This window comes from Saccostrea echinata, unplaced genomic scaffold, assembly GCF_033153115.1.
Source record: "Saccostrea echinata isolate AGI-Se365-2 ecotype Australia unplaced genomic scaffold, CSIRO_AGI_Sech_v1 ptg000089l, whole genome shotgun sequence".
Lineage (NCBI taxonomy): Eukaryota > Metazoa > Mollusca > Bivalvia > Ostreida > Ostreidae > Saccostrea > Saccostrea echinata.
Window position 1 is genome coordinate 52335 of NW_026889838.1, and position 72089 is coordinate 124423.

General features: G+C 32.3%; 1 protein-coding gene and 1 long non-coding RNA gene across 2 annotated transcripts; one reads left to right on the forward strand and one right to left on the reverse strand.

The window, feature by feature from the left end:
* The first annotated feature begins 18129 nt into the window (after window positions 1-18129).
* Window positions 18130-20354, forward strand: LOC133177178 (uncharacterized). The gene is made up of 3 exons (XR_009719629.1): window positions 18130-18264; window positions 18402-18520; window positions 20204-20354. It is a non-coding gene; the product is annotated as an uncharacterized LOC133177178 (long non-coding RNA).
* Window positions 20355-61730: 41376 nt separating this feature from the next.
* LOC133177179 (uncharacterized) lies at window positions 61731-63091 on the reverse strand. Its single transcript, XM_061312267.1, has 2 exons — window positions 62792-63091; window positions 61731-61901 (listed from the first exon to the last, which is right to left on the reverse strand). Exons 1-2 carry the CDS (start codon window positions 63089-63091, stop codon window positions 61731-61733), a joined length of 471 nt encoding a protein of 156 aa, XP_061168251.1.
* Window positions 63092-72089: the final 8998 nt, after the last annotated feature.

Consider the following 72089-nt stretch of genomic DNA (forward strand, 5'->3'; position numbering starts at 1 on the left):
ATGTTATGGGCATGGTTTTGAAATGCGTATACGGGCGTGAAATGCGCATTTGACTATATATTTCATTGAAATAGCGTCATTTGTACTCATCAACATTAGTGCATTTGAAATACGATTAAAATATAACCATGCAGACAAAACTCCAAAAGTTTCAGAAAGAAAAATTTGAAAGGAAAGGATTTAGCTGACAAATTTTCAACGTATATTTTCAGACAGACAGTAAACCCGCGATCTACCTTAAGAAATCATCATTTCTAAAGTGCACGTCATAGTGCTTACTATGACGTCATTACTGTAAAAGCAAGGAGGATATCTAAGTGAGCCTTAACATACCCGCGAATTCTTACTTGTGTGTTTCGAAAAAAACCCCCAGACCTTTGTTAAGAATTAAGTATTCTAAATATCTAAAAGGGGTCTGTTAACGAAGGAAAAACATGTTAATGTTACAGTCTAATGCATTCCCTCTGCCAGCAATGCTCATTCCTGAGTCGTTGGTGGTATTTTCTGGCTCCTCACGTACATATTCGTTACCTGAGTAGAAAAAATACGTTTTTAAAGGAATGAAAATTAAAAAATATAACCATACTATAAGAATTTTTACTTACAAATTAAAAGTATTTTACTTCTGACCTTACCTCAAGTTAAAAAAAAACAAACAAGATATATATGTGAAACATAAACACCGATGCCCCTGTATACATGTAGCAGCTAAAAGGCCAAGATTAAAGTTTTTCAAAATATATCTTCAAGGTCAAGATCAAGCGTTCAAAAATGTTGGTATCCGAAAAAAGGTATGGTCCCGAGGAAAGCACTATTTAAATATGAAAGCCCTAACACCAACCAATTAAAGGTTACGACCAATGTTAAAGATTTAGAAAGTTGGCTTTACTCCGAGGTCAAGGTCATGAGATCAAAATATTGGAAATTTCTTAAAAAAGATACAAAAATGGAATATGAAAGCACTCGCAAGATCCATTCTTAAAGTTAAAGGTTTACAGATGTAGGTCAAACACAGAGTTCAAGGTCAGGAGGTCAAATTGTTGGTAATCGTAGGGAGGTCTTATCACAAGGAATATAAGTTTCATAGATGAAGGCGATGAAGACCATTCCACCGATGGTTTAAAGTTATAACAAAGGTTAAAGGTTTTCAAAGGTAGTTCAAGCTCCAAGGTGAAAAGGTGAAAAATATTGGTATTCTATTAAAGGGCTCGTCACATGATGTATATGTGTGAAACATAAAAGCACCAACTGGAATTGCGCAAAAATTATGGCCAAGTTAAAAGTTTAATAAATTTTTTGCAAAAGTATGTCAAACTCTAAGGTGAAAAGGTAAATTTATGTAAACTTCAAGAATGGCCTTGTCACAAGAAGTACAAATATTAAAATGAAAGCCATACCAACTTTTCAAAAGTTATATACAAAGTTACAATTTTTGCAGAAAACAGACAGATACATTTAAGCTGAACACGATTCGTAAAAATGGAAGAGAGTTATATTGTCCCCCATATGAATTTTCTCAAGGCTGTCGTTTTCCAACTGCTATATAAGCCTCACCTTTGTTAACGGTTCAATTTAGTTTGATTTACAAATTCTACCTGAGCACAGATCTCCGTCATTGTCATTGTGTTATACTTGTGTGCGACAAATATGACGTCTGTACGCCTACTCCATGTCAGGAAAAAAAGTTAGCAAATGATAATTTCGATTTCAGCTGCATAGGGAAAAGTATTACAGAGTTAAATAAACACAAACGCACCTTCAATGAAATAAAATGTAAACAAAAAGCACAGCGTGAGATATGTACCTAATGCACTACAAGCGACAGCGACCGGCTAAAAGCAATCAGGTGTAACGAATGCGATGGGATTATATACCCCAGTGCTTATATAGGATATAGAAAAACTAATATGGCGTACGCCTATTTACGAGTCGTGTTCAGCTTAACCAGACAAAAACACGGACGGACATACGAAAAATTATATTCCGATAAATCTTTGATAAAAGGGGCATAAAAATATGAAAAGTTTACAAGTTAAGAATTGTTTAGTTCTTCATGCAATGTGGTATTTTGCTCAAGCAATTAATATATATATATATATATATATATATATATATATATATATATATATATATATATATATATATATATATATATATATATATACTTAAAGGACCATTTTTAGGGTATTTGTTAATATCTTTTATGTTGTATGTTGTCTTACTTGCTATTTTCTCAATCTCCTCCATCGTCTGTTCTTTATCTGCTTGGAAAAAAGAAAATGCAATGTTTTTTTTAAGTTTCTAAAACTAAATTTGGTATTCTACAAAAACAAGGGAATAATATTGAGATATATTGTTTTGCCTCTATTTTGACGTTATTTGTATTGTTCTTGCATCATGTCCACGACCAGGCTATTTGGCTTTTCCACCTCTTTTCCTAATCCAATCTAAGGTATGCATACATCTGTACTGGATGTCAATGGATGTAAACAAGAACGTGCGTGAAAAGATAGGTGTCTCATGTCGATTTTGAATATACGAAATGTATTCTTTCAATGTAAATGTTCTTACAGATATACTTGCATGTGAAATGCCTATATGCTATGCTTTAATTTAATTAAGCTACTGAAAAGCAATTATTGTCATGGGGTCAAATTATCGTAGTTCAAGAAAAAGAAATATTGGTTTGTGGGGATTTAATTTCCCGGTTGAAGAAGTGTTGAATTATTTTAAAATTAATCAAATTTATGGAGGACATTAATTCGTGGATCTCTTCATACAAAGAAAGCACTGAAAATTAACTCCTAAAAAATATATGATTTCAGGGCTATTTAAAAAGAATGAATGTGTTTGTAATATCTGTCATTAACATACCTCGAAACATTCCGTACAGATCGTAATATGCCTTTGCCTCAATAATTTTTCCAAAAATTTTAAAATCCTGCCTCGGTTTTACAAAACGAAATGCAAACTTTTCTGGAAGATAAATATCATATTTCTCGTTTTCCCTCAGTTTTTCATAATTTTCAATAATTAAGTTCCACGTGCTTAACGTGGATTTGTTATTTCCAGCTGCATATAAGCGATTTAAATTATAAAGGAATCGCTCTGCAAAAACACTCTGATCATCGAGAAATTTCAGGTGCGTTATGACATCATTTTGTATCCGAGTCGATTTCTTTCTAAGATCGTCACTAATTTCTTCCCGGTGTTCTGTTAATTTCTGCATCCATCCATTGTAATAATCTGAAATCTCGCGTAAAGCTTTTTCTTCTCCTGTCTGGAGCATAATCATGAAACCATTAAGGTCTCCTTTGAATTTTTCCAAAACATCTTTGCGCTTAAGGATTCCTTCTCGCATTGCTTTGGTTTCGCTCTTTATTGTTTGTAAAGTAATAACTTCATGCCCAGAGTGACTGCGCTCGCACTCCTTACAGAAAGGAATGTTACATGCTTTGCACAACTGATCAACTTCATTTTGTGAATGAAGAGAACACGTGCTTGTAGTGATATCTGTAATTATTTTCAAAATGGGATCAGATTTATCAGTTTCGTTTTCGTCTAGTGAAATTAAGATATGAGTCCTAAGAAACTTTGTATGTGCTTTCATACAGCTTTCACACAGATCGCATGGGCACGTGGAGCAGCTAAATATAGCCAGCCTTGTCACGTTTTCATCCTGGCATAGTGCGTTGCAATACCTTAATGTCTGACTTTTCTCTTTTTTCTCCCTTTTGACCTTTTCAATTTCATCCAACATAGCTTGAGCATATGGACACGTTGGCAAATCTGATGCCCCAGCAAAATCCAAAACAAATGGTCGCCGACAAATTGGACATCTGGCTTCATTCCCACTCTGTGTCTGTCTGTGATGTTCACCAATGCATTCAGCACAGAAGTGATGAAAACAAGACAAAATCTTTGGATTCTTTAGTATATCGTGACAAATTGGACATTTTATCAAAGAAGAACAATTTGGAAGTGGAACCGATAAAGCTCCTAAAAAGATATATGTACTGCAGTTTTTTTTGTAGATGGAGTTTAGTGGTTCTACAAAAAATCACAAAGTAAAAAAGGGAGAAAAAATTATGTTTGAATAATGCCAAAAAGCTAACATATTTTCATTTTGAATAATGTCATTCAGATTATGCAAATATATGTAACTGAAAAAATATCCATTGACTTGGGTAAAGTTGTTCTTTTTCGTATATACAGTGTATTTAAGTACATGGACTGTCGCCAAACACCTAAAGAAATGCCAAACAGCGATCAGATGTCCTAAGCTTTTCAAAAATGCAGTGACGGACGGTGTAATGTTAGCTTTATTTGTTCATCAACTTTCTGTTTAAAACATTAAACGATAATTATTTCATTAAAAAGACAAAATACTTTCAGTTTAAGTGAAGACAAGAAGCATTTTTATTAAATTACAGCTTGAAATATGGAAATCATCAAGGTCGCCATATCAAAATGTACCCAAAACTTTAAAAGAATAAAAGAGGGTTCAACTTTATTGGAACATGATGGCCGGTGCTTTCTTCTTTGCTTCTTTGATCTTTATCCTATGTGAAACTACAGATTAGATTGTTTTGTTCATAATAGGCTAATTTTCAAGAGTTGTCTGTTATTTTTACATACCATTTTCAATAATTAATTAAAGCCTCTTTTCTCTTAGAATAGTGCAAAAACTATTCATTAATTTGTTCCTTTATGATAAAGCAGTGAACTCTGAAAGTTCTGGAATTGTGATAATAAAGGACACACCTTGACAAAATACTGTGACCAGGCCAGCCAAGCCGCCACAAGAAATGTTTTTTAACAATAAATAGTCTTTATACCAAATTACAGTAACATTTTCTGTATTTTTACAATATTACATATTCCAGTTTACGGTCTTTATTGTTTGAGAAGCGTTTAAATAAAACAAATTGAGGAGAAATTCTTTCTTGTTAAAAAATAAAAGGATACTCACTAAAACTTGACATGCTTTGGCTTCAGAAAGAGATGAAGGAAAATTAGATATCGATGTCGATCTTTCCTTTCTTTATAGTTTACATGATAAAAACATTCTTTTGAATACCAAAGCCTTTTTAACAAAAGAGGAAGAAGAAATGCCTTCACGCGTGACATTTTTATTCTACGAAAAAGAAAGAAAAAACCCTGGAAAACACATTTTCTTCCTTTTCTCTACATGCATATTAATATTCCAGAATATCTCAGATTATAAATCTTATTGAAACTAAATATTATTCACGTGAACTTTATCAAATCACTTTTGTGGGTTAATGACAAATTTTAATGAAGCAAATGACTGGCAATATTCTTTTCGTTGTAGCTACATTGCTACTTTTTGCAGGTTAGTATTTTGCTTTGTTATAATGGTTTGACACTGTTTTTTCTGAATGGAAAATAAAATCGTTTTTACTAATTACCTTCAATGAAACAAATTCCATGGATTCTCGTACCTTTTAATTTTTTTTTTTTTATGAAATGTGGATTTTTTCTAAGATTATATTATTTAATTAACCAATTATTCCAATCTTTTAATACAATGTATGATTTTATTGAAGCTCCTGCTGTGTCCCAAAACTTCAGTTTTATGATTGCAAAGGCAGAAAAAGTTATATTTTATAACTACAGCGGGGACCAAAGTTTATCCTCTACAATAGTGAAAAATGATTCTGTATTTTCAAGAATTGTACAAATAGATGAGATACATTTTGTGTGCATCAGAAATAAACACATAATTAGATTTTCCGTCTTGGATGACGAAATTAGAAGTCAAAACACAGTGTTTGACTTTGGAAGTGTATTGCAGGTACGTTACGTAAAGTAAAATTTTTCCTCATTCAATATTTGGGAAAGTAGATATCCATACTTTCGCAATGGATTTAGAAGAGTGTCTTTTTATTTTAGATTGGTGTTGATCGTTTACATAACAATATATATTTCTATGAAGAAACATTTCATATGATCGGCGTTACTCCAGCGATGTCAAACTCACAGAACTTGCTATATCAGGTGATTGTTACGGAAGTAGACGAGTTACAGAGCATGGTGGTGGATCCATATAATGAGTAAGTTACATTTCATAAATGGAATTAAGGGATAGTTACAAATTAGGTTCTAAAATATTAATGAACTTTTCCTTTTCGCTATTTAAATATGCTTTTCTTATATTCTTTTCTTTGAGTATAAGATTTCGTGGAGAATTTTTCCATCGATAAAAAAATACAAAATTTAATGCTGAAGCTTTAAGACTTGCTGTCTTTTAATCATTTGTAAATCAAAACAAGTATTAACTTTCTTGGTTTCTGAATATAAAAACTTTTTTTTTTTCCATTTTGATTTTTCTGTCCAAGATTCATTTCATAAAAGGACACAACTTTTGCATTTTTTCCTATGTGAAAGAATTATAATAAAAGGGGAAATAAAGGATATTTTGGTCAGTAATTGAAATCTCAGGAAGCATTTATGTTCTTCCTTGAGGTGATTATATCTTTCCCCTTTCAGTCTTTATCGACATACGTAATTCATTAGAGTTTGAAATACATCCGAGGAAGATCTAAATATTTCTTTTCCTTCTAATTATAATCCTTTCATTTCGTTAAATAATGTTATGACATTATATTCTGGTAATGTTTAGAAGAGCATTCAAAGTGTCAAAAGCTTCCATGTGCAAGTGTTTTGTTTATCTTTTACACTTAAGAAATGGATAAATTTCCGAGACACGGAAGAAATTTTCTTGAAAGAAAACCCCCAAAATATTGCGATATACAATGTACTTCCTTCGGCATTGCTTGAAGTACGATAAAATATGTTTAAAGGTCAAAATCATAGCACAACATATTCTATTCTGCCAGTCTATTTTTTTTTTTTACAGCAATTAAAAAATCTCAGTGATCACGTGAATTCATTTATTAAGGTCAAAGAACACGTTTCTTAATAACATTTATTTTTATGCCCCTGGATGGAAAGATCCCGGGGGTATATTGTTTTTGTCCTATTTGTCTGTTTGTCTGTCTGTCTGTTGTCAACTTTAACCTTGCCCATAACTTTTAATAGATTGGAGCTTTGACCTTTTGACCTTGATCTTGGAGTTTGACCTACTTTTGAAAAACTTTAACCTTGGCCATAACTTTTGAACAATTGGTGCTTGGATTTCAAACTTCACATGTGTATTCCTTGTGACAAGACCTTCCTCTGGATATCAACCTCTTTGACCCTTTAGCCTTGACCTAGGAGTTTGATCTACTTTTGAAAAACTTTAACCTTGGTCAAAACTTTTGAATGGTTGGAGCTAGGGCTTTCATAGTTCACATATGTAATCCTTGTGCCAAAGTCTTTTTTGGATACCAACCACTTTGACCTTTTGACCTTGACCTAGGAGATTGACCTACTTTTGAAACTTTAACCTTGGCCTTAACTTTTGAATGGTTGGTGCTAAGGCTTTCATACTTCACATATGTAATCCTTGTGACAAGACCTTCCTTTGAATACCAACAACTTTGACCTTGACCTTGAAGTTTTACTTATTTTTAAAAAAAACTTTAACCTTCGCCATAATTTTTGAACAGTTGCAGCTGTGGCTTTCAAATTTTCTTCGAGACAAGACCTTTCTTTGGGTACCAACATTTTTTATCTTTTGGCCTGGATTTTGACTTGCATTTGAGAAACTTTAACCTTCGCCATAAGCTGCCATACGGGAGCATCAGTGTTTCACAAACACATCTTGTTAAAAATTAAATGTGATTGAAGTATTCTTTCAAAAGTTTCCATTTCTTAAATATTTCAGTCATTTACAAAAAAAGAGATATCACATGTTTTTGGTTTATTTCGAAATGATACAATAACATATATTCAAGGAACTTTTCGTCAGACCTTAAAAATGGAAAATATATGTTTGCAGTAATTAGAGTTTTACCCCACTCGCGCTTTTTTTTTTTTTAATTTTAGAGAAATTTCACTGTGTAATACGACGGTCAACGACAACAGTCTTACGCTTAAACCCTGAAAACATGCATTAATTATGACACCCGAATTCAGTATAGGTCACCCCATGCCATTGTCCTATAACTTACTCTGTCATTATTCCGCAATCAACATTTCTTTTTTTTCTCAGATTTCTCTACTGGTTAGAAAACAAAGGACGGCCCGTAATATATCGATGTGGATTAAGAGGAGAGAACAAAATGCCTTTGATATATCAGGGACTGAGTAACCCAGGATTGTTAATGATCAGTCCATACAAAAAAAGGTTATTTTGGTACGATGCCGCCAGAAAAAATATTGAATCTTCAGATTTTAACGGAAAGAAAAGAAATGTTGTAGCACAATTAAACTTTCAAGTCAACGACATGGATATTCTAAAGGTAAACTAAAGTAAAAAAAAAAGTAAATTGATTTTTCGTGAGCAGTTTCTTTCTCATCACTTTCACGTCTTCTTTATTCCTTTTTCCTTTCTGAGGAATGTGAAGTTCTATATTATGTACTGAATTGTTGGAAGATTTATGGGAAAAACGAAATTTGTGTCTTTTATCGATTAGATAAAAAGTAGCATTCCATTTAAAATATAGGCGTACATTTTTAACTGGTTAACTTTAACTTTACGTCTTTTATCGATCAGATAAAAAGTAGCATTCCATTTAAAATGTAGGCGTACATTTTTGCTGGTTAGTTTTAATTTTGAATTACATCTTTTATTGATTACATTAAAAGTAACATGCCATTCAAAATGTAGGCGTACGTTTTTAACTGGTTAGTTTTAATTTACGGAAAAAACTCGACTCTATTACGAGTCTACCCGACAATTTTCTAACCTTAAGTTTTTTTATACTTTGTGTTTGTGTATGAGAAGCTAGCGAATTATTCGAATACGAAAGAATTTTTTTCTGTTAACATGACATGCATAGTGACTCCATTGCCGATACTGTTGTTTTAGTTCCAATAAAAGAACTTGCAAATCGTGTGTGTAACAGGCAAAAATATCAATTATAATATACTATTTTGATTTCAACTCGTTAATTTTTACCTGTTTGAGCACAGTCGGACATTTCTGAGTGCTCATTGCAATTTTTAATCTTTATTATCAATTCTTTGATATTCCTAGTATATCAAAAGAACATGAATTTTTTAAACAGTGTTGTTGATGATGCAATTATTTCTTTTTATCATTGACTTGAAAATTAAATGTGCTAATGAAAATTACTTATAACTGCAAAATTATTGTCATTTCTTCAGTAATATGTACATACAACTGGTTGTTTCTGATAATCTAGGAAATAGTAGATAATGCCATAATTAATTCTGAATCAACAATTTATGCCTTCTACAGGATAATGAGCTACTTTTTTTAAATGACACAAGCGTAACGTATTGGACTAATTCCCAGGAAAAACTTGTCCTGTCAGCAAACGCTTCTGAAAGGCATTTTCAGGAAATTTTTGTTGTAAATCAATCACATAAAAAAGGTAAGAAATCATTTCTATATGAAATAGTTGAGTTCATTAATCTAAGTAGCATTGCTTTTATCAAACATATTTTATAATCACGTTTTCCCATTGCCGTAATCATTTTAATATCCAACCTTAGAAAAAAGAAAATGGATGCTTAATAAATGTTCCAAAACTGAAATTGTACTGGTCTAATGAAATGAAATTTGAATAGAAAATAATTGATAATAATGATAAAGCAAGTTTAAGAAGTAAAGGTTGTAGGATAATTATAAGGAAGAGATAAAACTGTTTGTTAACCTGTTTTCTAGATGACTTAAGCTTATAATGAGTATAATTTTTGCAGTAATAAATCAAAACTGTACATATCATATACATGTAAATTATCTTACCTTTAGGGGTTTACATAATCATAATTTTAATTAAAAAAAACCCTGTCATATTTCATGTTTTATTGGTACATGTGTGTTTAAATGCAACTTGTATTTTCAGGTCCTTGTTCTGTGAAAGAATGTTCACAGTTCTGCTTTCCCAGACAGACTGGTGTCGGTTGTGAGTGTCTAAATTCATACAAACTAAGCCTAAACGAAAAGGAATGCTCTCGTAAGTTTGTATCAAATGCGAATTGAATAAAGTGATAGTACATGTATGAAGTTAATGCCTTACATATTTAAAACTAAATGTAGTATTACTGATTAGTGATCTTGTTTCCTAGGGTTAGACAATGAAATTGATGAAGGATTATTCGCTGTAATTGACAATAGACTGTGCTATGCACGAACAGACATGTCATTTGGAACAAGCCATGTTCCTGTTTGCTTGCAAAACCCACATAATATAACCGATATAGAAATTGACGAGGAAAGGAAAAAAATTCTGTTCGTTCATTACGAAAATCAGAAGGCAATGATAAGTGAAATAACTATTGGTATTTGACAAAATGTGCAGATTTACCAAAGTAATCTACCCATTAGAGGTTTGTTGATAGTTTCATTTGCTTAGGAGATATCTGTAACCCAGGCGAGAAAATAGCCAAATAAATGTTTCTCTAAGATGCTCTTCAAAAAGTATTTAAGATTATGCATAGTAATAAGCCAATGATACCTTTTTTGTACGTCGAATCCATAAGTCTGAAGTTCATCCGCTTATTTAAACGGCATATTTGTCTCTTCGTTCAATTTTTGATAGAAATTATTCTTCGAATAATATTAAAAGCTAAACGTGAAAATCTATTATCATTTGTATTTATGTTTTTATGAAGGGTTTGCATATGACGTTCTTGAGAAGAAGATTTACTTTGCGTCAGAGACATATATTTTTGTAAATAATTTCAAAACAACAATGCTATTGCTGCAAGAAAGAGATCCAATATCAGCCATTTCACTTGACTTTAAAAACAGGTAAGTTGGTAAATTTAATAATTATCTAATAATCACTGAAGAAAAATTCAAATCTATTCTTTTCTTTTCTAAGTTTGATTGTAAAAAGTTTTAAGGATGCATTGTTATTTCTAATCTGTTAAATTATCTTAACTTCATGTTTTGGTCTCTTTTGTTGCTATTTTCAAAAATAATTTTGGCAATTTTTTGTTATTTTAGTCGCACACCTGACCTATTGCTATTCATTTCTACTCGGCGTCGTTAATCATGCAATTATGATATTTATAATTAATTATACAATGAATCAAAATGAATGCAATATTCAACAAGGTAAGCATTAGCCTTCCATAAGGGGAAGGAGGTCTGTCCTTGTCTTAACGAGGTTCGCTCCTGAGTTTTTGAGCAGATTTTTATCTTAACCTATGTTTAAAAAATTCTGCATTATGTTTTAATTCTTACAATAAATTTGGATTCTACAATGCGAATTAAATTATATTAAGTTAAAACTGCATGATTAAATTCCATACCAAAAGCATTAAGTAAGGAACTATATTTTGTGGTGGAAGGTTTTTTTTTTTTTTAGAAGAAAATGATCATTTTTTCTCTTTCGAAATTTTTAAAGTATGTTAAGTTTGGATTCCTATTTTTACATGCACCCTGCACACAGTTATTTTGTGCAGTGAACTGTTTTATACTTGTCCTAAATTATAAATTAAATAAACTTTCATGAATTCTATCGTCATATTTGATAAATATAGCAAATGTATTGTGAAAATTAAGAAAAAAATAGCCCTAATTCAAGCTTAAAATTAGCACTATTATAGTAATATCTAAATTTTAACATCACAGACCCCCACTTTTAATTTTCTTTTCTGAATATATAAAATACTTTTAACCATTCTTCTTAAATTCAGTAAAATGTCATTACTTTCAAATGATTTTTTTTGCTTGTTAAATTTTTAATGCCGGAAAAATGAAATTTTTTGAGTGCAAAAAGGTCAAATAATTGAACATGCGGAGTAATTTGAAAATCTTTTCATTGTCACAAATTTCAATGTGTCTATTCAAGATGAAATAAGACTGTGTTTGTTCCCATAATTTATTTGAATTGAAAATATTGGAGGAAAAACTTGATTTATGTGTAAGACAGTGCAAAAAGGTCAAACTAAATGCTCTGTAGCGCAAAAGGAAGCGCATTGACCCCCATTTTTTGTTTTGATTTTTAATTAAACTATGTGTATAAATACTTGATAAAAATTTCTCATCGCAGGTGAGTTAAGGCTAGATATGGGCATTTCTATGCAAATAATTTAATTAAAATGCCTAAGGACTATATCTATTATACAGAGAAAGTTTAAACTTATTGTCAAATACATACTTGGTACCCACGACATGAGATAGCCAGTACATATTATGACGTCATTGTTCTATACTACACAAGATTATAATGAATATCAACAAAAATGCTTAGGCGCAAGGGCATGCTCTATTTTATTTAACTGAAACAAGGTATATTTAGACGCAATATATTCCAAAGTTTACTGGTATTGCTGCACAAATATCAACAGCTCAGTTGTAAAATTTCTATTTGTAAAGTTGTAAGTCGAATAAGGGTAAAAATGTACAGTCCGGTATAAGTTTCCTCAAATTCCGATCAAATGAGAAAATGCCTAGGATTTGTGCAGCAGTTTTATTAATCTGTAGAATATTCTTCTTAGCATTATACAATTTTTATGTAAAAATAAATAGGGTAATCCCTTGCGCCGAAGCTGTTTTGTTGATGTGTTTTATTACCTCCAGTAGGTAAGATCAGTGACGTCATAATATGACGTCATAATGTGTACTGGCTGTAACATGGCGTGGGTACTAAGTATGCATAAGTAAATAAATCAACACTTTCTCTGAATAATAAATATACCTCTTATGGGTTTTTATTAGCTCATTTGCATAGAAACGCCTATATCTAGCCTTAACTCACATGCGATTACTTTTGATGCCAGGATCCAACCTCCTTAATCTGTACCTGTATTAAACAGTTGTACATGTGAATCTATCAAATAATGCAAAACCTTTTTACACTTAACATATCACACCTGCAGACGCACCAAAGTCCACAAGCTTCCTTATCGTGTAAATTTATGCAGAAATCGTATCAAACGTAATGTCTTATAGTAGTTTTATATGAATTTAAAAACTTTCATTCATGAAAAGAAAACAGATACATGTATATTATTGCATCATTTACCTAAAAGGGGGATTGAATGCATAATTGTGGCTGTCTGATACATGATTTTTGCGTTTATGCATCAGGCAGCAATGGGTTTGTAGAAATGGAATACAAACAAAAAGCTGTGACATTGGGTGCATTTATCATTTTAAACAACAGTATCGCTAGTTGTTCTAGCTAAATTTGTGAAAATCCTTGCTTACATGTACTTCCCATGATTGAGGCCCAGAAATGGCGCTCTTTTGATTTTTTGTTGAGAAATATTTCATTTTGAATATCTTCTTGACTATTTGACATCAAGGAAGTGAACTGTTTGCATGACTACAAATAGTACTTGGTCCTCTACTAAAATTGTGACGGCAGGACGACTGAATCATAATTTAGGCTAAAGGGTGTTGTTTAGTTTGTCATATGTTGAAAATATATTTCCTCTTTGAAAGCCGTTTCCTAAATGCATAAGCATTAAGAATGCAAAATGATTCCATTCTAAGAAATTATGAAACAAGTAGGTAAAGTGTGAAATTCAAGGGACCCGTGTAATTTGTTTCATCCCTAGTATGGGGCTAAATTAGTTATATATCGAAAGTACAATACACCCCTGAAACTCTTTTTTTCCTTATAGACATTTAGTAGGCAAATACGTTGCATGATCACAAAAAGCAAGAATTGTGTGGATCATATTGGGTCATATATTAAAATTTATTACACAGAGCACTCGATCTTCTTTATTTTTGAACTTCAAGGATGAAAACTGCATAAATACGATTGTGATTTTGACAAAGATAACTTAACTGTAGTTTTAAGACGTAATTGAATCCCTGGTAGGAATAAGGTGGTAAGAGCCTAAAAAATCATGAAACTAGAGTGACTGTCACTGCGTATGTGGCCTGTTGTTGTTTGAGATCTTGAAAGTATTCTCTTAATGAACTGAATTAAAAAAAAAAATTAAAAATTTTTAATATTCATGTCTTTTCTTTGTAGAGTACTTGCATGGTTAACAATGAAAAACTATTTCATCCAAATTGCTTCTCTTGACGACATGAAAAGCAGAACCTTGATAAGGTCTTTGGGAATTTTTGACATTTTCATTAATTCGGATTTACAAAGGTAATTATGTTCTGTGTTCTATCGTAGGATTAAAGCCCAATTTTTATATTAACGTTCCTAAATTCTATGTACGTTGAGATTAATCATCACTGCTTATCAATCAAACTAGAAACAATAGCTAATGATTTGATTGAAGTCCAAACACCGGTACATATAATACAACTCTCTCCTCAAGGAACCGTAGGGTAAAAAAATTCGGTCTTTAAGGTGGAGCCTCTATTATGCATGTACTTGAAATTAAAAGCTTTGTGTAAAGGATTGTAATATTTAAACAGTTATAATAACTTTTTGCCAAAGCATTTGCATTTTAAGCCATTTATGATATTAATTTTTGTTTTAAAAATCGATTTAATATTTGCAAAGGTGTTTTAAATACATTGTCAGGAAATTCATGACACATGCATTTATTAATGAGTCTATAAAAAGTATAGCAATAATATCATTATTATCTTGGAAAGTTCAAAGCTTTTTAAATATAAGGTAATTTACACTGAGCTAGAAACTAGTTTTTAGACCGAACATTTGTGCTTTAAGAAATCACACAGATAAAAAATATTTTTTTTTTTACATTTTATAATTTGAATCAATCCTTTCAGCATAAAAAATGTCATTTCATCGCAAGATCATTCAACTTCAAACAAAATTTCAGGCTTTTTTGGACAACCTATCAGGGTATCATGAGCATTGGGATTCATGGAAAGGATATATCAGTAAACAGGGTCATAAAGAGTTCTATTCATACAGTAACCTTCTTCCAGGTACGCATTTCTATTTAATTTCCACTACAAGCAGTATTCAATTTACAATAGATGATGTAACTTTTCTTCACTGAAATAAGAAACCAGATTTAGACAAGTATCTTATGTAACATCGAATTAAAATGCTATCGAATATACAATCATGATCAGAATGAAAACGGTGAAGAAAACGAACAGGAGTAAAATTTAAAAAAAAAGCCTACCAACAATTATACATATCTGTGCACAGGAAAAACACTGGAAAAGTCTTAGTGTAAAAATAAGTATTTTTTTTAAATAAGTCAGAATTTCTCAAACCTGAGGATGTTTGAAAAGAGTTTCCTTTAGCGGTTAAAATGCTCCCATTGAATATGGCTACATATCTAAAATTGCTAAAATTTGAATGATTTAAATTTGAAATATGAATACTCTATTAGATCTCTATTTGATCTTCATTCAAGTTAACGAACAGTTATCACGCTGGAAAGTTCCGATTAAACAATGCTACCAAGATATTTGTGAGCAAGGCAAACAGGGACCTCTGAAAATAGAGATGAAGTTAGTTGCCATGGAGGGGGTTGAATTCCTCTCTCGACCGGTCACACCCGCAGTTTGTTCTTTGTTTTGATCGGATGAACGAAAATATTCTTAATCAATTCAGTATGAAAAAGCCTATCAATGTGTAAGAAGTTAGTCAATTTTCGATCTAATAACAAATTATATTCGCAAATAAGGCCACTGTATAGAACATAGAATTTGTGAGATAATGATCTCAAACAGGAAGCTACTTTATGCCAAGGGTTCTATATTGATAACTCTTACACTGTAAAATGTAACAGTTTACAATATTTAAGATTTGAATATTATATTTATAAATAGCTGAAACTTCTTTTTTCATTTCAGAAGGAATCATATTTTGTGTATGGTTAAATTAGGAACAGTACAAAAGACATTTTTTTTTCAAATCTTGCAAATATATATATATATATATATATATATATATATATATATATATATATATATATATATATATATATATATATATATATATATATATATATATATATATATATATATATATATAAAGTGTTTAACCTTTTCATTTTCATTTTGAAGTCTTTCTTGATATGGGGTGTATCGACGTCATATATTTCATATATCTGTGCAGCAGACTACCGAAATTCTGACATATCAGCTAACGAATTGTGTACTCAAGTGAACGGAACTGTCAATGATATAATTATCAGTGATACGATTTTAAACGCTACTAAAATAGATGACGGTATGTACAAGATTTCTATAAGTTTTAATAATGATGGATATTTTACGGGGAAAAATATGCTTTTATCAACTTTAAAGAAAAATTGAAAAATGAAGAAAATTGATAACGTTATTATTAGCAATATTTTTGTTTTCTTTATTCAAGATTCCTGTTCTACACAAAATGGTGGCTGTGAAGAATTGTGTGTCAAATACGAGGAAATAGGATGTGGATGTCCTTTTGGGACAGAGTTATCAAATGACAATTCGTCATGTGACTATGGTAAAACAATGTGTTTTTTTTTTTTACATTGGTGTAGATAATTTTAAACTAATTTCGAACTTAAATATTCTTCAATATCGAAGTCAAGAGTTCTTAGTTATATGTATAATTCTAATGTATCAGTACTAACATTTAATATTTTATACTTTACAAATTCATTTCAGACAACAATTTGCAGGATATCATAATCCATGAGAGTACGGACAACACAATATATGGATTGAATGAGCTGACAAAGTACTCAATTATTTTCAGGAAAAAATACACTATAACAGACTTTGCCGTTGATTCGAATCAGAATCTATACATTGCATACAACGGATCTATAATATATTATTTTTCCGATAATAATACATGGAAAGAATCGAGCTTGAATATTTCAGGTATCCATATATCTGGGTTTTTTTTAAGGTATTTGCAACCAAAATTTAAAAGATCTTTAATTTTATAAGCATGTGCTTAGATTTACTTGGATTATGAAAAAAAATCTCGAAATTTCTTTTTACCGAGTTATTAGAATAAAACAAATAGTTTGCAAAAAATGCACCAATTTTTAATATTCTTCCAAAATATTTCTTTTCAACTTGCTCTAAAGAGGACATTAATTTTAAAACTGATACCAAATCATTTTTCGTTAAAAAAGAGAAGTTTTGACTATGTCATAATGATATGTGTCAACTTCAATCTGATAAAAATCAGATCCTTTTTTTCTCACATAGATTGCTACATAAGGATATGAAGAAACACTGTTCATAATCATCTCCTGGTGACATTTACCACCAAAATATTCATTAAAAATTTATTCAATCAGAGAGATCGAACTTAATGTACATTCAGAAAAAGTGAAAATAGCTGAGGATTCTAACGTTTCGTATAAATCAAGGAGCGAAGTGCGAAATCAACTATCTATTGCAGAAAAGATAGAAACTATAGTGTAGCGTTTTTTCTTTTTTTGGTTTGTTTGTATGTATGTTATTTAACGTCCCTCTCGAGGATTTTTCACTCATATGGAGACGCCACCACTTGCCGGTGGAGAGCTGAAAATTTTGTCCTATACTCGGCACTTTCAGCCATTGAGCAGTGAGGGATCTTTTTCGTGCCAGCACCTACTGGACACGGGACCTCGGTTTATACGGTCTCATCCGAAGGACCGGTCTCCACATCCCACAGTGGGATTCGAACCCGGGACATAAGGATCAACTCCTTACTTCGTGATTCTGAGCAGACACATTAACCACTGCGCCACGCGGGCGACTTGTAGCGGTTGAATCGAAGGGTTATGGAAACCAGGTAACAATTCTAAGTTTTTTTTTCTTAAGGACTTAAACATCTATAACTGAATTCCGAGATACTGAACAACAGTGTTTCTTCAGATCTTATTGTAGCGATTTATTTGCGAGGATCAAAGTATCTGATTTTAATTCGATTGCATTAACTCAAATTAAATACCGTCGCCTTTGTCTGTTTTCTTTCTACTCAAATTCGCACTTTAAAAAAAATTCAGCTAATAATTAAATGAAATATGAATCAAGAAGATATTCAAATAAACTCAGATATTTAATAACATTGTCAACATTATAAATAATTCAAATTGGACTAAAAGATAAATACACACTTTATGATTTCATATTGTAGGCCTTCAACCATTGTTTCTTTGCGTGGATTCAATAAAATCTCTTATACTTGCGACAAAGGAAAAAGAATCATTCATTCTGTATAAGATTTCATTTGACAGAATGGAAAATAGTACAATCCAAAAAATTGGAGAAATGAATAGCATAAGGCACCATAGTGAAATGACATGCATTCCGGATAAAAGGTAAAAGTGTTAAGCTTGTCAATGCAATTGAAATTATATATATATATATATATATATATATATATATATATATATATATATATATATATATATATATATATATATATATATATATATATATATATATATGAATTTAGGTACGTTGCAGTAGCAAAAAACAACATCATTGTTATGTTCAGCAATACCAACCATACCACAACGGATATTCCAGTACCCTACCAAACGGCAGATATACGTTTTGGATCGAATCAAAATGGTTTTCATACTTATCACTTGCTTATACACAATTTTTGAAATTGCTTAAAATTGCTTTTTTGTTTTAAAAATCACATAAACTGAAAATTAAGACCAATGAACGAACACGTTTTATTGCTATATATTTCTTTGCATATTTTAGGAATTGAAACGTTGCCTTTTAAATATAAAATATACTGCTGTAGATATGCATTACTTTATTACTTTTGTTTTTTAACATCACGCTTTTTTTTTCATTTCATAGAGGAATTGACGTTTTTTAAGTTTCTAAAATAATTAATTTTATTTTTAAAAAAATATAAATATAAGTTTTCTTAATTCTTTAAAACAATTTGAAATAAAATTGTTTTCTATCTGTCAAATTTTGAAATAGTCTAATAAGGCATGAAAAAGCTCATTCATCAAAACATGCTTGGGAATTTAAACAAAAATTCTGTGTGCTTTTTGATTTTTTTTTTTTTTTTTTTTTTTTTTTTTTTTTGACTTCGATATGAAAGGAGACGGTTTTGCTTAGTTTTTATAAAAAAAAAAAAGAGTAACTTTTTGTTTTGTTTACCCGTCATCGATATGAATATGCACTTGATCTAACCTCTATCATTTCTAAGGATCTGCATTAGCATAGATCTCACTTAAAATTGTTTGTTATATTTACGTTTCATAAAAGCATTGTTGCAACCACTATTGAAATAACGACCACTTTTGAAATAATTATTCCAATAATGGTTGAAAATGCATTTCAAAACCGAACACAGATTGCAACTACTATTGAAATAACGTTCACTAGTGAAACAATGATTTCAATAGTGATTGAAATTATTAGTTTAATAGTTGCTGACAATGATTTCAATCCCAAAACCACGTTGTAAACCTTATTATTGAAGAAAATTATTTCAAGTGAACGTTATTTCAATAGCGATTACAACTTGTGTTTGGTTTTGAAATGCACTCTCAATCACAATTGAAGTAATTTTTTCAATAGTGGTCGTTATTTCAATAGTGGTTGCAACAATTAAGCATTGAATCATTATTTTTTGAAAGATATAGTCTCATAACTGCAATGGTGTGGGCAAACAAATTGAGTAACGCGCGTTAGCGCGTTATGAAAATTTGTTTGCACACACCGTTGCAGGTATGAGACTATATATTTCAAAAAATAATGATTCAATGCTTATGTTTACATTTTTTAACTCCTTGCCTTGACCGCAATTGTGATTTATATTTCAAAATCCCTGTATTATCCTTCGGGTAAGTTATAATTAATGGAAGAGCCGTTGCAACAGCTTCTGTTCAATGCGAGCGTGAATTTTAATTTTCGCTTATGACGTTGCGCTTCCATGGCGTTCAAAGTTTGTAACGTCAAAATAAAGCGCATACTTTAACCCTTTGACACCCTGTCTGTGTTACAGTGTTTTGAATGCCGTAGCTTTCCTCACACTTTATAAGTAAAATACATGTTGAATGTAAATATAGCATACATATTTCTTTTTTTTTTTCAAATAGAACAATTAAGCAAAGTTATACCATTGTTTATCTGATAGAGGATTCTTAAACAAATCGATTGATATTTGTACTACAAAGATTTTATTCCATAATAATAATGAAAAATAGTTTCTGTATCGAACCTTATCTGATTTAAACAATATATAATTATGTGTTATCTTAATAATCTTTTTATATACTCAAGGAAATCACCTTTATGCGCTAGAGACAAAAGGAAACGAGATCTTTCGATTAAGTATAGACGGAAAATCATTTACGACAATATATGAGGAAAAACAGTATACATTGTCAACAATAGACTCTGATGCAGAAAAGATTTATGCTATAGCCAACAAAGAAAGGTTAAGCTTCTACTCAAAGCAGGATTTTAAATAAATCACGATATAATGAAAGAATTTACATGCTTATAGCATTTATATAAAAAAGAAATTATAAAGAAATAATTTGGAAAATTATCAGGCTTAATTTTAAAAGAAGCTTAGAGAATACCAACCAATTTTTTGAGCTAGATATTGCAATGGAATTTTCATTTCAGATTCATTTTGATTGTTGACAAGAAATCTGGAGCTCTCGTTACTCGCAAGGAAATATCGCCAATGATTGGTCAAATACAATCAATCATTGTAGCGAAAAAAATAATTGATCAGGATGAAGGTAAAATAGACAACTGATTTCCATTCTATTGGTGTAAAAAGATTGTGTGTACTTTAAGCATAACCTTTCCCTTTTTGATTTGACAAGCAGAGTGAAGTAAAGTGAATCATCTTCGTTTTGCATTCTAGCATGTTTTTATTATGATTTTCGATTACTGTTATTTAACTGTAATAATGCATGTAATCACATAAATCATGTATATTAAAGTTTCTTTTAATCAATTCCTGGATATTTGCACTTTTATGTATCTGATTATCGTTATTTTTTTTATTCAGTTTATTTAAACCATTAAAGAAAATAACGTACGTTTTATAAATTTCTGTACTTAAATTTAGTGCAAACATCAAAATCTGGAGGTTCTGAAGAGAGTTCAAATATTTGGCAGCCAGTCGTAATTACAGTGGTTGTAATAATCGTTCTTATTCCGATTGGTTACATATGTTACAGAAAGAGAAGTTCTGCCAGGTAAACAAATACATGTATGTACATGATTTCAAAATATCCCTTATAATTTATTCTCTCTATCTCCTTTTTCTCTCTCCCTCCCTCTTTTCTCTCCTCTATTTTAACGAATTGTGAAACGAGAGAAAATCAATTCCTGATTTAAGATAAATTATTCATTCCAGATATATATATATATATATATATATATATATATATATATATATATATATATATATATATATATATATATATATATATATATATATATATATCTCGTACGTTACATAATTTCAGGAAAACTATTTCTAGGATACCAACTTTATGTGCACGAGATAATGAAGGCTACCATTTTGGTATTAGAACACCTGCATGATCACCTTGTGTGAAAAAGAGTCTAATTCTGATTACATATTGTTATAAAATTATATACACATGCTCTCTTCATTTAGTATTTCATGTTTTTCTTTACTAAGTAGGTATGCAGAAAAATTATTAAAAAAAATAATTAAAAATCATATCGACATTTGCATTACTTTGTATTAACTTTGTTTTTGTTTTGTTTGTTTGTTTGTTTTTTGTTTTTTTGTTTGTTTGTTTTTTTTTTTTTTTTTGATTCATGGAGTTTGATGCAATGGCTCAGATTTACTGTTTATAATCATGTAATAAGATATTCTTGTTGAAGGCCCAGAAGGAAACAAATGAAAAAGAAAAAGAAAATACAATGCATTTTCAATATTTATTTTTTTTCCTCACTCAAGCTTTATAATTATTCCAATGTTGCATGGTAATCACAAGTTGGCAGTGGGACTTTTGCATTCTTTTAATTATCATTTTTACAGAACCCATATGTATAGATTTCTTTTTCAAACATCAACTGCATTTTCATTAAGATGATTTTCTAAGACAAGTTGTATTTCTTTTTTCATCAAACTAGTTTGACCATGGGTGTTTAATCTTGGAACCCAATTATCATGATTTTCAATTTAACTTTTTAAGGTCATCGTTTATTATAATCGTACCGACATTTAAACTACTTCATATCGAGGACAGAAGATTTCATAATTCTTATACGGAAGATTAACATACCTGCATATCTTGCATACCAATCCCTCTTTATTGTATATAACTATCTACAACATTTCCAGAATACACATATTTTTCTTTATTTTTCACGAATTTTAAAGTGTTTTTCAAATAAATTCTCAATTCAATGTCTAGAAATTCTTCTTTTTTTTCACATAAAATATGTCGTCATACATTTTTTCTTATTTCTGAATTTTTGTCAACGTTTATATGTTCATTTTCTTTAAAATTGCAAGTTAAATCTGTACCAAATTTATAAATAGAAAATACAGATGAATATAAATAATATGCAAGTGTCTAATTTTAAGCAAATTCGAAAAAGAAAAAAATAGATGTTTTAAAAAAATAGAAATGTGTGTTGAAAAGGTCTGGTTGGAAGAAACATATTTATTAAAATGGTAAGGCCTAGATGAGCTGGTATTTTTAACGTGAACATTTTATGTAGATAAGGTTTTTCATTATCCTTAAATACCTCTCATCTTAAAATCTAAATATTTTAAATTTCAATCCATAATTGCCAGCTGACATTGATTACAGTTCTGTGGCCGGTCCTTCGGATGGGACCGTATAAACCGAGGTCCCATGTCGCAGTAGGTGCTGGAACGAAAAAGATCCCTCACTGCTCAATGGCCTTAAGTGCCGAGTATAGGACAAAATTTGCAGCTCTCCACCGGCAACTGGTGGCGTCTCAATATGAGTGAAAAATTCTCGAGAGGGACGTTAAACAACATATAAACAAACAAACAAACAATTCTGTGGTGTTCAGATGACGTAAATAATTCATCTTAATGTATATATCTCAACATGCTCAAATAAGAAATGACAATATCAAGTATCTTTATGGGGTGGCGGTGTTCTTCGTTTTGCCTCAAATTCAACATGCAAATTTCTTTTTAGTCAAGTCAAATTGAAATCGACAAGTATGCCTGTACAATAAATCTATCAAAATTACTTTATCTGTACAGTAAATATTGTAAAGGAATAAAGAAATATTTACCTTTACTATTTTCATACATGTGCATGCATTCATGTTTATGTCATTCATGTTGAATGGCTTGAACTGAGCACAGACCAAAGCAATCGACATTCATTTTATTGCCTATTACGGGTTATTACATAACAGTTATTTCAGCGATTATCCAGCACTACAACTATGCTTATAACTCCTATTTACTAACAGTTTACATTTTGAATTTTGATGTAGAAAACTTATAGATATGAAATGAATTCGGACCACTGCAAGGCACATCCGGTCAGTCTGGTATACTGTGGATTACTCTCTCTCTCTCTCTCTCTCTCTCTCTCTCTCTCATTATTTCCGAACATTTAGCATTAAAATAAGATTAATTTACTCAAGGTTATAAACATAGATAAAATCATATTAATTTACAATACGTGATTAATGTTTTATTGTTCATCAAAGAGGCACTCAATAACGCAGCAATGTTAAGGCTTCCCGAAGCTGTAAATGCGTTCAAAAAATAACACTGCATTGCAAAGTCGATTTTTATTTCTTTTTGTAAGGTATGTACTTAAGTACGGCCAATTTATATAGAGAGTTCTCTAGGCTCTATATAAACGTATTTGTTACGATATCACGTGATGGTCATTTCTACATTTTTGAAGTGTTTCACATAAATCGCTTCGGCGCAGGTGATTAAACACAATTATTATTAACTTTTTGTCACATAAATAAACTCGTCGCATCCTTGTGAACCCGATATGTGCTTGGTAAAAGTTATACTATTACTCTGGTACAAAATAATTAACAATAAATTCAACTTACCGACAAAGTTGAGGGTATTTTTCACTCAATTAAAACAAAGCCATCACACATTTTTCCCAAGCAAGATTCAGTTAGAGGGGAAACCCCTCTTACAGATTTCCACAAAAGATCTCAAATAAATCCTCATTAATCACCTGCGCCAGGCTCTTTTATACACATATTATAAATTCTACCTCTACCCAAGGGTATAAAAAAGAGTAAATGTCAAACGTATATTTTCGTATATATTTTGAACACGCTGACTTTTTAACAAGAGTAATAAAGCAAAGTTATCTAAAATATTCGCATATATAAGGTTTTTTTTTAAAAAAGATTGAAACACGTTTATTTTACACTACCTTCCCGACACTTTATATGCAGATTGAAATAAGTGTAAAGTTTATGACACTCTCCCCATCATAACAGCTCAAGTTTGCAGTGACTTGACGTCATTTTCAATTATGACGTCATATATTTGTAGTTCAGAGGAGTGAAGGCACAGAGTACACTGCAATATTCTCTGGGAAGCCTTAACGTACCTGCGAAATGCTATAATTCACTATTTTCATTTCCAAAAAAAATTCAATAAAATGAAAAGATACAAAGAAAATAAATATCGGATGATCAAATATTGATACTCTATGGTACAATACATTATTCCATTTTGTAATACTTGAATATTGATAAAATAATATGAAATTTGTATTTCTCAACAATTGTATATTTTCCTCTTTTGCGATTTATTTATAGTATTAATTCAAAAATAAAAATCAAAACTTTAAGTCCGAGGAAATAAATCGACAATTTGGTCGAGGATCTATAAACCTAAAAGTCAAAATATATTGTGGCAAGATCAAAGTAAATGCCTTAGAGTGGTTATCTTCAAGATAAAGGCTTTACATTGATGAAAGAGAGAAAAACTATTAACATTTCTTACATGTACAAAATAGAGGTGGCTTTGAAATGTCTTCCTGTGTTTCTGCAATTTTTTTTTAGATCATTTAATGGACATTCTGCAAGTAAATGTGTACGACATTGTTTTCCTGCGAATCAATTTAAACAGACTTACTATATTTGAGTTGAGTTTTAGGAATTGTTTATAAAGCTGTTACTTGTATCATTGTAGTACACAGGAAAAATTGCAACATATGTTTAACATATGTTGAACATATGTTCTGAAACATATGTTCGCCATAAAAACGAGCACCATATGTTTTACATATGTTTATGAAAATATGTTGATCATATGCTTAACATATGTTGCTTATATGTTTTGTATGAACATATGGTTAACATATGTTTATGTTCATATGTTTTTCATATGTTAATCATATGTTAATTTTATTTCTTACTTACATTTATTATTGAATTATTTTGTATTTCTTTGGATTGCAAACTTCACTAAATAGTACTCTTGTCCTTTAATCACTTAATAATAAGAATCAAAGAACACAATCTCAAGCATTAATCTTGAGTTTATTTTTTCAAATGTTTACAGAATTCTGGCTTTATTTCCCTGACAGTGACTGTATTGCTTCTGAAATGATTAAAAAAAAAATAGTTAAAATGAAGACGTCCAAATTTCATGTCAATTACATGTATAATTAATAAATATATACCAGTATTAGTTAGCACAAAGAGTAATTACTTTGAGCACTTACAAATTTTTTCTTGGCCTGTTCTTTGTTTTCTTTCATTTTACAACCCCTTGGAACCTCATCATAGGATTTGAAATTGTCACATGTTAAGGCACTGGGTGGCACTTCAGTGGAGTCTCCAGTTTTAAGGTTCTGTTGATTAATACAGGTTTTCTAAAATACATGTACAAATTAAAGTCTACATGTAATTTAAGTTCATACACTGAAGATATTTATCATATGCATGTGCAAACAAATGCATACTCCATTCTCCTAAACAGTTATCATTTATTATATGAGTTAAAACTAATTTTAAAATACAATTAGTTTCTCTAAATGTATACAAATTAGGGATGTCAATTTTGTCAATAATTCATATTCGAATATTCAATGAAAGTATTCGAATATATTCGAATATTCGATAAAATGAATAAAATCTGTTGCATTTTAAATATGCATCATCCTACTGTCATGAAAGGTTTAGCGTAGGTATACTTATCTTGGAAGTAAAATTGTATAAAGACTTTTGTAGGTGCACAATAAAATTCCATTTGATATTTGTCAATGTTTGAAATATATAATTGATTTAAATGTAGAATGGTATAATTTTTGTATCTATAGTAGTTCCAACTGAGGAACCAGTCGTCTTACCAAAGGCAAGATATAGTCGTAACGGTATAGTGATCAGATTTCAATACTTGTAATAAATTACAATTATCTGCCTAATAAGAGATATGATTATAATCTTTGATACAATGTTTTTAAAATATAATCAAATATTTCCATAGACAATTTTCCCAGGTAATTAACTAATTTACCGATAATGAATATAAAACTCAGGATTTTGTACAACCCGAGATAATCAAGTAATTTACACATTTATTCTGAAATTGAGCCCTTTACAATATTAATTACAGACTAATTCTATATCGGACATTCATTTAATGATCAATTATTTTGTTTAGATAAGTACTTATACTCTTCACTTTTTAGATCTTCGAAGAAGGTTTTCATTTTGTTGTTCTCATTTTTAGATCCGATCGTATTTAACTTATGAAAACTATGAAAGTATGTTTTGTATTATACATAAAGCATTCTTGTAAAATTCATTAACACCTTACTCAAAACAAAATACATGTAATTTAGTAGATCTATAAGATAAGAAAGTAGTGAAAGAAATCAGGCGATCGAAATTGATCGCTAGTAAATTAAACAGGGATAATTCCAAAATTTATTAATCACAGTACTTCTTTTTATGAAATCTGAAAAACACCGAATATTCGAATCTTAAATTCATATTCGAATATCAACTCATCGAATGAATATTCGAATGTTCGAATATTCGTTGCCATCCCTAATACAAATGAATTTGGAATGTTGAAATAATATAATATATCAATATTAAATGGATAATCAGATACAAATGTATGTTTGGATATAATAAAAATACAGGTAGAGAAATAGACATTTTGTTTCCAGTATATCCAAAAACTTTGTTTGGAAGAAAATAACAAAGCTTGTAATACAGGGTGTACTTACCTATTCTGAAGCAAGCCTAGGGTCGTGGTGTTCTTCCATGTTATTCATAGCAGACAGACTGTATATTGAACCTATAAAAATTATAAAATAAATACAGTAAATATTTTCCAATCAAATTCCAATCAAAACTTAAAAGAAACTTCGAAAGAGAGTGAGTACAAGTCTCTATTTTCTCTAGTGTTGAAAAAAAATTCTATGTCAATTAATATATAAATAAGTAATATTTTAGCTGATGAACTTTTAAATACATTTACATGTACACTATTATCTTGAATGCCAGATTAGGCTGAAATTGATTATCTTTCAGATATTCTATAGATTAAAAGCCAGCAAGTTCTATCCATATTTATATCTTCAATATTTTAGCCAAAAAAAAAAAAAAAAAAAAAAAAAAAAGACAGTATAATTTTTTGGTAATGCAAAACAGTGTAGAATTAAGCAGTAGTATCTTTATTGGCGTATACAATGCATATATTGCCACATAAGAAGCAAAAGCAAATTTCTCAAAAATATTTTATTATTAAAGAGTCATTACTTATATGCACCCTGTAATTACTGTGATTATTACATGTATTTATTTTCACCTGTATTGTGATCGTGCAATCTTCAGTCAAATCAGCTTTGGGTTGAATCTTCAGTCTTTACAACTTTGGTTCTTTCAATAAAAACGGCACTCTGACACTGAACTCCAGTTGCTTAATACATAATAAAAACAAACATTTTCCATTAAAAATTTGATAAAAGAGCCGAGTGGATAACCATCTAACATAGGCTACACACAAACTGCAATGCAATATTTCTACTTTCACTTTCATCAAGATCGTACATAAATATGCAAATGTAACTGTCGACAAAAGGAAAACAAATCTGAAAAATTAGCAATGCTAAATAGTTTTTACATTCGTCGAAAACAAATCCAAAATAATGTAGCATGTAGGCCTATATAAGATCACTAGGTGTGTCGTTTTTTACGAACTGCATTAATTACAACTACAGTTAGATGTTATGCAAGTCACGAGAGTACCAGGAGTTCGTATGAATCTATAACCGTAATGAAATTCTCTTAAAACACCATAAACTAATTAAATTCTAAAAAAAAAACATAACTGATAGCTCTTACTTGTTTCTAACACCCAACACTTCTGCTGCAGCAGTGACGTCAAAAATGACGTAGTACACTTTCATCCGATAAAAACCAAAACCGGCCCGGAAATAAAATGTGGAATGATTTTAATTTCACTCATCCAAACAAAACGGGGTAAATACAAATTTATTAATTCTTGATAAACTTGATTTGGGGAATACCATGTTCAAGAAGACAATTTTGAATTTGAAGAAAAGAGGGGGCTGAATTTGGAGAAACGAGTGGGGGAGGGGGTGCAGGGTAACAGAGTAGTTAACCCCTCCCCCTTTTTATGTAAGCTTCTACAAGAAATGACCATTCTTTTGAATAAATGTATTCAAATTGATCTTGATACTTGTTATTGAAATTATTTTTTTAATATGCAGTCTATTTGCATTGGCGGATCCAGAAGGGGGGGGGGGTCCGGAGGTTGGTACGGGCTTGAAGTGCCTATGGTGCGATTCTATGGATGTGTGTTGGTGGCACCGACCTGGACCCCCCCCCCCCCTTCAAAATTTGCTGGATCCGCCCCTGACATGTTAAAATATAACATTTAACTCGAATTTTTCATATTACGCTTAATATTAAATTATTGCCGGTTCACTGATTAACATTAAATTAATTAACATATTTTTTTTATCTCGTTAAATTTAAATAAAATTAATTCAAATAACGATAACATTAATTTAATATTAAATGAAATAAATGTGAAAAGGCGATTGATTATTATATGATGTTCAGTATGAATTTTATGCGAAACTAAAACATATGTTGAACATATGTTTGAAACAACCATATGTTTAAAATATGTTCAACATATGTTAAACATGTAGTTACCACAAACATATGTTCAACATATGTTTTGAGTCTGCTATGTGTTCAACATATATTTGAAACATATGTTCAACATACTGTCGAAAATTCATATGGTCAACATATGTTTAACGTATGTTCAACATATGTTACTCGAAACATATGTTGAACATACGTTGCAATTTTACCTGTTTATTGCGTATTTTTATTCTTCATATCAATTCTAAGGATTTTTTACTGTTATTTTGAAAATACTAATCACTTTCATCTATTACGTTAAGCTGTAATATTTTGAAGAAGAGCATATTTTTTTGGCGTCAGCAATATCAGAAATATTCCAGCAGAGAACCAATTGCACCTAACGCCAACATGTGCAGATTTCAATATTAAACATTCCAGTACATTTTTAAGAGAACCATGTCTTAATGATGTTTTATACGTTTTAACTATAGCGCTTGGTCTTGTTACGTCAATCAAAAACTCCTGATTAAATCCTTCTTCCAAAAGTTTCTTCTATTCCATGTCGACTCGATACATCCAAGCGAACTAAACATAAAAGATACAACAAAGTCTGACACATTTATTCATATTTTGATATTTTACTAGAAAAAAAAAAACGTTAATGATAACATAACAAAAGAACGTTATGATAAATGTGATGAGGTCAAATTTTCCATCGTCATCTTCCAATAGTTTTGTAACAATATACCCTTGTCACCTGCATATGGGGGTTATATCTCCCAGTTGATTCGAAACGCAAGAGCATGCTCCATGTACGAACAATTTGTAAAACGAGGCAAGGTTTGACAAACATGTTGGTGAATCAAGGACATCAATAGTCTCGTTTCAAATCACCATTTCACAAGTTTCTACGGTCAACACAATGTCCATGTCAACTAATACGATCTATCATTAAGTCAAACGCTGACTGACGCTTTTCATATTAATTGTTAGGCCATTATTTAAACACTGAATCGTCTACAAAATTTTCCGTTTGCCCGATCATGATAACGAGCACAAGTTCAGTGTGACAGGTCGACAGGAAATGCTTACTCGTCCATGACACCAGATCCCACCTCTTATTTGTTTAAGAGTTCTGTCTTGCTCTGCTCTAAATTTATATTGTTTTGATAGACTTCTGAGATTGATTACTGTTCGTTACATGTACCTTCATAATTCAATTCCTTCTCCCTGTTATAAACAGGGATTTATAGGTATTACCTGGTTAACTGAAAAGATACCTTTAAAATATTTGCAAAATGAAGCTAAAACATATTTATATTAAACGTGTTTATTCTTCAGATGAACAGTTGGTGTTCATAAAATATTAAGAGGAAGGTTTATTCTCTTTTACATTAAGTGTAAATCGATAATTTTTTAAACCTGGCAGCAAAAATTTTGGGGGAAAAAAATTTGTCATTTTTTATGACTTGGACAGGTAAAGTAAATAAATCATTTTTCAAAAAAACAACAACAACATATTTTCATCTTAATATACATGAAAATGTCAACAGTATTGCCAGACATTGGAAATACATATTTAGAAAATTAAGGATAAAGGTTACATTAATTATTTAAAACATGCCTTCAAAACGGACGACTATTAGTCCAATCACATCGTTTCAACACTGGAGATCTGTATCTATATTTCCATATAGTAGTAGACTCCCTTTCTTCTTCCTCATCCTCTGTGCGTTTACCTCCACATAGCTGTAAACAGCAGCAACTTAGAACCCCCAAGCCTAGAAATACCGTAATGGCAATTACTCCAATTTCAATTAGCTTGAACCAAACAGGGATAACAAGTTTTCTCCATGACATATTATTTCCAATTTCAAAATTAATGAAAATATCCTTCGTCTGAATTGCGGTAGTTTTTGGGTTTGTAAAGATTGCTTGTCTTTTCGTGGCGATATAAACATTCAATTTGGTTGTTTTCATCATGGTCATTGAGGATTTAGATTTAAGAAACAGTGGAAGAAGTGAAGTTTCTACAAAAAGAGAAAAAAATAATTGATTAATCCTAAGAAACGTTTGTTACGAAGTACATTACTGCCGCTTGTTTGAACTAACATCGGATGCTTCATGCATAGTTTACAAGATAATAGGGTAATTACTCAAACTCTTGAATGCGCTTTAAAATAGTGAAAATTACATGTGCTATAACTCAATCAAACGGGCATTGCATTACCAAAAATACCACGACTGATTCGTTAAAATTACTAAAAACTTTCTACTGAACATAGGAATATGACATATCTCTACCAAAAATAGCATCATGGAGCATTTTATTCGAAGTTTATTCCTCAATTCTATACATTTTCCTCAAGTCTCTCCGGTTTTAAACGTCTTCAAACAGATGCAGAGAATGATATGATTTTTAGATGTACATAATGATTCAAGATAATGTGTTTCCTTTAAAGATATTTTTGTCATAAAGCGAAAGACTTAAAAAGCGAAAGACTTAAAAAATATGAATAAAATGATGTTTTGACAAATCATCCTCACTGTAAAGCAAGAAACACTTCAAATTATGAATGCCAGTAAAAGAATGGTTGAATCTACCGTATCATTGTTATCCTCTTAGTCAAGGCCACACGACTTTTCTTTTTGGCATAAAACATTTAATTGGAGCCTGCAAAGGTGAGGAATTCTTAAATTTGTTCTGATGATCTGTTTGTTTCGATATTTTATCAAAATTTCCGGTCTATCGACATTTATTTCTTGCGATTTGAGACCATGGTAACCTGTTTGTATACAACTAACCTAGATGTGTAGAACACGTGTACGGGTACAATAGGGAGGAAGACGTGAAACAATACTTTAATCTTGGGCAGACAATTTTCATTCTCCATGAAATTTGGTTTTTTAAGTTCTGGAACCCATAATTTTCTGAATCATAATGCTCTCAAGAATTGAACCAGATTTGAATTTGTCATTCAAAAATTCTCCTTTAATTTGTCAATTTTCCAGGTTTTTGCGTTACGGTATCTCTTTACGATACGCAATGGGTAATGATTGTTTTAGTACGCATTCAATGATGTTGCTGAAAAAAGGTTGGCTAGTTCATAAAAAAAATAAAAAATAATAATACAGCGACTATTTTTTATTTCTTCAGCACATATGAATCTCGTTTGCAAAAACCCACATTGAAGAAACCAAAATTAATTTGCCTCCTTCTGTGATGTACAAACCGCTCCGCATTTTTTCCATTTTTAAAAAACATTAAATTTCTATTTATTATTTCAGCTGTGAATTTGTTCCTCCAGAATGCACTACTCCATACAATTATATACATTTTAATTTGACTAATTGTAGCCCTTCTATATGGATATATTAAGTAAAGTATATTATCACTTTAAATGAATGCTAGTATTGGTCAAGAATCAGCATTTACGACAATTTTCCAAATTCCATTAAATTAACGTTAAAATTAAATCACATTTTTAAACCTAATAATCGTATTTGTTTTCTGCATCTACAAAAATGTATTTACTTCATAAATAATTTGCATATACATACATGTACATCATATCCGGTGCATTGATTTGAAAACCAGAGATTGGATACTGTTAATTAATATGGATATCTGACCAAAAAGTATAATGTGAAGATCATGCTATCCTTGAATTTTTAAAATTTAAATTATTTTCCCTCTAGTTGCATTTATCTGGCAATAATAAAATTGCTTGGATAAAACTTATTGAAAATCAATGATGTATAAATACATATTAGGTTTCCTCCTATATAAGAATCATAGCTTATTTAAAGTCGCTATTTAGAGGGTAGATATCATACGCCATCAACTAATTAATATAAACCTTATTACATTATAATGATTAAAGATACAAAAATTACATGATTGTTACCTTGTGATGACGCTGTTGAAATATACATCACCAGGAAAAGAGATAATCTCATTTTCAGCACCTACAATATTTTTAAACAAACTGTATAAATCAACTAAAATTGGAGGCCTTCAGTTGTCCCCATACAAGGACTTCACCGTGCTGTAATAAATGTATTTTCCAAACCTGAAACAGATTCTTAAAAACAATTGTCAGTCACTACAATATGGGGAAAATACTCCAAAGAAGTACTTAAAAGACCAAACTCTAGAGGACCAATCCAATTTACCTTGGGAATGACCTGATGCAATAATAGCTGGAAGAATCGAGAAGGATGTGACAAAAGTTACTAGTGTTAAATTTTTTCATTATGAAAAAAAACCCAGCAAGAATTGACGAAATACTTTTTGAAGCATTGAGCACTATATGGCAAGAAAGAGAGGAATATAGGTATAAGCTGTTAAACAAACTACGAAAAGCAGAGAGGATCACTAATTAGTGGAAGAAGGGATTGCTTGTCTAACAACATATACCAAAGAAGGGAGATCTTAATCTCTGCAAAATGTGGAGAAGTCAAATATTGCTTTTTGTACAAGTAAGATCTGCTGCCTGCTTAACATTCTAAACAGTGTTATTTAGAATAGATTGAAAGAGGCAAAGTAGTAAGAGACGCAGGAACCAGATTAAGATTGATCAGAATTTGCACATACCAAAAAATGTGCACAAGGCATTCTTGTAGAGGAATATGAAGAATGGCAAGAATCACTTTACAACAATTTCAACGATTTTAGAATAGCGTTTAATATCAGCAAATCAGAGAGTTTTATGGAAACTACTAAGGTATTATGGAATCTTTGTTAAGATTGAAAACATGATAAAAACAATGTACGAAGTCAAGAGTACAAGTAATTCATAAAATAACTTTGACTGATAAAATCATGTATTGAATCATGTATTGTAAAAAAAGAAGTAAAACAAGGCTGCACCCTAATAACCAACACTATTCTTGAAAGTTGTCAGTTGGGTAAGTAGAGCCCTTCTCAAAAATGCAAGAGAAATTCAGTCCCCTTTGGTTAGATAATATACGACCTACACTTTATAAAGAAGAATCTTCCTCTTTTATCCCACACTCTAACAGGCATAAGAGACAGGATACAACAAAATGAAACGTGAAAGAAGAAGCTAAAGATCTATACTTAGAAAAATGAGAGACCTGACCAAAAATGGATGAATTGTAACATTCGAAGAAGTTGATATAAAAGAGGTCAATCAATTTTCTTAGCTTGGTAGTATCATAAACAAAAAGGGAACTGACGTAAATTTTATCAAAAGCAAAGGAATGCAGGCTTTTACAATGCTAAGTAGTTTAGCATCGAAGTCTACAGAAACGTCAGAGAATGCCAGAGTTAGAATAATCAGTTCGAAATACGTTTGATATCATCACAAGACAATGGTTTAGGTTAACTACTGAGCCACAGTGAAACCCCAGTTTAGATTGAAAACATGACAAAGACAATATACGAAGTCAAAAGTACAAAAATAACATAAAAAGAACTCTAAATGATAGAATAATTTATTGCAAAACTGAAAAGCTGGGATTTTAGAAGGTTGTCTCTAATTACCAACACTATTTCCGGTAGTTGTTGACTTGGTTTTTATAAAAGTGCAATAGGAATTCAGTCCCCTTTCGGTTAAATAATACAAGACCTAGGCTTTGCAGGAGATCTTTCATTTCTATTTCACACTATAACAGACATGAGAGACGAGATAAAACATCTGAAACGAAAAAAAGAAATAAAGTTAAAGTGAGTTTTACCAAAAAAGGAGGAAATGTTACATCTGAAAAACAATCAATTTTCTTATCTTGGTAGTAATATAACATGTGAACTGGTATAAACATTTTAGTTAACGTAAGCAAAAGAATGCAGGCTTTGCTAAGATCTTAGAAGTCTATAGCAACCCCAGCAAGGGCCAAAATTAGAATATTCTACACTAACATGAAATCCGTCTTTCTTGACATCATTACCCTACGCAAGATTCTCTTTATAGCACCTCTGCTCTCAAGGGTTGCTTCTTATGAGTATAACAATGATCTGTCTTGGATGCAGAACTTGCAAGGAGGCAGCCAGTATGAAAATTGCAAACTTTACCTACCATTTTAAAGTAATATTTGAAAGCAATGGCGGAGTTTGGACCCCATACGGGAATTCTTTGGCGCCAATGACAGCCTCATGCAAAGAAATACTTCAATAAATGTAGAATTACTTGTTAGGGTAACTGTAAAAGTTTCAAGTAGAATTAACTTGTACTGCTCTATGAAACTGTCTTAAGATTTGGTCTTCTGAGTAGTATAAAACAGCAACAACCTGTACTTAAGCGCATGCTCAATGGATATTTACGTACAATAACACTTTATTCGTATTAGTTTGACCAAATTTTGATTGAATATTTCAGATTTTTAAAAAAAATTTGACAAAAAGAAATGAAAAGGCTAATTATGGTATATAAGAAATAAAGCTATTTTGAAAATCCTGGCGATCATTTTGAAAATAGGCGAAATAGTGGAGCGGAAAGTTGAAAAAATAGTTCACTTGGTGATACAGGCACGAAATTTGGTATGAAGGTTCCTTATCTATTACCTGAATATTAGGAAATATCGTTAGCCATTCAAGTTTCGGCCATTTTCAAAATGGCCGCCATGATTTTCAAAATGGCGTTATTTCTTATATTGTATATTGAGCATTTTCATTATTTTTGTCAAATATTTTAAAAATCTTTGAAATTTTTTATCAAAATTTGGTCAAACTAAGACGAATAAAATGTTATTACACGTGTATATCCAGTGAGCATGTTCTAAACTACAGGTTTGCTGTTTTATAGTACTTATAAGACCAGGTCTTTAGAGTAGTTACGGCTGCATAGAGCAGTACAAGGTAATTCTACCTGAAACATTTACAGGTAACCAAACAAGTAATTCTACACCAATGCAAGTACTTCTTGGCATAAGGCTGCCATTAGCGTCCTGTATGTGACCCCAACTCCGCATTTTTTCACATATTACTATAAAGATGACATTCATATCGTTGCCTCCATGTATGCTCTGCTTCCAAGACAGATCATGGTATGCTCATAAGCAGAAGCGCTATCAAGTGAACCCTGTTTAGGATAAAGATGTCAAGAGAGATGAATTTCATGTTGGTGTAGAATATTCTTTTTTAGCCTTCTCTTAGGTTGCTGTAGACGTCTATGATCATAGCATTGCAAAACCCTGTATTCTTTTGCTTACGATATTCGCCGAAATATGGCTGAAATATTGCCGACTCGGCGTTAAACAATAATAATCAATCAATCAATCTGCTTACGATAACTTAAATATTTACATCAACTTACCTGTTTTGTTACTAGTAAGATAAAAAAAATTTGATTGACTACTTCTATGTCATGTTCTTCAAAGTAACCTTACCTCTTTTCCGTCTCAGTTGTCTTATCTTGTCTCATGTCTGTCAGAAAGTGAGATAGAAGTGAAAGGTCTTCTGCAAAGTCTAGTTCGTATATCACCCTATACAACGGGTAACGCGGGGGAGTAGCTAAACGTATGGAGGAGGCGTTTTCAGCGTATGGGGGAGTATATTTTCACCGCTTCGGAGTCAGGAGGGATGTAGGTCACGCCTTTTTACGGTATTTGTAAGATGTATTTTCAAAAAACAAATATCCCACGGAAGATGGCAGTAGTTAAGCTTTGTCTTGGTCATTTGTCCGGCTATCATATACGTCTACTATTCTCAAACACTTCGACACTATTTGACAGATTTCATATTTACGGTGTTCGAGTGGTCAAGACATGCATGATTTGCACAATCTACGACTTGCATAGGACTTCTGACAGTTAAAACAGCAAAAGCAAACATTTATCTTTTAAATGCAACAATTACATGTAAAACTTGACAAGACTTTATAAAAATTAATAAGTAGGACATTTTTTTTCTCTTCAGACAGTAATTGTTACGTAGGGGGAGTTGTTTCAGGAAAAACACAACGCATTTGGGAGTGGCAAAATAAAATCAAATTTACTTTGGGTTATTTTATGTTTTTTTTTTTTCTGCCAATACCTTTTATTTACTCGTAGATATTTATAATTCGATGTTTGGTTCCTTTATAATTTGCAGTTACGACAATTTTTTTTCCTCTAGCTTTATTCAGTTCCAGAAAAAAATCAGCGATATACATGTTCTTCTGGATTATACATCATCGGAGCACAGGTGCTTGGGGACAGGACCCTCCCCTTAGTACATAATTTACTTACATCACAAAAATACAAAAAGATCTCGAAACCTCACTTCCAACAATGAAGGCCTTTCCATGAAAAAGAACCACCAGATTTATAATATGGAAAATTTCTATATAATATCAACCGTATTTAAAAAAAGGCAGATCCCTGGTACGCCAGTCCCGCCCTTTGACTTTTTCGGGAGGGGGGCTTTTGTAAATTTTGTTTGTTTAACTTGTGTATACTCTCAATTTGGTCCACAGGTAACATTCATTATTGAATAATTTATTTATCATATAAAGTAACACACCTTCACACACAAACGACTTACTATGTTAAATGAGAATATTTGGGATAAACTTGCGTAAACACACACATGTATATAGGAAGAATGCTGAAGAAGGGACTGAATTGCATACTACCCCAAGCGCTGAAAATGTATGTCTATGACAAATAAAAGGAGTAAAATAAAAATAATAAGCCATAAACTTTGAACAGAGCATATACAAAAATAGTACCACTTATACGAGCCTGGTCTCGGATAAGTGAGTTTATTTCAGTAACCCTAGTAATATTTATCTAAGTTACGTACATTCGGATAAATATAAATTTTCACCCTTAGTCACAAGCTACCATTCCGGATAATTTAGGTCCATTCGTATATAGTCTAATAATAAGTTCTCTTCTACCTCCTTTCTCGAAGAATCGATTAAACGGTAAGGTCATGGAAATTTTTTGGGAGTTAAATTGTGGCAATGTTTTAAATTTTACCCACCCACCCTCCTCTTGTTTTTAGAACAAATACTGCTGCTTTTTGTTATGTCATTGTAGTTGAAGACTGCCTGCTTCGCCCAGCTTCCACAACAGCCTATGTCGCGATGGTGGATTATGTGTGATCGCATATTCCGTAAGGACAGCTTGCTTGGTCCAGCACCTGCATCAGCCTATGTGGCGATGGGGAATTTTGTGTGTTTGCGTATTCCGTAAATACAGCCTGATTGATCCAGGATCCACATCAGCCTATGTGAAGGTGGTGAATTCTGTGTGTTTGCGTATTCCGTGATGACTGCCTGCTTGGTACAGCGTCCACTTCAACCGATGTCGCGGTGGTAATTCTGTGTGTTTGCGTATTCCGTCGCACCTCAACGCAACTGGAGGAGTGCAACACATATTCTTACGCTCATTCCATTGTTTATCTTATTGCACATGTAAATTGAAATTTAGGATTTGAATTTGTGCATTGGCTTGTAATTGACAAGCAGTTGACTTGATTGATATTGAATTGATTGATTGATTGATGATTGATTGATTGAACTTGATTGATAATTGAATTGGTGACTTTCATGCATTTGTGACCTACTCAGTGCATGATAGGCCCGATTTGGGTCGTCACATTTGTTGTATTGATTGCTGATTGTGGGGCAGCCCTGTGGTAGCCCCAGCAAATTGATCACCGCGGCCAGAAGCGCCAAATTAAACAAGCAAAATAATATTTGTTGTTTGTTTGATTAATAGGGAATCTGCAATAATTCTTCAGTATATACACTGTATACAGTTCTTCAGTGTATGATACCCCCGTCAACCGCTAATGATAGAAGTCCGCTTAATGATACAAATATTGTTTAGCGTTGCAACTGCAACGCTTAATGCCATAAATTATTGCACAGATGCAGAGCAGCCTTAACGCTTAATTAAACAAGCAAACATCTACATGATCAACCGTTATTGATACAAACTAATGTATCATTAAGCGTTGCATTTGCGCCCTTTAATCATATATTTTGAAATGTCTGCCAAACTTTAAGAGAAACACGCATCAACCCTTCCATCCATCCGCCTAACAATATACTATCACTTGCAATATCATTTGTATATATGCCATTGTGCTACCAAATATAAGTATTTTTTGGAGTTTTTCCAGTCTACAGAACTTCTTAAAGCTCCGAATATCTAAAATAGAGACAGACAGACAGATAGCTTACAGACAGCCATTCAGAAAGTGTTAGAGAGAGAGAGAGAGAGAGAGAGAGAGAGATACAAAAAATAAAGAGAAATCAAAATGATATCCAAATCCTTCAGAAGAAATCAGAGTTTTAATTATGAAAATTCTGAAATAAGTAATTCAATAGTAATCTGAAACAACTATCTGAAAAGTCAACCTATGATATATTCGAACTTTTTAAAATGAAGTTCTGTATTTTAGAATTGGTACAGCTTAGTTCATTATTGTTTTAATCAAGTCACTCTGTTTTATTCAAGTCATTATTGCTTTTATAAGATTCTAAAAATACATATTGATAAATTGGTCTAAAATTTTCAATTTCGTATGTCAAATCTGCTTCATTTGTCCAAATTCGAAATTAAAGGACATCCGTTTTTACAACATATGTTTCTTAACACGCATTCTCTGTATGCACCAAAAAATCTGGAAACGACATGTTTCGGATTTTGATGAAAATTGTACCACAGATGTGTTTTGGTACAAAACTAGCAAATATGGTGTCGGAAGTTCCACACGTTCACTTGGTTGCCATGGAGATGGATCCATTGATTTTGGCCATTTTTGGCCCTTTTTGACCAAATGAAAACATGAAAATTAAGGAAATGTAAACGAATATTTTTCGGTATCTACTACACTAAAACTAAAATCATTGGATCAATTGATAACTTGAACTTTTAAGGTACACAGGGCATATAATCATTTATTCTAGAAATATTCCTAATCTAAGAAAAAGGTCATGCAAATTGACATGGTTTCTGAACATTTGAAAAATGGAGAATTTAGCATTTTTTGAGATCTTTAAGGCTAAATTAGAAAAATTGTCGGTGGAAAATTTCCAAATCTTATGTGTGCTTTTATACTTGAGAATTACTAGTGTCATCTCATGAAAAAATATCGGTGGGCTTTTACTTCTATTTTTAGTAACACGTATCTATAAATAGATATATTTTAGAAAAATGTAAAAAATCAAATTTTGGCAAAGTTTTAGATGTTAATGCTGGATAATTAGGAAGTATATTGTAAATATTAAGATGTTAATTTTTTCACCAGTTGTAAGCTTCATTGAAATAGTATTTACAAAATATACTGCTGTCTACAATATGTCATGAACAAGAACATTTGGACAATTAATAATTGACACAATATTGAAGATAGACTCTCTTTTCTTTTTCTAGCAATAGCTGTCTAAAAATAGGTGCAGTGAGTTATTTAGAAAATAGAGATTCTTGCACTATTTTAGACATTGTGGTTTGAAAATTTGAATACTCTCTATTATAAACATAATGTGACTGACAAGTACAAGAAACCAATGACTAAAATGCAAAATGTTTCAAGGGGATTCCCATTTCTATTTTTAGCACAAAAAATAAAAACTTAGATACGTCTTAGTATATGAGGTAAAATAAAAATTTTCCACATACTGGAAGCTTCATTAAAAGTTTTACAAACATATTGCTACCTAAATTATTTCAACAACAGGAACAGTTGTTTAGACAGGACTTAACATATTTATGAAGGTAGGCTCACAATTCTTATTTAGCAACAGTTGTCTAAAAATAGATGCTGTATTATGTAAATTCGCACTATTTGAGATATCATGGGTGGAAAATTTGAAGACTAACTGAATGGTGAAAACGAAAGGAAATATGGAAATAACGAACAGTATTCAAGCTCAAAGTCCATTTAGACAATAATAATTGGGAGCAGAGCAAACACGGACCTCCAAAAACATAAAAGGTGGGATCAGGAGCCATGGAGGAGTGAGCACCCCCTGCTGATAAAACAAAAAACAAAAAAAGTCGGAAATATCTGTAGACAAAACTGTGTAAATAATTGCCTATCAATTAGTATGAAAAACGTCAGTCAGCATCTGACTTAATGATAGGTTGTATTTGCTGACAAGGTCATTGTATCGACCATAAAACTGTTGATATCCTTATTTCATCAACTTGTTTGTCAATAGCTTGCCTCGTTTTAGAAATTGTTCATACGTAGAGCATATTCTTGCATATCGAAGCAAATGGGAGACAGAAACCCCATATGCAGGTGATGAGGTATATTGCTACATAAGTAAGGGAAGCTGACGATTGAAAAATTGAAGTCATCACGTTTATCATAAAGCTTTGTTGTTAGGTCACCATTAAAGTCTTTTTCTAGTGAAATATTCATAATGTGACTGACAAGTACATGTGCTAGTTACCATTAAGTGACAAGCACAAAAAACAATGAGGACTTCCAGTTGTATTTATAACTGAAATACACAAAATCAGTGAGGATTTCTATTTCTATTTATAGCAACAAAATTATACGAGAGACCAGAGGGTTTAACAGTCATCTGAGAATAACCCTGTAACGGATCAATGAAATGGTAATTAAACAAGAGACTCGAGGGCCTAGGATCGCTCTTCTGAATCTTATATATTTAGATCAAACCTTGAAATCCCAAACGTAGCTATGTGATCTACTTTTTGGATAAACTCTTTGAATTCAATGATTGTAAGCCTCTTATAATTTGAAATATTCAGATATTGCCTTAAAAATCCTATTTTTTGTTCACACATTTCGAGGACCCAAGATGCTTTACCTTACAAAGTTTGATGACTCTAAGCCTCTTACTATCAGAAATATTTAGAGATAGCTGTGAATTTCCAAAATTAAGTCACTTTAACAAACTTTTAGGTTTAGTCCGTGATCCCAAAATGCATCAAATGAGAACGTTTGATGAATATTAGCCTCTTACTATCTCAAATATTTAGATATTCCCTTAAAAATCCAAATGACCTACTTTTGTTTGACACATCCTTAGGACCCAAGATGCATCGCGTGACGAAGTTTGATGAATCTAAGCCAATTACTATCTGAAATATTTAAATATCATCATGAAATTCTAAAAGTAGATCACGGTGATCTACCTTTTAGTTGATACATCCGAGGGCTCAAGATACATCAACTGACAATGTTTGATGAATGTAGGTTTCACAGTGTCCAAAATATGCCTCTAAAATGATTTGAAATTAAATACTGGCAAAATTCAAATGCTTACAAGGTTTTATGAGTCTTAACCTCTCAGTAGCTAAAATAATGACAATATTTTTTTTTTGAAAATGATTTGCAATAAAGTTCAGAAAGTAGGTCACGGTGACTTACTTTTCTACTTTTTCTTTGACACATTCTAAGGCCCCATGATGCATCGACTGATAAGTTTTGATGATTAGAGGCTTTAAAGTGTCCGAGATATGCATGAAAATCAAATGAAAGATGAATACATGCAAAATTCAAAAAAGGTCATTGTGTCCTACTTTTGAGTCAACTTGACATGAGGTCCTATGATGCATCAATTGAAAAAAATCTTAATTCCAGTCATTATATTGGGCAATATAATAATGCCCCAAGGTGATGCCTTGAACAATTTTTAATCTACATCATATTTTCATCCATGTTAGCATATAATTAAATGCTCAGTGGTTCTTAAGAAGAGGATTTGTTTTAGCAACCACTACTTTTACCTAAGCTGGTCACCTGTTGTCCGTCATCCGTCCGTTTGTCCGTCCGTCTGTAAACTTTTCACATTTTCTTCTCAAGAACCACTGGGTGAATTTTAAACACCTTAGTACAAAGCATTCTTGGGTGAAGTGGAGTTTAAATTGTTAAAATTAAAGGCCAAGCTCCATTACAAGGGTAGAAAATCAAGAAGAAACAAATATAGTTTGGGGTCATTAAAACATATTAAGTATTCTCAAGAACGAGTAGGCCAGTTAAGCTGAAACTTAAGTGAAAGCTTCCCGGGGTAGTGTAGATTCTGAATTTTTAAAATCATGACCCCTGGGTGTAGGATGGGCCTTCAATAGGGAATCAAAGTTTTACATTGAAATATATATGAAAATTTTTAAAAATCTTAAGAACCACTGGGCAAGAAAAGCTGAAACTTATGTGGAAGATTCTAGAGGTAGTGTAGATTATAAATTGTTCAAATCATGTCATGACCAGCAAAGGTAAGGTGGGCCACATTAAGTTTGACAAGGGGGGAAATCTGGCGAGGAACAGGAGGACAAAGTAATTAAGCTGAGCATTGTGGCCCATGGGCCTCTTGTCTCCCCTTGTTTAAGGGGCACATCCCTATGTTTGGTATTAATGAGAGCCCTTAAGCCAAGGACACTCTGTGACAAATTTGAAAAAAAATTGGCCAAAAGGTTTCTTAGATATGGTCCATATTCCAAAAGGTGACGCAGACCACAGACACGGTCACAGAATAAACTCCGAGAGTCTTTGGCTAAAATGAACTAAAACCTATAGACAAAAAACTTGTAGATTAATATATTGTTTAAAGACAAGAATTAGGGCAATCAGGAATCGGAAAAATAATAAGTTTTGTAGTCAGCAACGACACAGAAAGTAGATGAATGTGGTCCAAAATGTTTAAAAGAAAATTCCAATGATAATTGATGTTTTCTACAAAATTTAATTAAAATACAGAAAAATGCACAGGTTCATGATGTCACAATTGGTAATTAGGAGCTCATCTATAAACTAGAAGTCTCTGATGAGACTGTAGCTCTATCGGTTTGTACTTATAAACGAGGAAGAGGAAAGAAGCATCTTGACTTGAAACATTGGAACAGCATTAGGTAGAATAAGCATCCTTGGTTTAGTCTCTTTTTGTGGCAAGATTTATTGCAGTCAGACTAAATCTGCAGGAGGAGTAGCCTTTAAATAAAATTACAGAAATTTTAATTTTTAGTAAGCATATCAACATCATCCATCAAAATCAAAAAAGGATAGACAATTTGTATTTATGTGTAGTCTACTTGCATGTTATATGAAAATCAGACTAAAACTGTAGGAGGGTAGCATTTTGAAGTATTTCACAGAAATTTTTATTAAATATGGCAGAGCTGTTCATCAAAATCAAAAACAAATTTATAGAATTATATATCTTAGTGTATTTTTTGTGTGCCAGGTTATATTGAAATCAAAGCAAACAGTAGGAGGAGTAGCGTTTTGAAAGTGTTTTAAAGAAATTTTTATTTTAAGTAACCATGGCAACACCGTTTGTTGAAATCAAAAACTGATAAATAAAATTATATATCTTAAAGTAGTCTACTTGTGTGCCAAGTTATATTGAAATCAGCCCAAAACTGTAAGTGGAGTAGCATTTAGGAACATTGTTTACAGATAAACGGACAGAAAGATGGACAGACGACGGACACCTTACTATCTCATAAGGTTTTCTGGTCTCTGACCAGTTGAGCTAAAAACTGTATGATCTTTCTGCATGCGAATTTAAACAGTTGAGAAAGCATTTATTTAGTTTCTGACCACAATTTCATATTTAAAAAAAAATATTTGTATTTAAGCTGTACCTTCTTCTTTGCTCTTTACAATATCTGAAATAGTGCAAGAATCTACATTTTCTCTATAATTCACAGCATCTCTTTTCAGACAATTTTATCTGTAAAAAGAATTGAGTATCTACAATGTGTTGTCTAACCACATGTTCTTGATGTTAACAGATTGTAGAGGGCAGTTTATTTGTAAATACGTTTTCTTTGAGTTTCTGATTATGGAAAATTATCTTACTGTCTGAAATAGTGCATGAATCTACATCTTCGTGATAATTCAGGGTTTCTATTTTTATAAAATTGTTGCCATAAAAACAAATGGAAGTAAATGTTCTTGTTCATGACATATTGTAGACAATTGTATTATTTTGTAAATATCTTTTTAGATGAAGGTTATTATTGGTGGAACTTTGTCATTTTTTTCTCATATACTAACACAGAAACTTTTTTACGTGTTTGTTGCTATAAATAGAAAAAGAAACCTCATTCAAATAGTGTGCATTGCAGTAAATGGTCACTTTTGCTTGTCATTCACATAATGGTTATAACAGTAACTGTTAGGATGCAAAGTTTTCATCCGTTATGTGTGAAATAATGCAAGAATTTACATATTCTGGATAACTCACAGCATTTTGATATTTTTTGACAATTTTGCTATTATAAAAAATAAGAGTTCGCCCCTTAAATAATGTCAAATATTAATTGACTAACTGTTATTGTTAATGACATATTGTAGAGAGCAGTTTATTTTGTAATTTTTTTTCTGTGAAGATTATTTACTAAAGAATTGTTATTTATTTTCATATATTGAGACATGTAAGTTTTAAGGTGTTTAATTCTATAAATAGAAATGGGAACCCCCTTCAAATACAGGGCCATACAGTAAATGGTCACTAGAACTTGTCAGTTCCTGTTGTTAAAATATTGTAGAAAGCAAATTGTTTGTAAAGACTTTTACGAAGCTTTCAGTATGTGGAAAATTTTTATTTAACCTCATTTTACCTACTAAGACGTATCTAAGTTTTTTTTTGTGCTAAAAATAGAAATGGGAATCCCCTTGAAACATTTTGCAATTCAGTCATTGGTTTCTAGTACTTGTCAGTCACATAATGTTTATAATATAGAGTATTCAAATTTTCAATCCATAATGTCTAAAATAGTGCAAGAATCTCTATTTTCTAAATAACTAACTGCATCTATTTTTAGACAGCTATTGCTATAAAAAGAAAAGAGAGTCCATCTTCAATATTGTGTCAATTATTAATTACCCAAATGTTTTTGTTCATGACATAATGTAGACAGCAGTATATTTTGTAAATATTTTTTTTTCAATTAAGCTTACAACTGGTGGAAAATTGTCTTTTTCCTCATATGCTGAAATGTTTCTATTTATTGGTGTTTGTGCTATAAATAGAAAAGGGAACCCCCTTCAGATAGTGTATATTTCTGTAAATGGTGTCTAGTACTTGTCAGTCACACTAGGTTTATAACAGTTAGTCTGCATTTTTTCCATCCATCATTGTCTGAAAAATTGCAAGAATACACTTTTTCTCGATAATTCGAGGAATCTATTTTTAAACCTTTGTTGCTTTAAAAAGAAACAAGAGTCGATCCTCAATATTGTATCAATTATTGTACAAACACATGTTCTTTCTGAAGGCATATTGTAGGAAGCTTAATATTTGTTAGGACTTTTTCTGTGAAGCTTCCAATTAGCATAAAACTGTCATTTTTCCTAATATTCAGAGACATATCTATATTTAGGTGCTTGATACTATAAATAGAAATAGGAATCCCCCTCAACCATTGTCCACTCCAGCTAGTGGTGTCTAGCTACTGTCAATAACATCTTAATATTTACAATATACTTCCTAATTATCCAGCATTAACATCTAAAACTGCCAAAATTTGATTTTTTACATTTTTCTAAAATATATCTATTTATAGATACATGTTACTAAAAATAGGAGTAAAAGCCCACATATTTTTTCATGAGATGACAGTACTAATTTTAAAGTATAAAATCACACATAAAATTTGGAAGTTTTCCACGGACAATTTTTCTTATTTAGCCTTAAAGATCTCAAAAAATGCTAAATTCTCCATTTTTCAAATTTTCAGAAACCATGTCAATTTGCATGACCTTTTTCTTAGATTAGGAATATTTCTAGAATAAATGATTATATGCTCTGTGTACCTTAAAAGTTCAAGTTATCAATGGATCCAGTGATTTTAGTTTGAGTGTAGTAGATACCGATAAATATCCGTTTACATTTCCTTAATTTTCATGTTTTCATTTGGTCAAAAAGGGTCAAAAATGGCCAAATTCAATGTAATCACTCAATCTTACAAAATATCTACACTTACTCTTGCAATCAATTTTTCAGTATATCTATATAAACGCAAATCTAATAGATGAAATATATGGAGATAACGAACAGTATTCAAGCTCAAAAGTCCATTAAACAATACAAAATAGGAGCAGAGCAAACACGGACCTCTAAACATCAGAGGTGGGATCAGGTGCCATGGAGGAGTGAGCATCCCCTGCCGACCGGTCACACCCGCCGTATGCTCCTTGTCATGATCGGGAAATAACGGAAAAATCCGTCGACAATTCAGTGTGTAAATAATGGCCTAACAATTAGTGTTAAAAACGCCAGTCAGCATTTGACTCAATGATAAATTGTATTTGCTGACAAGGTCATTGTATCGACCATAGAACTTACGAAATGATGACTTTAAACGAGACTGCTGATATTCTTGTTTCATCAACTTGTTTGTCAATAATTTACCTCGTTTTAGAAATTGTTCATACGTAGAGCATGCTCTTGCGTATCGAATCAACTGAGAGATATATACCCCGTATGCCGGTGATGAAGGTATATTGCTGCAAAAGTAAGGGAAGTTGACGATAGAAAAGTTAAAGTCATCACGTTTATCATAAAGCTTGGTTGTTAGATTACCATTAACGTCTTTTTCAAGTAAAATATCAAATATGAAACAGATGTGTCAGACTCTGTGGTATCTTTTATCTGAAGCTCACCAGGATATATCGTATCGACATAAGAATGAAAATAGCCATTGTTAATTGACAATACATCGTCGATATATCTAAATGTCGAGTTGAAGGCCACAACAAGTGTTTTCTTCTTTTCACGTACAAGATTTTGGACAAATTCTGCTTCATATGAATACAAAAAAAGGTCTGCTAATAATGGGGCGCAATTGGTACCCATGGGAATTCCAATAGATTGTTGGAAGACCTGGTCTCCAAAAACCACATAGATATTGTCAATCAGAAACTCAATCATCTCTTTAATGTCAACTTCAGAGTACTTGTGTGTACAATCAGAATGTTTTTTAACAAAATAATTTTGCAAACGACCAATGACAAGGTAAGTATATTTACGAGTTCCATTTTTATTGAAAAAGCAGCTGTCAATTATATCAAAAAGCCTGGACTTTTTATCGTGGGGAATGGTTGTATATAAAGTAGAAAAGTCATAAGTTTTTAAGCTGTTGATTTTGGTAAAATCTTGCGATTTCAAATTTTCCAAAAGTTCCTTGGAATTTTTAAGTATCCACATCTGATTTACACCACTTCTCGAATATATTGTTGCACAGTACTCTTGAAGTTTCTCCTTCACCACTGTTAATTTTTTAGTGAGGAGTAAAGAAAGAGGCTTGGTTGAACACTTACTGGAACCCGCTATGTATCTTTGTTTGTAAGGATTTTTATGAAGTTTCGGAATCCAATATAAATATGGTAATTCAAATTCATTTTGGTTGTTTGGAATATTCAAAATATTCAAAACTGACATATGATTTTGAGGAATTTCTTCCTTAGAAAGGGAACTACGAGTATAAGTTGGATTACCACTTGTAGAATTAAATCCAAGTTCCTCTAAAATACATTTAATATAATGAGCCTTACAAACAAAGACAATGTTGTTACCTGCTTTGTCAGCAGGGACCAGTAGGTACTGATTATGTAATCTATCTTATTCTTTTTTCACTTCTGGATTATTGAATACAGAAGGATAGATGGTTCTCATATTGCCCCTCAATCTTTTAATGCGTGATTTTAACATACATCTGATACATTTAACCCATTCTGACAAAGTGTCAAGGTCTTCTTTTTCATGTCTGGCCCATCGCCTGGCGTAGTCCTCTACAGAATCCATAATATTTATGAAATTCCGACGCCAGTTGAAGGATCGGGGTTCCCTTAATTTAGGACCTTTTAAAAATAGTGATCTAAGGTCCTCATTATTAACTATATTAACGTCACCAGTGATAACGTGTCCAGCAGGACTATAGTTATAGGGCGAAGAAGAACATGAACACGATGGAGGATTATGTTTCAGATATTTGATATCCAGGCCTTGTAAAGTTTTTTTGTAATTAAAAAGTTTGGAAGTAATAGTCGATGTATATTTGTAGGAAATACAAGGTGTAGTCTTTAACTTGAAATATGGTGGAATACAAGACTGGACCCTTTTGTGATTAAGAATATTACTTATATTAACCGCGTCAATTCCTTTGTTGGCATATTGAAGTTTAAGGAAAAAACGGATTGTTTTAGCTGCATTTTCTTCAGTAAAACGCGGGGGTATAAAAAGCCTATGATTTGCAATATCCATAATCACAGATCCGAGCCTATATTCTGGTGTCGAGGAATCAAAAAATGGACTTTCCTTGACCTTTTCAAGAAGACTATTTAAAAGTTTCAAAGGGACAGAGTAAAGTTTGGTGCGAATATGATGTAGACCTAACTGTTGATTTACGTAAGGTAGTAATGAATCAAAAGAGACATCGTGTATTAAAGGTTTATTATAAGACCGATGCCCATGACTACGCTTACGTCTCTGTGTATGGTTAAAAAGTCCCATCACATTTACATTGCTACACTGTGGACTGGAAAGATTTCCAACACTATCGACACTGTCATTACATCCATAGGGAAAGGCTGTCCCTAGCTTTCTAATCCAAAATTCTTTTCGTTGTCTACGGAAAGGTGTACTCAGTGATGGACTGTTTGTGTGGTGGTAAATCTTTTCTAGAATTCTAACTTTCATGGACAAAATTGAATGATCAGGTAAATTAAAATGTTTGTATAAAAGTTGCTGACCCCCGTTATTTATCTGAAATCTATGACCTGATGTTCTTTTATTGAGTGATCCCTAGTCTCACCAACATAAACAAGTCCACAAAGATTACATTCTATTCCGTAGACAACATTAGAAGATTTGCAGTTCAGATTTTCCCAAGTTTTGGTACAGAAGCTCTGTCCAGTAAGATTACTGGTGAAAGAAGTGTAAGTTATCAAAATGTCACAGGTTTTACAGTTTTTCGCAGAACATTTTGAAATAGAAGACATGGGATCGGAAAAGGATTCTTCGAATATATCTCTAATAGAAACTTTACATTCTTTCAATTTTTTGTATGAACTATTGGTTTTATACCAAAACTGGGAATCTGAAGACTGTACATAAGACGTATGTTTAATATCCCTGAGGATAATCCGAGGGGCACCGAATGAACTCCTCGATATATTGCTGATTTCTTTTAAAAAAAGTTTGTGTTATTTATCCTGAATTCGTGATCAATGTTTTTTTATGCCCCGGGATCGAAAGATCCCGGGTGTATATTGTTTTTGTCCTGTCTATCTGTTTGTCTGTTTGTCTGTTTATCTGTTTGTCTGTTAGTCTGTCTGTCTGTTGTCAACTTTAACCTTGCCCATAACTTTTGATTGGTTGGAGCTATGACTTTCATATTTCACATGCGTATTCCTTGTGACAAGACCTTTCTTTGGGTACCATCATATGTGACCTTTTGACCTTGACCTTGGATTTTGACCCACTTTTGCAAAATTTTATGAGACTTTAACCTTGGCCATAACTTCTGAAAAGTTGGTGCTTGGGGTTTCAAACTTCACCTGTGTATTCTTTGTGTTAAGGCCTTCCTTTGGATACCAACAACTTTGACCTTTTGACCTTGACATTGGAGTTTCTTTTTCCATGTTTCATCTGTTATTTCATATCTCCTACGCCTGTTAGAGTGTGCATAGTCTGCATAGTCTAGGTCGTATATTGGATTCCTCTTGCACTTTTGCGCAAAATCTGATTAATCTAAATTTAGTTCCTTCATTTCATAATACCTTAGATATTGCCTCTTTCAATATGTTCAAAATAACACTGTTTATAATCTTATGAAGGCAGCAGTTCTTTCTTGGTACAAAATGCAAAATGAGGCTTCTCCACTTTTTGCAGAGATTTAGCTCTCCCATCCTTGGTTTATTATACAACCCGCTTAAAAGCATTGGGTATATAGTGATGGGGTGTCCGTACATCCGTCTAGCTGTACGTCCGCTTTGGGGTACCCATCTTTTTTATCTGCAACTCCATTTATGCCACTGAATGAAATTTAATGAGACTTTCACAGAATCTTTGTTACATAGTACCATTGTGTACCTCCTATTTTACTTTTTGATCTGACACTTATTTCGCGTCTCCAATAGCAAAACGTGGACTTTGCTATTATATCCAAATGGGAGGCGGTGGCATCATTTTGTGAGCTCAGTACTCACTGTACCTATAGTTAAGTTATACAATCAGTCCTTCTTCCGCTGATTAGGGATTGCCTCCGTTTTTCATAGTTTGTTTAACACATACATATATTCCTCTTTTTCTTATCGTATACATGTAGTCCTCCTTGTATCAGTATTTCATCGATTCCTGCTGTTTTTTGATATTGAAAAGAAAAGATTTAACACTACTACCTGTTGTCCCTTTTCGCTTCTTCCAGCTATTTCTGCATTCAGGTCTTTCACATGGTAAATCGTATTAGTCTTCCAGAGTTTGGTCAATTTAGTACTTCATTGATGTGTTTGTTTCATCTATTCAGTTGTTCATTTAGACCTAGCTTTACAAACATTTTTTTGACCGAATTGGCTACACCAGATCGTCTCTTTTTCAGAGTTTTTGTGATGTTATGTGATATTTATGACTTCTAATCTCATCTATGGGCTACCTGCTCAGCTTTCTAAGCAAGCTCATTCAAAGTCTCTTGTTCTTGCCTGCAGTTATGATCGACTTCTTTGTCTAGCTTCTGATAATAAGCTTGGAGCTAACGTCTTTGCAATTTTGTGTTTGCATCTATCTTAGCTTCCTGCCCATTCTTTTATTCATATCAAATCTTTCATTCAATTTAACATCTTTTTTGAAAAATGTCTTTGCCTGCATCCAATTCATGGTCTTCTGTGGTATCTAGACTTTGAAGTTTGATTTCATTGTAGGATTGGAAATTCTTTCTTTCTTTTTTCAACATTTTACTTTTCCTTTTACAAAACTGAGGTCCGAGCTTTTCATCTCTGACTTATCATTACAAAATCAGCTGGTTTTTCATAAATCCATCTTCCCAACTCCCATTTTTTTTTTTAGAAATTCAATTGAAGGAATATGGAGCCTCCGATTACAATTGCATTTAATTCACAAAATTCAGCAAGAAGTTCTTTTCCATTTTAGTGCATGCAACTCGTGACTGAATAACAATATAGAAACAATATACATGAACTGCGTTATCAATCGGTATTCAGCTTTTCTTTTACAGTGTGATTTTTAAGATGTCTTTAACAAAGCTTATCCATAACCAAAATATATCACAAAACGGTCAAGTATGATAAATATTACAACAAATCGATCGTTTGTAAATGTCGCCATTTTGTTTTAGCGGCGGCCATCTTGAAAATGGCGAATATTGCGATGGCCAAGAATGATTTTAGAAACAGTATTATGTGACGGATAATTGTGCCAAATTTTAAGTTTGTATCCACAAGTGAAATCATGTGATGAAATTTTGCTCTAAGCCGCTACACTAAAATTTGAATGACCAGCGTAGTTTCCTATTCAGGTACTAGACAAGGAAGCTTCATGCGAAATTTGGTCCTTGTCTCACCAAGTGAACTTTTTTCCCACTATCCGCTCCACTACAAGGTGTTAGGATGTCCCAATAGATTGTAGACTTTACCGTGTGGTATTTAGTTTTATATTTTTTTACTTGGTTTTCTCCAATAGTACAATTTACCTATCATTTCTTAGAACTAACGAGTTTCTGACTACAATTATAGTTACAAGGTATAGATTTCAGGTTTGAGATGTTGGCATTTTATTGATCACTCTGTTTCTTCTTTTACTTATTTAAATAAATACTTATGAATATTAATGTAAACAAGATATCAATCTGCAGTGAATATATATAATTTAAAAATTAAAACTTGTGTATAATACATGATTAATTTTTCATTTTGTTAATACATTACCAAATTAGCATGATTTAACTATATTACAACAAAAGAAGAGATGGGCAGCCAGCATTTCTATGAACATTTTCAATAGTAAAATGTATGTTTGAAAACACCCCGACCCCACCCATCCCCACCCTCGATATAGTAAAATACGTTTATAACGAAGTGCCAGCAACGGAAGATGTTGCTTCGTTATAAACGCAATTCGTTAAATCGATTAAGTTCACAATATATTTAAAAGCCATAGGGAATGAAAATCAAGTTGCCGTAAGCGTCAATGCCTTATAAGCGTATTCGCTATAAGCGTGTTTTACTGTACTACGTTGACTGTTAGTTTTTATGCATCCAGGATTCATGAGTGGAGATTAGGGAGATATATGTAGTCTGAAAATTTTCAAAGGTATTAGATACATGTACAAATGTTAATTGTTTGTTTGTTGTTTAACGTCCCTCTCCAGAATTTTAACTCATATGGAGAAGCCCCCACTTGCCGGTGGAGAGCTGCAAATTTTGACCTATGAACGGCACTCAGGGCCATTGAGCAGTGAGGGATCTTTTTCGTGCCAGCACCTACTGAGACACGGGACCTCGCTTTATACGGTCTCGTCCGAAGGACCGGTCGCCACGCCCCCCAGTGGGATTCGAACCCGCGACCTAAGGATCAACTCCTTACTCCGCGATTCTGGAGCAGATGCTCTAACCACTGCGCGACGCGGGCGACCAAAGGTTTATTGTATGTATCATATCATTTACCCCTGCCCCCCCTCCCCCAACCCCCACGAAATAGGATTTTAGAGTTAGGGTTAATTTTCCTTTTTTTCTTGTCAATTTTTTTTTACAAATTGGTATTTTTCTGGCTGTCCCCACCGTCTCATTTCAATGTGCCTGTTGCACAATTGTACCGACTAAGCGAATACAAGACAATTCAGGTACAGAATAAAAGTAAAACAAAGTCACAGCCTGCTTGTGATCACTTAACCCTAAAGTAAAACAAAGACATAGCCTACTTGTGATCACTTAACATCTATACACGCCTCAGAACTTACCTTTCTTCTATTAAGCAGGTGATGTTCTGCTAAAGGTTTGTCATTAATAAGTGAGAATTTATTTAAAAGAATAGTTTGCTTAACATTGTTCCAAGATAAAACCGCTTTATTCACTTTAAAACACCTACAAAGCTTTAAAATCTGTTCTTCAATGGAGAAAAAAATCTTTTATAAATTATTGTTTCTTTTATATGATTATAGTTCATAATCCTTCTTGTAATCGTTTTGAAAATCCTCTAAGAGCTTTTTGTTTCATTTTCATAAAGGTTTACAAATTTTGTCAAATTAAAGTGATTTATCAAATGCAGCACTCGTATGCCCTCAGTAAATTGATTTAATGTCTTATGAGTATAAAGGGGAATTTAATAATTTTATTCTTTGGATCAATTTTATTTTTGCATTGTTTAAAATAATGTATTAAAGGTGATATAGATATCTTATAATAAAATGGAACCATTATAGCGGAAAAAATATGTGATTAATGGGATGCTAAGATTTATAGAGAAGGGTTGAAAAAATCTTATCTTTACACCACAAACAAGAGCGATTTAACATTTATTATTAATCTTTGTTTACTCCAAGATTTACACGCCTTCGTTTTATCTACGTTTTCCTGATTAAATGAGATGAAAAGAATATTTGACAAAATTTCACATAGAAAAGATGCTAACTTAACATTCTAGTTATCTCAGTAATTATTATCATATAAATTTCAGTGTTTTAATTATATTAAGAGCCATTCTCTGTAATGACTTTTATATAACTTTTATATAGGAGCTGTGGCACACATAGTCTCAGAATTTCTCCAAACTCTCTATGATAAAAGTCTCTGATACCGTAAACTCAAATCAGGCAAAAATTGGTTGCTATCATAGCAACATGTCCTAAAGTTTGAGAAATGGCATTTTTCAACATGTTCAGAGTCCCACAGTTAACGTTTGCAGCAAAGAAAACAAGTGGCAATGACTGTTTCTGAAAGTTGAAGGCCTGATGTCTTAAATGCATGATAAATCAGCTATTACATACGTTACTATTTAAACAAAGTATTCAAAAGTAATAATTTTGTTCATTTAATTTTATAAAGTCAAACACTTAAGAATATATACCAAGGATGAAATATGATATTTTTTATAGGTTGGTAATGGTTGCCATAGTTTTAATACCACGAAGGGATTTTAATTTACTCTCTTAGTGTTTTAATCTTATCCTTTCTTTTTAAAAAAACATATTTCTATAAAACTAATGATCAATTTTCAAAGGCGTTGGTGTGACCCTAATTTTCACACTTCAAAAAATTCAAATTCAATTCTTTAAATAGAGCGTTGCTATGGAAATTAGCCGAAAAATATGCATAAAAATCTGAAAAAAATTCTGTTTCCTTGGATACGTACCCTTGTATGTAGATTCCCAAAACTTTTATGATTGATATTTATGAACAACTAACCTGACTTTCAAATTTGACTACCACCCAATCTCTAACTGGATGCAAAAAGCTGGCACATAGGGTTTAATATTGATATAACATTAAAAAAATCGAACATTTTCCCTTCTTGGTAACTATAGCAACAGTGTTGTTTTTTTTCAACAAACTTAATAAATATATGATATTCAGCTTTAGTTCTACCAGATAAGTACTATTCAAGGTGAGTCAAATAACATGTTTCTTTATTAAAGGGAAAGTAAATTCCTAAGACAGCAAAAAATATCACTTTAAACAACTGGTACGTTGTTTCTATGGTTATGCTGCAAAGTAACAATTAATCCCAATTTTTCTTATGCTGTCGGTGTTGCAAGATCCTAAGGATGTATATGTGCCAGTCTTGAATTTTATTGTTTTTCCTCGAGATAGAAGCATTAACCCAATATAAGCAACAGATTTTGCATGGTTACACTGTGTTACTATGGCAACCATGAAAGTTATTTTTAGAATAATATTGCCAATACCTAATTTCTTAAGGTCAAATATTTTTATTGTTTTTCTTAGGTTGTTGATCGAGTTTGATCCTGTAACACCTACAGTGTATCATTAGTGAATATTGAGCGTTTTTCAGCATTTTTCAACATGAAACATATGGAGATAAAATAACAGTATTCAAGCTCAAAAGTCCATTTAACAATATAAAATAGGAGCAGAGCAAACACGGACCTCCAAAACATCAGAGGTGGGATCAGATGCCATGGAGGAGTGAGCATCCCCTGCCGACCAGTCACACCCTCCGTGTGCTCCTTGTCATGATAGGGAAATAACAGAAAAATCCATCGACGATTCAGTGTGTAAATAATGGTCTAACAATTAGTATGAAAAACGTCAGTCAGCATTTGACTCAATGATAAATTGTATTTGCTGACAAGGTCATTGTATCGACCATAGAACTTACGAAATGATGACTTTAAACGAGACTGCTGATATTCTTGTTTCACCAACTTGTTTGTCAATAATTTGCCTCGTTTTAGAAATTGTACATAAGTAGAGCATGCTCTTGCGTATCGAATCAACTGAGAGATATAAATCCCGTATGCAGATGATGAAGGTATATTGCTGCATAAGTAGGGAAGTTGATGATTGAAAAGTTAAAGTCATCACGTTTATCATAAAGCTTGGTTGTTAGATTACCATTAACGTCTTTTTCAAGTAAAATATCCAAATATGAAACAGATGTGTCAGACTCTGTGGTATCTCTTATCTCAAGTTCACCGGGATATATCGTATCGACATAAGAATGGAAATTACCATTGTTAATTGACAATATATATATATATATATATCTAAATGTCGAGTTGAAGGTCACAACAAGTGTTTTCTTCTTTTCACGTATAAGATTTTGGACAAATTCTGCTTCATATGAATACAAAAAAGGTCTGCTAATAATGGGGCGCAATTGGTACCCATGGGAATTCCAATAGATTGTTGGAAGAACTGGTCTCCAAAAATCACATAGATATTGTCAATCAGAAACTCAAGCATCTTTTCAATGTCAACTTCAGAGTACTTGTGTGTACCATCAGAATGTTTTTTAACAAAATAATTTTGCAAATGACCAATTTGCAATGACAAGGTAAGTAAATTTACGAGTTCCATTTTTATCGAAAAAGCAGCTGTCAACGATATCAAATGTATTCCAAATGTACCCATGGTTACCATTTACTTAGACTTAAATTCTAAATAGTTTCTTTATAGCGTAAGTGGTAACAAGGTGTAATGTTTTTGCGAGAATGGTTTCTTTGTTTTTCTTAGTCTTTATTAAGGCTTCATAAACATTCAAAGGAGCTGAAAATCTAAATTTTCCCAACTTTTCTGGCTGTTACCATGGCAACCAAGACACATAACAACGAAATTTTATTTGATATTCAGTACCAACCAGACCCAACCTGACACAAAGCAGTCCCAGAGCAGTCCCGGGGACTGCTTTCTGGGACTGCTAAAGCAGTCCCAGAGCAGTCCCACAGCGGTCCCAGAGCAGTCCCAGCAGTCCCAGCGGTCCCAGAAAGCAGTCCCAGCAGTCCCAGAAAGCAGTCCCAGCAGTCCCAGTGGGCGGGGTTAATTAATTTAATGGGCGGAGCTTACTCAGAAATGAGATTACCAATAAACAATGTAACTATAAAAGGCAGTTGAAATTGATGATCCATTTCTTTCTGAGCAGTATCAATTCTCATGCGACAGTCATTTTTTAACTGTTAAGAAAATCACACTACGCGTATAGAAACAAATAATAAATATTGAACAAACACCTATAAATAACATGAATATTTAAACACAGTTTTGTGGTATATTAATTTTTCACCAAAATAAATCAATTTCTAAATTACTGTGATTGATATTGGTTTCCATATTTATTTATTTTTTTATTATTTTTTTTTTGTAGATAATTAAGCTTGAGTTATTTATTTTCTATCAAAACTAGCTTTAAATAGGCCTTATAATTATAGAGCAAGGCCGATTTCCATACTATACTCTGAATGCAGCTTTCTTAAGTACTGGAGCTTTTGAAAAATTCTTTGTGTATTATTTTTCAGTCATGATTATTTTCACTGACTTGCCAATTTAATTATCGTTAAATTATCTATGTAACAGAAAACAATAATACTTTTATTATATAAACGTTTGAGTGTACATCTGTAAATCACGCGAATGGAACCCTCAGATTATGTTCAAAATTAATTAATCCCGAAATAAATTTATACACATTTATTGAAACGAAGATTTTTTGCAGTACATAGATTGAAATTAGTGTCATTGTTGACCAGCATGTTCAGTGATGTGTAACACTGATACCCAAATAACATGCGTTGACTTTCTGCTAATCATGCCCGAAGGCGATTGAAACGTCAGGTGTTGACACCATTTTATACATTTGTATTGCTTTTTATTAATCGGCCAGGAAAACACAAACAAAACAAATAAGAAATATGTCACAATTCCCAATATTTTAAAATGTTTATAAATTTACTCTTTTAATTACTTGTTTATAAATAAAAAACAAATTCATAAATAAATCCCCCAATAATTGTTCACAAATATAATGTTTTAAATGACTGAAGAATGGTAGAATAATTTTATTTCATGGTCATTTAATAAATTATTAGGTTTTATTTGAGGGCGGTAAAAAATAGCATGGAATGCTCTTTTTTAGCATGCATATGGTTTTAGCTTTTTCAATTTAACCTGTATTAAAGTTTTAATTAGCATTAATTAATTAAATAGGCCTAGATATATTTGTTTTTTCAAACACCTGTATTAAAGTTTAATTTAAAGGATAAAAGTCATCTCCTGACTTCCCTTTTAACTACTTTCATTCTTTAAAATTAATTCTAGACTACAATTGTGTAAATTTACAGCCCCTGAAGACATTTACATGTAGTAATTACATGTATATCTATCTCTACTTATTAAAATGTTGTAAAAAAAAATCCTTGTTTTTTTTTTTATTCTTTATCTTAAACACCTCTCTGCTGAAAGTAAACAAAACAACAACAGGGAGCCTGCAAATTCAGAATACACAAGGGGCGGAGCTATCATGTCACTCAGAACCTTTTTCATGCATGAGTGAACAAAGTAGTCCCAGAAAGCAGTCCCAGGGACTGCTGGGACTGCTGGGTCTGCTTTCTAGAGCAGTCCCAGAGCAGTCCCACAGCAGTCCCACAGCGGTCCCAGAGCAGTCCCAGAGCAGTCCCAGAGCGGTCCCAAAGCAGTCCCGGGGACTGCTTTCTGGGACTGCTTAGGTGTCAGGTTGGGTCTGGTTGGTACTGTATGTTTCTGGTGTCAAGTTGTAATAATGGGCAATGTTTCATTAAAATCGGTGACCACGCGTGGCAAAAAAGTTTAAGTGGTTACAAAGAATCGCTATTAATTTTCTTCCTTTTACATTTAATTCAATGTAAATGTCTTTTATTTTCCTTAATTATACATAAACAACACTAATGTTGATTCACTTTTTCTTTATTTACAAACATATAACAGAAATTGGGATAAAATATTCTTGGATATGCACACCTCAGCTCCAACTATGGTACCATGGCCCCATTTAATTGGATATATTTTTATTACTTTATTGCGGCAGAGTTAAATTAATTAAAAATCTTTTTTTTTTATATATATTTTTTCTTAAAAACTAGCTGAGCCATTATGTACTATACGCCATATTTGCTTGTACCCAATTCATGTTTTGGTTTTCATTCATTAATTCTCATAAAATTTCATTGGCCAGTAAGTCTGTACCCAAGTAAATTTTATTTAACCGGTTTTCCTTCTATAAATACATGTACTGAGGCACGGGCACATTCCTGTCAGTATGGGAAATTTAACACTGACAAATTACCAGCTGCCCGTTGTCACCACTTTAAAATTAAATTTTTGTCTGTTCATTTTTTTTATAATTTATTTGAAGTCCAATTAAAAAATTTAAAGAGACAGTACGGCGCATCTAATCAGAAAGTAGACTTGATAAAATTTTCCGATAGGATTTGGATTTTTTTTTACTACTCCTAAATGTATAAATTTTCGAAAAATTACAAGTTTCATAATTGAATAATTCTTATTATCTCATTAAAATTAATAATTATTTATGCACCATAAATATATACATAGCAACGTGTTAGCGTTCCCCATTCCATGCTATTCACGCATGCGTACTTATCATAAACTACACAGCATGGTAAAAGAGGGTAGGTGGTAAGCTTGACAAAGTCAACCGAGAAGAAAAAAAAAACAACTGAAAATGGAGATTGAAAAGCGAATTCACTGACCAAATTTTAGTTTCGGAATAATTTTATCGTTGGATGATAAAGAAACCGGAACTCTTCGACAGGTTTGTTGATAAATCATTGATATCATTTCTAATTTCTCCATCGCTTTCAAAGAAAAAAAAGCAGTGTTAACTCAACATAAAAATACACATATATGATATATAAATATTTGCTATTTAAAGGGTAAATTTCAATGGAACAGTCCTGAAAATATTTGTGACGTTTTGCCGCGATAACGTTCGATTTGGTGATTTTCTCTTCTCGGACCTATACACAAAACGTCAATATTTGTACTTTTTATTCTTAAAATATGTCCGAAAGCAGATTTAAACTTCACAATTAATAATTTTTGGAAAATTTATGATATTTTGCTTTTGAAAATTCCTGTTACCTCATATTTCATTAAAACTGTAAAATCTACAGTCTAAGAACGTGACATTCAGAATTCACGTGGTACAAATAAACAGATCAAAGATTGCTTCAGGTTGTATGACCCTTAGATTTCCGGCAGATCCTAATTTTGTTAATTTTGTTTGAGTAGAGAATATTCATGTTTCTCAAACTGTTGACATCAACCTTATACCTTATTTCTTAATGATATATTGGGTAAATATGACTGAAAAAGCACAGGTTTTGCAGCAGTACTGTCGCTTTAACAGGTCGAGGAAACTATCTTATGTGGATATTGTTGTCATTGCGCACAGCGATGCTTACAGCGGACAATGGTCTAATCCAATGAATGAGCCGAAAAGCATGATGGTCTACTATATGTTTATATTTTACTACAAACACGTGGGTCAGGCAAATTTAGGACGCGATTTCAAATGACTGCAGGAAAGTCAACTTGTCTAATAATTATTTTTAATGTTTTTGTGAAAAATACGAAGAATAGGTACTAATTAAGATTTCCCGTGCTCACATTAACAAACAAAGTCTATTTTCCGTGTTAAATAGAACGTTGAAATACCGCCCACAAAGTCTGGATCTGGATCTGGATAATTACGTAGCAGGGCCTTCCGGCATAAATGCTACGGGAGAGAGAGTTTGGGCTAGTCCCACTGGTGCACGGCTACTCGAAAAGTAGCCACTGTCTTTGCACACACAACACTTTCTTCAAGCTGGGTCCAAGCTATCACAGTTCTTGGAAAAATGAATGTCTGAATTGATCCTTTTTACAAGTGAACGGTTTGAAACATCTTGAGTTATTTGTGACTTGATTTGTAATTATATCAACTGAGTCGAAAGCCTTGAATGAGCGCGCACTGATCTTCCGTTTATTTTTGTTAATAGGAGTTAAGTAGTCATGACTTGACAGGGCTGGGACAAGTCCCTCAACCACCTTATAGAAGAAAACTAATCGATTTGCTTTCCATCTATCCTGTAGAGTTGGGAACTGAAATTGTTACTCCAAGGTATGAATGACTTTTGAGTTATCGATAGTATGTAACATATTTTAGCGTTGAAGCGCATACCCCAAAGCTCCGCCCATTTTCCTAATTCGTGTAGATCCTTTTGAAGTGCTAAGTGATCCTCTCGTTTCTTTATTGCTCTATATAACAAACAATCGTCTGCAAATAAACGAACTGTGGATCGTACTGAATCAGGTAAGTCGTTGAAGTGACAGGAACATCCGTGGTCCCAGTACAGTTCCTTGGGGTACTCCTGAGACAACTTCGACTGCTTCAGATTCCTCGCCATCTACCACAACTTTCATCAGCCGATTTGTTAGGAAATCACTTAGCCATGCGTTTATGCTACCATTTACTCCATACTTGTTAAGTTTATGAAGAAGTTTTTTTATGTGGTACAGTATCGAACGCTTTACTAAAGTCCAAGATTGCAATGTCTCCTTGAGAGCCGAGATCATGATGCTGCAGCAGGTCATGTACTGTTGGATTAACTGTGTTTCACAGGAGTAGCCGGCCCGGAAACCGTGATTGAGAGAGGTACGCAGGTGAACTAAGACTGGGTATAGGCATTTTTATGCAAATAAACGATTTAAAATGCATAAGGACTATATCTATTATACAGAGAAAGTTAAAACTTATTGTCTTATAAATACTTGGTACACACGACATGAGATAGCCAGTACACATTATGACGTCATATTATGACGTCACTGTTCTTTACAACACGAGATTATAATGGACATCAACAAAAAGGGCATGCTCTAATATATTTAAATAAAACAAGGTGTATTAAGAAGCAATATATTTCAAAGATTGCTGGTATTGCTGCACAAATATCAACGCCTCAGTTGTATAATTTCTGTTTGTAAAATATTAAGTTGAATAAGGATAAAAATGTACAGTCCGGTATAAGTTTCTTCAAATTCTGATCGAATGAGAAAATGCCAAGGATTTGTGCAGCAGTTTTATTAATCTATAGGATATTCTTCTTAGCAGTACACAATTTTTATATAAAAATAAATAGGGTAATCCCTTGCGCCGAAGCTGTTTTGTTGATGTGATTTATTACCTCAATAGGTTAGATCAGTGACGTCATAATATGAAGTCATAATGTGTACTGGCTATAACATATCGTGGGTACTAAGTATGCATAAGAAAATAAATAAAAACTTTCTCTGAAAAATAATTTTACCTCTTTTGCGTTTTTATTAGCTCGTTTGCATAGAAGCGCCTATACCTTGCCTTAACTCACATGCGTAAGTATATTGTTTTCTTCTAAGTGGTCCAGAATGTGTTTGCAGATGACGTGCTCTAGAAGTTTACATACGACGCAAGTGAGTGAGACAGGTCTATAATTCTCTGCAAGGTGAACATCTCCTTTCTTGAATACAGGTGCTATGTTGGCACAGAGCCAGTCATGGCGGAGTTTTCCAGCATCCACAGAGTGTTGGAATATAATAGCCAATCCTGGGGCAAGTTGGGTTGCACACGTTTTTAGTACAATGTTTGGGATCTTATCTGGGCCCTGCGCCTTACAGATATTTATATTCATTAGTAACTTTGCCACCCATTCACTGGTTATGTGTAGTTCTGGGATTGGTTTTTCCACTCTCTTACTGGTCACTGGTAGGCATGAAATTCCATCTTCTTTGGTGAATACTGACTTAAATTGTTACACCAATAATTGTGCCTTATCTTTGCTCCCACTCAATAGTCGTCGCATTCTTTTAGGGGTGCCACACCAATGAAGTCTTGTTTTCTGGATTTAACAAAACGCCTAAAAGGTTTAGTGTCATTTTTGTTGAGCCCCGTTTGTATAGTGTCATTGATATAGTTGATTCACCAGTAAATCAAAATCCAGTTTTTGCAGCCCGGAGGACCGGGCTGCTCTATGCATATAAGTTTAAGTGTTGGTATATGGGGATTGAGGTGGGAGAAGTTATTCAGAATTAAAGATTTTCTAAACATTAAAAAGATTGTTAATCAGAATGTTCTTTCCCTTTATAAATTACGAGATACACAATATATTTACTTCCATAAAGTAAATCTGTAAAAATATATATGTTTTTCATATTTAATATATAGATTTGCTTATCTTTTACTATCGAAAAAACGACAGGTCCCTTTTTTTTAGAACATCGAATTTTACTTATCGCATAAAAACGTAAAAATGTACTTTACACAGTTCGTGTTTTATATTCTTAAAGTGAAAGATATTTTTGAAAATAGGTGATGCGTGTGTCTGGTTTCAAATTATATTTTATGCAGCCAACATTTACTTGAGGAATTGATAAAGTTTAAAAGGGTATCGTTTTTGTTCGATTTTCATCCGAATATAAGTTTTCAAAATATTCTCGACTATCGTCTCCATCATTTAGACGCATGCCTTTTTCACACATGTCGAAGCGGTTTGATGATAAAGACTCATTTCCATTGTTTACTTTATTTATTTCCCGGGCGACAATTGATGGTTACATCAATGTTTTTTCTTGTTATAACTTGGTATATGTAAATTTGCCATGCTACTGGTGTTATTCGTTGTTGCTTTGTTATTTTTTTCTAGAAAATAAAAGTTAATGCATTTATAAAAAACATAAGTTTATTGCTGCACGGCATTTATTTTATACAGAATTAATTCTCATGTACATTGATCATAGATCGTGTATTGAGTAGCATATATATCAAAGTTGTATACGTAGTAAACAATGACAATATGTGAGTACACCTCAGAGTCGATTGTTTTGGACCAGGTATTATTCAAGTGAAATTCATATTCACTGATAGTACAGCACGGGCAAAGGTACCAGGCAATTGTCAACAAACGAACTTGTACAATGGAGTGTAGAAAACTCAAATTTTACCGTTATAAAACATTTATATGTTATATTTGAGCATGGAATTAGTATACAAATATGCATTGAGTCCATATTTATTATATTATATAATTTCCCAAATTTATTAGTTCAATGTATATCTTCCTAATGTTTACAGAGATAATGATATGCTGTTGTTGTAAACCATAAATAAGTTGAATGAAAATGTTTCAAAATTTATTGAATTTTACTTCCAAAACTAACAACAAAAGTTTCCTTTCATTGAGCAACAGTCCTCATAATGTATAACAGAAATCATATTATATATTTAACAATAACAATAATTGTAAATCTATCACAACATGAATAACAAATAAATATATTAAAAATTGATATCACATATGCTGCAACACCTGGGCCGAGTCATTGCTTGAAAGGTAGTCACATTTTTATCAAGTCGATCAGCATCAGATATTGGAGGGTGGTGGTCTATTATTCTAACTATATGGTAGCCTGCCCCTGCCTCTTCAATTTCATTGTCATCCCTATTTTTTGTTAAAAAATAAATAAAATTTTCAATCCTCTAAATATATCTCATAAACAAATACCAAAACGAGTATGCTCAGTGACTAGATAATTCGTGAAATTAATATTAGCTGATAATATTTCTGAAAATCGGGAGTCCTACCTTTAAAAAAACTTGTTTTACTCTCAGAAAAGTGGTCCCTTGATAATGTCAACGTCTGGTCGAATAGATTGAAAAAATCTCTTTATATCCTGACGATATGGTAAGAGAGTATTTGTTTGTTTTTTTTGGTTGTACATTTCCCCTTTGTTATTCCGAAGTTCAACATAAAATCGCCGCAGCAGACGATCAAGTTGTTCACACGTTAGGCCTTCAAATTGAATCAAATTCTGCACTGATTTGTTTAGAAAGTAAGTATTCCCGAAAAATGTTAACTGATATCCTTGTTAATCGTTTCGTATTCTCAGCCTCAGAGTTCTTCACTATATCTTTTAAGGGGATGAAGGACACATGGTCACATGACTTTTGTTAAACTACGTCATAGTCTCCATTTATATAAGTGCAAAACGTGTAAAGCATCAGTTCTTGTATAAATTTTTGACAATTTTTTTCTTTAATTACCATCTTATATTAAAAAAATAAAAAGTTTAACATTCTTGTAAACATTAATAAATTATGAAAAAAGATTGATCCACTCCTCTGTTTCCCTAAACTGCGCGTCTAACAAGTCGGTGACGTCATACACGATCTGCTAGTACAGCAAGATCATACTCGGTGAATACAAGGGCGGTATTATCTTATGTAGGTATATCTTATTTCGCTTATTTAGTTTACGTGTGACGTCATAGTTGGTTTTTCCCGTACTCGAGAAATGTAAACATGACAAGTTTTTTGTCCTGCTTATGTCGTCTTTAACGATGTCCTGTGCAAGATTGAGGTCAGCTTCACCATTCGAAATTTTTACAGTTATTCAATAATTTGAAGGACTTGCATTTCAATGTAAATTTAAAAATATTGAATGATAGGATTTTTTGTAAATTACGTTTTTTGTTGTTTAAGTTGTCTTAAAAAGTTCGTAGTTTTCCCTATCCAGATGCATTGTGATAGATGAAACTTGCCTTTTCGAATTTTAAACCCAATTCATACTCTGAAATATTTTAAAAGATACATGTTCACTTACATATTTTTTATATATGCTTTAAAAATCCAATTATGGAAGAGTAATGAGCCCGGAAACATGGGGAATTAAAACGCCACTTAGATACTGTAGGGCATAATATTTGTCAATCAATATCTCTAAAATAAGGTAAGAAACCTAATGATATAACTGCTTTAAGATATGTGGGACATACTTAATAAGAAATATACAAAATATGAAAAAAAAAAAAATTGAATGACAAGTATTTTTTTCAGCTAAAGGTCCTTCTTCCCCTTAAATTTTCCTCACTACAACTCACAAACTTCACTTGCGAGCTTTCGAATCTTTCCACGCCATATTTGATCTAAGCGAAAGTGAAAACGAGACAGCTCATGCGAGTCAATATTCGCTTTCAGCGGTCATTATCAAAAAATAATGACTTCATATTGACAAATCAGATTACCGGATTTCACAAAGTTATATTATATTAAATAATAATGTACATATTGTATTGGGTGTGTAAAATGCTTGGGAAAATGCATCATGTCTTTCCGAGAGCGATTTGAAAAACTAGTCTTTTCGAAACGTAAATGTTGTAGTTTTTGTAGTAACCCATAATGCAACACATTTAGTTGATTGGTAGGTTTTCTAGTCACGTTGGTGCCTCATTTGGCATGTACATTTATTCTGACGTCACAGAAAATAGTTTTCTCGACCTGGTAAAGTCGTTAAAGAAAGAAGTAAAAGTACTACAGAATCAACTGAACGTGATGGACTAGAAAAACAAATTACGAGCCAAGAACTCCATATGTTCAGCGAGATCGCACTGTTCCAAAAGTCCCTGACAATAACATAGATATAGAGGATTAGATAGAAAACGTTCAATATGCAGCACGTGGTATGACAGAGGAAGATGGGGCGGATTTAATTGGCAAGTAAGTATTCGGAAATGCACGAGACGAAATTAAGTATTTGTCAAGAGACACACGAAAAAACCAGCTACAGATGGTTCAAATTTTGCGCGATGTGTTCAGTGACTTAGACAGTGCTATAAAATTTAAAAAAAATTCTTGACAGAAAAAAAGGATGAAACTATAACACTGCTTTAATATTCCTACGGTTTGATTGATATGATAAGAAAAAAAGCTCGCAAAGACTCATCAGTATTCGGATAGCAAGCAAAATAAGACATTGTGTGAACACTTTTCAGAAAATGTCAGAGACCAGTATCTACGGAAACATCTAAAACGTATCCTGCCCACGCAATCGGAAATTACATTTATGGAACTTAGAGAAAAGGCTATACATTGGTCAGAAGAGGAAGAAAATGGCGATGTCTCGTTACAAGAATCACTTGAGAGAAAATCAACTGAAAAACTCCAAAATATTAAAGTGAAAAGAAAACAGAAGTATTGACAGGAAAAAATACAAAAGGTAACAGAAAATAAAAATGAAAACAAAATTAAGGAAGTTACCGAAATATTTAAGAAACAATCGTGTCGGTTAAAGAATTTAACAAAGGCTGTGAATTCGACACAAAATGATTATGAAACAGACTGGTAGAATTATGAGCGACCACTTACATGCTTCTGATGCAAAAAGCAGTGACACAAAGCTGCAGACTGTCCAAAAAAAACAAGATTCTACGAATTCTGAACAGGAAAACAAAACCCCTTCGTAATGCCGAGCCCCGTTATAGAGGGGAGTGAAACGGACTCATTTAGAATGAACACACGCTTAGTTGGTAAATGTCCTTCAATTTTTGTAACAATATATATAGTGTGTAATATTAATTGTTTCGTTGATACTTGATTATCAGTTTCTACAGTTACGGATTTTTTTTAACGAGAAACATCTCAAGTCAGCAACCAAATTAAATACAGACACTGTGTTCTCTTGTTGGATACATTGAGGTCAACATTGAGTTATGTTTTTGTAAACATTAGCAGTTTCTTTTCCAGGTGTGTTCGAATGGCTAACTGTGCACATATCTTAAAATGATCTGAAAACGTTAGTGTATTGGTTTTACTTTCTTACATTCAATTCTGACTTTTCTTAACTGAATTTTTAATATCGTTTAGAAATACACCATAGATTTTCAAATTTTCTCGGGTACTAATGATAGTATTTATTTCGAGAAAGTGCAATGATGTTTGACAATCAAACGCATCTGAAATGCGTACTTTTGAATATTCTTGATGCAGAAATTAAAAAAAATCCGTCTTTATACTCCTTTAAGGAGGTTGGATCCTGCGATCAAAAGTAATGAAATTTTTGTTATCAAGTATAGTTTTAGAATCTATACACATACCTTAATTAAAAATCAAAACAAAGAATTGGGGGGGGGGGGGTCAATGCGCTTCTTTTAGCGCTACGGACCATTTAGTATGACCTTTTTGCACTGTAATTACGTCTGACACAAAAATCAATTTTTCAAAATTTTTCCTCCTTTTTTTTTTTATTTATTCATAAAAATTATTTGAAAAAGCACAGTCGTATTTCATCTTAAATAGACACAATAAAATTTGTTATAACTAGAAGTTTCAAATTACTTCGCATGGTCAATTATATGACCTTTCTGCACTCAAAAATGTCATTTTCCTGACAATAAAAATTTAACAAGCAATAAAATCATTTGAAAGTAATGACATTTGACTGAATTTAAGAAGAATGGCTAAAAGTATCTTATATATTCAGAAAATAAAATTAAGATTGGGGTCTGTGATGTTAATTTTTAAATATTTTTAATATAGTGTTAATTTTAAGCTAAAAGGACTTATCGCATGTTTCTAAATTATTTGAAATTAAAAGCGTATTACGTTCCTTATGACCACAGTTTATAAATTCTGTGTTTTTACTGCGGATAAACCGCGGTAATTAGCCAATTATTGACTCAAATAAAAACCCCTGAATTAAAAATCTAAGTTAATTAGATAGCGATCATGTGGCCCTGTGACGTCAAAGGCGACAATGGCTGATCAGCTCTTCACGTGAATCTTACCAAAATATACGCGATACAACCTGAATTTTCTGCGTTGTAGACGACCAAATCACTGATTTTATCGATATGAAATTGAATAACCAACCTTATATGTTAGAATTGTCAGCAAGAAAAAATCTGAAAAATCTGTTAACATTGTAAAAATAGCAGCGACGATAGCGAGGGAGACGCGGCAAAGACGAAGAAACTCGCAATCACAATACAATCTGATTTGCCATCTTATCACATGTATTAACTTATTTGATTCACAAATTTAACATTATATAACTTTGTTATTCTTCGTTTTTAACATAATAGTAATTTATGCAAGTATCCCTTCATATGTTTTGTAAAGGATGGCCGTCTTGAATAATAATTTCCCGATCACAAAACATTCACAAAAGCTACAGATTCTAAATGTTTGGAATAAAAAACGAAAATATCTTAAAAGCCTTATTCCTTAGAACTAGTTAATGTTTCTATAGTAATTGAAAAGCACGTTAGGAATTAATTTTTTCAGCATTTTTCGTAATTAAGCTGCATTTGTCGTTGATAACTCCGTTAATAGTGTGCATATTCTCATCTCTCTATCATTGAATTGTTGCCTATGACGTCAGAGCAGCATTTCGTCGAAATCCGACTGAAATATCCATATTGTCGTCTTTGAATTTCAACTCTCAATATCTCTTAAAATATGCTTTCAACAACGTTTATTGTATTCAGCATTTTAATAAACAAGGTTGTAGATAATATTTTTCGTAAAATTACGATTTTTGAAAGGTCATGCGATAAGTCCTTTTAAATTGGGGCTATTTTTTTCCAGGATTTTCACAATATATTAGCTATATTTGTCAAATTTGATGAAAGAATTAATGACAGTTTATTTAATATATAATTTAGGGCCAGCATAAAACAGTTCACGGCACAAAATAACTCTTTGTACAGGCTGCATATAAAAATAGGAATCCAAACTTAACAATACTTTAAATGCTTCGAAAGAGAAAAAATGATCATTTTGTATATGATATTGTATATTCAGAAAATACTCCAGAACATCTGAAGCGACTAGAGACTTTGTTTAGAATCATCCGGAACCATGGATTAAAATTAATAATGTCAAAGTGTAAATTTTTCAAAGTGAAGTTCGGTAACTCGGACATATTATATCTTCAGAGGAAATTAAAACTGCCCCTGAAAAAATCAGCGCTGTGCAAAATTTTGAAAAACCGACGACTGTGAAAAAACTTCAGTTCAGGCGTTTTGTGAAAGGATTTAGTAATATAACATCGCCATTACAGAAGTTGTCCCAACAGTTTACACCTTATCCAAGGATACCGTTTAGGAAATAAGTGAAAATCTCAGTGTGACACTGCGTTTACTCCATTGAAAAGGCTCCTCTTAAGATATGCAGATTTCCAAAAGCCATTTATTCTTGAAACAGACGCTAGTATCCTATATTTAGGAGCCGTTCTATCGCAAGTCAAAGACGGAAAACAACATGTCATAGCCTTCGCTAGCAGATCCTTAAGACCAAGTGAAGGAAACATGCAAAGCTATAGTTCTCGGAAGTTGGAATTACTATAGTGAACCTGGCCAATTACAGAAAAATTCAAAGACTACTTGATAGGATCTAAATTCAGAGTATTCACTGATAACAACCCGTTATGTCATCTTAACACATCAAAACTCACTGGAATTGAACAACAATGACTTTCTAAATTAACGATGTTTAACTTTGATATGAAGTTCAGACCGACCAGGCCGCCATAACGAGAATGCAGGTGCTTTTTCACGTGTCAGTGATCCTGATGATACATTGCAGCATAGTGATTTAGAGAAGTTCTCCAATTCAATGAAACTACAGAATCGCAGCACAGTTAAGGCTACAAAGGAGGCGTGGCTTAATTTATACGGGAAATGCTTATTGTGACATCATACAAAAATATCAATTCTTCAAATTATCATTAAATGAAATAATTTGAGAATTTAAACTTTATAATAGTCTGAAACTACATAAAAACTTACCATTGCATTTATTTTTTCGTCACTAGTTAAATCCCACACAGAAAGATATAAACAGGTCACTGATCGCAATGCACTGGTTGAAATGACGACATCATGGTGAAATTTGACGTATTTTATATGCAGAGAGTGAGGAAGAAATGATTTTTTTTCATGGTGAAAAACGCATTTTATTATTTAACACAATATTATTCACAGACGTTTAATTAGACAACTATTTCCTGCGTGCAACATTAATTCAATGCAATAATTAATGTTTTATCGAGAAAGTGTATAAAAGAGCTAGGTTCACTTTATGCATAAAATGGCCCTGTCCTTATATCAATTAATTGACTATCACCCTCTGTCCCATTTCATATATCAAAATAAAGTAGGTACTTAGTGCTTTCATTTTCTATAACAAAATTTCTTTTTGAGAATCCAGGTATTGGAAAACAGGCTTTGAGAAAATGCAATGTTCTTGAATTTTGCAGAAAACATGCGTATTTGACTACCTTCAGCAAAGAATTAAAATATGAGCACAGCCCACGATCCAAAAATTAAAACATGTTTTATGATCTTCAGAAACAGATCTTTCATTTTGTAATTGCATATTTTGGATCAGAGGTTGTGCTGTATAGGAAATACTGAAAAAATTCCTCAACTTTTGGCCATTTTTAAGGGAATTTACAGGATATGGGGAAAATGACGCATTTTTTGACGTCATAATGCATTGACTAGAGTGAAAATTATGTCATGTTCAATAGATACACGGTCAGCAAGGGTCCAAGTTATAAATACTGCATTTTCAACCAAAATTGAGCAGTTTCGATTTTACATAAATTCTCAGGGCCAAAAAAGGCCCTAAGTGGCTCCTGCTCTTTAATATCCCGTGTTTTGTGTAAAGGAATGGCAAGTTTAACATCGAGGTGCCTCGATAAATCGCCCTAGCGCAAGGGCATAGACCTGACCATTTTTAAATATAGATAGAAGTCTTCCTTATCCTGAAAAGTGCTGCTGCTTTCGTGAAATCGAGAACTTTACTTAATAAATATATAAAATACTTCGTAAAGGTCACTGATTTTTCTGATG

Bases quoted from the DNA above. Each gene is read 5' to 3' on its own strand.
- LOC133177179 (XM_061312267.1), bottom strand. From the start codon at position 63,091: ATGAATATAAATATCTGTAAGGCGCAGGGCCCAGATAAGATCCCAAAC. The intron at 61,902-62,791 runs GTGAGTTAAGGC...AAACTTAACAAG, and splicing joins AAAACAATATACTTACGCAT to TATGGAGTAAATGGTAGCAT.